The sequence below is a fragment of the Telmatherina bonti genome (assembly GCF_933228915.1).
Source record: "Telmatherina bonti genome assembly, chromosome: 9".
NCBI lineage: Eukaryota > Metazoa > Chordata > Actinopteri > Atheriniformes > Telmatherinidae > Telmatherina > Telmatherina bonti.
In genome coordinates this window covers 32,965,349-33,032,402 of record NC_136627.1, presented here as the reverse complement: position 1 = coordinate 33,032,402, position 67,054 = coordinate 32,965,349, and the positions used below count along the sequence as shown (strand labels likewise).

Here is a 67,054-nt window from a genome sequence, read left to right as displayed (position 1 = left end):
CAGCCTTTTCTTTAATGAAAGGGTATGAATACACATGAGCACGACTGTAAGTACTAAGTTTGTAGGGTTACTTAAATGCAAGTGTAACAGAGCCAAAGCACATTTAGTCAACCATTTCCCTCAAAACGTCCCCATTTTATTAATCATTTTATTCCTTTTTAAATAAAACTAAATTCACTATCTGTATTAAAAGAGATATTTAAATTAAACACATAGTCTAAATGACTGCCACACGTATTTTAAAAAAAAAAAAGCGAGACAGGGTTTGCAGATTTGCAATTGTAAAAGAAAAATAAAACTTAAGTGTTTTGTGATCAACTGGATGAAACGTATCGATCTCATAATGGCTCGGTCAGTGTTACTGCGGCACGCGCCAAGATCCCGTCATGCTTCTTTAACCCATAAGACTGTTATCAAACTAAACATAAATCAATGTGTCAACATGAGTCATAAACACGGCTGGTTGATCGTGTGAAAACACCTTTCATTCATTTCTAGTTTCAGTTTTGGTCTCATCTGCGCGTGCTAAAGCCATTAGGAGCCACGTCCGCGAGCTGATCAGGTCTCCTTAAGTAACGTGACATTAAGTGATAGTTTCATACAAATAAATCTTGATGTGCATAACTATAAGATAGAAAACAAATGAGAGAGAATTTAGCGGTATATCCAGGAATTAGACGAGGCCTTGGTCTAAGCCTGCTCATAAACAATGGCGCCAGCACGCGCTAGCTAGCCTTACCTTCTTCCGCTGATTTCTGATTCCGCCACAAAACTTCAGCAGTTTCTAACAGAAACCTGCGCTTTACTTTAACCAACTACACAATAACTGCGCAGAACCGTCCCGTCAAATTTCCCCACAACCAAACATTAGCCGATCGTCCGCATATCTCTAACGAAAGCTTGACGACTTCACCTCCAATGAGGCACGAGCTGCCATGACCTGTCCGCGTGCTTCCGCACCTGCGCACTGTGACTGAAAACACTTCCGCTTAAACCAACTGCTATTAAAAGATTGAAACGATAAATTTACTAAATTAAGTTGGACAGTTACACTGAGTAATTATTTATTTTAAAAAAATACTTTAAAACCAAATCCATTTGATGAAAACCTAATAAGGTTTTCTTATGGAATTTCATTTACTGGTGAGTGGAGTCACATTCTCCTTTTTATCTGCATAGAGTTAGAGCTCATCGAATGGGGGGATGAATTATTATTATAGCCAGGGGCGCCGCAAGGAATTTTGTGCCCTATGAAACACAATGGAAACAAGAAAAATAGCTTTTTGTGGAAATAATAAAGATCTAGGAGTGTGTGTAACCTTTTATGGGGCAAGTGACTATTTTTGATCACTTTGTTTCCTTTCATATTCAGCATGAAACTTTTTTTTTTTTTTTTTTTTTTTTTTTTTGTTAATATAATATAGGAATGGAGGTCTTGGTCGAGAAGGACAATTTTAGTTAAAAATGTCTAATTTGAAGGTATTTCTTTGAGTGCCCTATAAAGGGTTAAATCACAGTGCATACCTCTAACAAGGTTATTTTGATATAAATGGTTTACTAGTTTATATTACTGCTATATTTTATTACAACCTTTGAAAAAAGTATTTATTATTTTTTAATGAAGGTTTAATGATTTTCTTATATAGTTTGTACATCTTTTTGGACCCCTATCAAATCATGGGGCCCTTAGAATCTTCCTAACTCCCCTCCCCCATATGGCACCTCTGATTATAGTAGATCATATTTGTGGTTATTTTAGGAAAACAAAATGGCATAAATTCATTTGCCAATTTTTTTTAGATAAAATCTTTGTCTAAATGCCTTTTGATCCCACCTAGTATCATCTTTGTGAAAAGGAAAGTTACTCTCTTTTGTTTAGAAGGTTTTACGGATCAAAACAAAATGAATAATCTGGTCTTCATCTGGATTTTAAACTTGGTGAGTAAAAACTTATAACCTCAGATGAAAAATATCACAATACTGTGTTGGTTTTTTTGTATTATATGTATTGGCAAATTTACTTGCAAATATTCAGAGCTCCATTCCTGCCTTCTTTATTGTTTTTCCTCCCACTGAGAGGTATAATATTGAATATTTCTTCTGAATTTCTGTAAGCATTCATCTGAAATAAGTATATTGTAAACCAGTATATTGCCTCCACTGTATCTGCTTTTAAATCTTTACTGAAGACCCATTTGTTTAAGCTGGCTTTTTCTGCACAATAAGTTGACTTTTTAGATCTGATTTTATGTGCGATTGTTTAAATTTGATTGCTTTTATTTTTCATTGCTTATAGCTGACTAATTTTTTTTTTAAATTGTCCTCGTGTATGTTATTTATTCTGTTTTAACTCCCCACAATGTGGCACTTTGGCCAAAATTATTGTTTTTAAAGTGCATTATAAAAAAAAGTTGTAAATTTGTAAGTTGCATATTGTTTTTACATTTTACGCAGTCTCCAAACTGTTCCCAACGGTATACTTTGGCTGCTGTACAGTCATTTAGTGCAAAAAATAACGATTCAGACACAAAAATCCTTGAAAATAAATAAACTATATTTAACTAAGATCAACTTCACTTGATTAAAGACCTTCATTTTCTTTCAGTAACACGTTACACCTCATGCCATGTTTTCAAAAACAAGTTGCCTTTTTTCAAAGAATTTTTCGCTTGCATTTCATAAAAAACTTAAATATAATCTTCAGTTAATTTATTACAATATTGAATAAATGTATATGTCTATCACATTATACTGTAGTAACTCAGTCATAACTTCCCTACAAAGATTCAGGCAGAGAGAAATTTTCATCATCACAGGAAACAATTTCACAAAGAGACACATTGAAGAGCAAGACCTGTGGGGGCAAATGGGGGAGGAAGAGGAGAAGAGGAAGGTGAACACTAACACAGACACGGAAATATCATACGCTGACAAACAAAAGGATGACCTGGGATGCTGCTTGTAGCAGAAAAAGCTTTGACACAACAGAGCAGGCTCTCTTTTGACAGCTAAAGGTAACAAAACAAGCGGTAGAAAGGTGTGTGTGCGTGTGTTTCTCTTCAGTGTGTGCGAATGGAGCAGTGGTTGTGTGTCTGTGTGTTACGCTTGCTGTATTTCACAAAGACACACTTGTATTTGGAAATCAAACCCGATTAAATATGCCTATAGGCGTCCATCACAGTAGACCATGCAGCTAACACACTTACACGAGGATTCATCATGCATGTGCAGGGGAACACAGAGGGAAGGCGAACACGGACGTACACTGGGGAGGGGTGTGTGAAAGGGGGGGAGGCTGGATGGGGGAGGCGTCACATCTAGATACAGAACAGCCAAGGCCGAAGCCGACAGTTAGTACAGAAGTTCATGGAAACATGGAACATTGTCTGGACATTGTGGACAGTTCTGTTTCTGGCTGTTGAGCCACATCTGGGTCACATCTGCAGGGTACATGATGGGAGGTGTTCCACTTAGTCCATAGCCACCGGTTACAAGAGTTCAGCAGACCAGTGTGCACGATGCGTCATCTTGGTCCCACCTGGTGGTTCAGTGAGTTGACAAGAGTTCAGCGACGGTTCCAGCTCCGCACAGCCACCAATAATACCTTCAACACTTGAGTTCACCACAGCCCGAGACTGACAATTATACTGGCAATGTTCCACACTGTTTCCTCATGTAAACATGCTACTTACACTAAAAAAAACCCTCCTTCACAAGGACTGGATGAAGAAATGCACGGAGGGTTACAACAAACACTGCAGCAGTGGAGATGTGAAGCGAGCTCCCATCAGAGCTGCTGAGGAAATACGATGTAGATGACCTTCTTGTATTGCACATTAAGACCACAATCCTTGAACTAAACTCCAAGCTGTTCACCTCAAGGACCTGCGGCACAGCTTATCTGTACAGAAGTAATCCTTTGTAAATAATAAATTATCTCATGAAGACAGTCACAAATAAAATATTGACCCCCGCCCAGGAAAAACATAAAACAAAACAAAATAAACCAGTACCTTTATAAATAAGATGCTGCAGTGTTTGACTATTTTACACTCTGACACTGCTGAAGGAGTTAAAAGGGAGCTTCCTCATTGTGGAAAATATATCAAAATCTAATCCACTGAATTCAGCAACAATGTCATCTACACTACCTGCTTTACTTACTGATATTATTCTGAACATTGTCTAGAAATACAAAAAGTCTACCTTGGCTACATCTGCAAGGAAAAGATACAAAACTGGTTTTTAGAAAGTTTACAAAGGTGTTAGTTTGGGTAAACGATTCAATTGTTTCTGACTGTGTGTATTAACAGTAATAACCATCACATGTATAAGCACTTATTGTTCATGTTTTGTAATGCATTGTCCTCACAGAATTCATACTTAAGGTGACTGATAATAGGCAGTGAAAATTAGTCAGAATAATAACAATTGAAGTCTCTATCAAGCTAAAAGTTCTTTGTATCATTAATGGACTCGGATTTTGCACGTTGCTCCTCACATAAACTGTGACACTTTTCAAGCACTGACTTCTTGTGTTCCTCAACATTTAAAGTAAGAACATTGAAATCTCTGTGTGAAAATGTTGCAGCAAATTTGAGGATTTCTGCATGTCGTTCAGGTCTTTGCGTCAGTAGTTGTCTGTTCTGATGGATTTTTACTTTTTATTTAGCAGACGGTAGTTTCAGTAGCTTGTTAACATTCGCCTCAAGTCTTCTCTGCAATACTGAGCACACACACATGCGCTGTGAAGGGCTGGGCTGTCTCATGGATTATCAATGAAGTCAGCGTATATTGGTGCTAAACTGGAAATAGCATTTCTTACTCGCTGTTTCAGATAAGACGAGATAGTTCTGAATGTAATAGTTTGCAAAATAAAGCAGTGTTGCCTGCTGAAAGGATTAAAATGAAACAGATCAAATTGTCTCTAATAGCAATGTAGAGATAGTTAATTTAAAAGGAGGTGCTTTTTAACCCGTCTGGTACTTATACTGCACAATATTTCATCTGGATCTAGTGTTACATTGGTTAGCAGAACCAGTTCCATGTATTGCACTAAAGTAAGGGAAAAACAACGTTATGTATGACATCAAACAAAGTACAGCCTGGCCAGTTTGTACAGCTGAAAGCTTGAATATTAGATTTGCTCTTGAATGTTTTCCGTTTCAAACATATTCAGTCGTACTTTGGTGGCTTCAGAAGCATTACTTTTGTAAACTAACACTGTTTTCCTGTTTGACTATCTGTGTGCGTGTTTCTCTGCCTGTGTTTCTGTTAGTTCCTCGGATTACATGACACACACACACACACACACACACACACACTGCTCTGTCACTGCAGACAATTCCACAGTAACTCACTAGAATTCAGTCTCTCTACACTCAGATTTCAGTCTGCATGGATGTGTTGATCAAAGTTTCTGCATGTGTTTAAAGTCCTGTGCACACAGAGGAAGTGCATGAGCACAGATCTTTTTCCTTCTGAGGAGGAAATGATTTATTTCTTACTCCCTGCTTGATGCAGGAAAGACCCCCTGGTGGTTTCTGTCCACTAAGCTGACACACAAATGCCATGTACAGATGGATTCTGCTCATTCCCTTTAACATCTGTGACGTGTAATGTGATGATGTTCTGTGTAGTCATACATGCAAAACTGATTTTTCATTTTAACGTACAAACCTCGATCAAAGAGGCTTTGGTTCCCCAGGAAACCATTAAGTAAAGCAACACAGCTGAATGGTTGCTCTTTAAAAACCTTTAACCACTTTTTCAGTCCCTTTTTAAAAGCAGTGCATCATTACTTTTAGTCAACATGCAGCTAAAACGAAAAACATTTACATCTCTGATGTTTGGGACCTCTGATACTCTGCATGAACTTTTGAAACACTGAAACTGCTCTGGCAGAACAGAAATCTGACAGCTTTTCTTCATTTTTCTTTACATTGTGCAGATTAGTAATATTACATTTTCACATCCAATCTAAATTCTCAGTGGTAAGTCTCCTCGTCTGCCTCTGGGAAACACCACATTTATATCTACACTGGTACTTATTATTTACAGCGCATGTGGAGGACTGCCTTAAGCTATACTGTGTAGACGAGAATCACATCTAAATGAGAACATTCCATAGTAAACAAATGTAATGTTATTGTTTTGTAAACATTTGACTCCTATTTTTGCTCACACAGTGTTCCACTTCCTCAGTGTAAAAACATGAAGCTGTACCAACGGGAGGTGGGGGTGAAAGATGCTAATCTTTTACTACAACTCAAAGAAATCTACCTGATGTTCACGGGCTTCTTTTCTCTTTACAGTAACACGTCTGCTTCTCTGTTAGAGGTCAGATCCTGCAGGACAGCTCCTCCTGTCTAACGTAAACCCACCATGATGGGAGTAAACCACTTGTGCCACAGAAGCAAACAGCATTCTGGAGGCTCTCCAGAAAGCTGACAATCCTTTTTCATCTCTCTTTGCAGAAACCTTTTGCATTCACACCTCTCGTCCCTCACTAGCGCTTCCTCCTGCCTTTTTATCATTCCATTTGTGTGTCTGCACATGTGTACATATAGTGTGTGTGAACATGTATCTGAATTATTTTAGCATCCCTGCATCAACGAACAGAACACCTTCAGGTGGAAGCGAGCCCTGTTAAACATGTCGAACAGTGGACTGTATGGACTGAGGGTTGAAATATAAAGGCTGTGTGTGTGTTGCAGTGCAATATTCTTCTGCAACATTCGTTGTCTCCTTTTTAAAAGCCATTGATGTGGCAGTAGGCCTCCAGACTGGAGAAGAGGATGTAGAGGAACCACAGACCAAAAAACAGCAGGCTTGTCAGGAGGCGGGGTACCCTCGGGCCACCGAGCTCTCCACCAATGGAAGGCCGGCGTCTGAACAGGAGCACAGCCATGCAGATGAAAGCGAAGATGGTGAAGAGTGTGACGGAGAATGCCAGTGAACCTGGGTTCACCCGAAACTCCTTTCCTTTGAATTTCCAGTAGACGGCAGCCACCGACCACGCCACACCGATCCCCAGGAACACGTTGACAGCGTTGCTACCGGTGACGTTTCCGACAGACGCATCGGCGTGCTGGTCCTGCACAGCAGCCACTTTGCTGGCAAAGGTGTCTGAGAGAGAAACATGTGGAGACTGTAAATTCTGTATCTCCTCACACACGCTCATTTACACCGAGGTGCAGCCAGAGCATCTGAACTACAACTCAGCTGCAAAGAGGAAAATGATAAAAAAAATCCTCAATTTAACAAACCACAATGAAAAGAAATATAATCACAAACAGAATAAAATCACCACAAACTCACAACCTGAAAACAACAAACAAACAAAAAGAATCTGGAAACATAAAAATAACTTTAAAAGATGTAAATAAAACTGTAAAAAGATTTTATGGTCTCCAGACAAAAAAAATAAAAAAGAGACAGAACAACAAGTGTAACAAAAAAGAAACAAACTCAAGTTCAGGTGCAAGAAACAAAAAAACTAGAAGATTAAATTAAAATTAAAATAATTAAATAAAAGGTGTGAAATAAGAAAGATGAATGCAGAGCTCATCTAAGCCACAGTAATGTCCTTTAGTCAGTGACTGTGGTCATTATTTCAGAGTTCCAGGTTCTGATGGTAAAATGACCACTGTCTGCTTGTAAAGAACCCTAAAAAGATTTCTGGGTCCAGACAGTGATCACAACTCCCCCAAAATCTAATCATCTTTTTATTTTGTTTATGAGATTTTCTAAAAATTGAATTTGATTCTGCCCATAAGTTTTTGAGTTTTGTTACGAATAAACAGACAAACTAACTCTGTGGAAAGCATGATGTCCGCTTACGCCGGGGTAAAAATGACATGGAAAGTCAGGACACATACACGATTTAGCTTTTATTTCTTCATAAGTTCTTCTAAGCAGCCAGACTTTTCTTCCAGTCGTTTGAAACGGACATGATCAACAAGACTTTCTGAAGCTTTTCTTTGCTTTGACAGGTGCTGCTTACTGTCGTTTAGGATCTTTGTAATGAGCAGCTTGTTACAAAGACACACTTTGTTCCTGTTTATTCTGTTGCTTCGATGAATAAATACCAGAAAATAACAGTCTGACAGAACATAATGTTTTTAAAGCAACACGGTGACTCTTATGCAGCTTCTAGCTGAAAACTTGGCATTCTTTAGCAGGGTGTGCACTGTGACCTTAAAACATTTCAGGAAACTGGACAAATAGAGGACAAAAGTGTCAGAATGAAAAAACAAACATCTGACAGTAACACTCGTAAGACATAGAAACAAATCCAACAAAGACCCGACAGCTGCATCTTCATCTGGCCGAGGTATGCCAGGTGATACAAGAACTGGACTAAAGATAAGGGGCCACAGCTCTGATGGAGGGATGGATCCTACCTAGAACCTGGATCTCAACATTTCTGAAGCAGTTTGGGATCATCTGGATTGAGAAAAAGCAGATAAATCCATAAAAAGTTTTATAAGGTCCTTTAAGAAAGACTGCACCTATTTTCCTGACTGTGTAAAGAAATGGCAGGTGGCTCAAGACCTTTGCACAGTAATATCCAGAAAGAAAAGCTTAAAGACTGCTGGGAGAGAAAGCTGCCGTCTGCTGTCGGGTAGAAAGGGGGCTTTTGATGGGAGTCAGTTGTCTTATAATCTGTCCACTGCTCTGCAAACTAAATGACATGGATTCCTGCCTCTTCCTGCTCTGGTCTCATGAACAAAGATGTTTACTCACCTGGAATAGAAGTTCCTAGTGCCACAAATACCACTGCAGTCACGGTGTCCCGCAGTCCCACCGTGCAGCCAAAGTGGGACGCCAAGTCGCCAATGATGGCGGTGAGGACACCGATGACACTGATTGACACAATGAAACAGGCCCAGCCATTCCAGTACTCGGTGGGTGGGACACAGGCAAACAGAACCTTCCAGAAGACGGTGAGGAAATGCATAACGTAGTCATAACAAGATGGAAGGCGCTCCTCACAACGCTCTTCATCTTCATCGCCATCACCTGGAGGAGTGTGAAAAGCAAAGAGTCAGAACAACCATCACAAGTTTCAAAGCAAACACAGAAAACAGCTGGTGTGTGAGACACTCTGACCTGTGTGTGAGACACTCTGACCTGTGTGTGAGACAATTTAACCTGTGTGTGAGACACTTTAACCTGTGTGTGAGACACTTTAACCTATGTGTGAGACACTCTGACCTGTGTGTGAGACACTTTAACCTGTGTGTGAGACACTTTAACCTATGTGTGAGACACTTTAACCTGTGTGTGAGACACTTTAACCTATGTGTGAGACACTTTAACCTATGTGTGAGACACTCTGACCTGTGTGTGAGACACTTTAACCTGTGTGTGAGACACTTTAACCTGTGTGTGAGACACTTTAACCTGTGTGTGAGACACTTTAACCTATGTGTGAGACACTTTAACCTATGTGTGAGACACTCTGACCTGTGTGTGAGACACTTTAACCTGTGTGTGAGACACTTTAACCTGTGTGTGAGACACTCTGACCTGTGTGTGAGACACTTTAACCTGTGTGTGAGACACTTTAACCTGTGTGTGAGACACTCTGACCTGTGTGTGAGACACTCTGACCTGTGTGTGAGACACTTTAACCTGTGTGTGAGACACTTTAACCTGTGTGTGAGACACTTTAACCTATGTGTGAGACACTTTAACCTATGTGTGAGACACTTTAACCTATGTGTGAGACACTCTGACCTGTGTGTGAGACACTTTAACCTGTGTGTGAGACACTTTAACCTGTGTGTGAGACACTTTAACCTGTGTGTGAGACACTTTAACCTATGTGTGAGACACTCTGACCTGTGTGTGAGACACTTTAACCTGTGTGTGAGACACTTTAACCTGTGTGTGAGACACTCTGACCTGTGTGTGAGACACTTTAACCTGTGTGTGAGACACTTTAACCTGTGTGTGAGACACTTTAACCTGTGTGTGAGACAATTTAACCTGTGTGTGAGACACTTTAACCTATGTGTGAGACACTCTGACCTGTGTGTGAGACACTTTAACCTGTGTGTGAGACACTTTAACCTGTGTGTGAGACACTTTAACCTGTGTGTGAGACACTTTAACCTATGTGTGAGACACTCTGACCTGTGTGTGAGACACTTTAACCTGTGTGTGAGACACTTTAACCTGTGTGTGAGACACTCTGACCTGTGTGTGAGACACTTTAACCTGTGTGTGAGACACTTTAACCTGTGTGTGAGACACTTTAACCTGTGTGTGAGACACTTTAACCTGTGTGTGAGACACTTTAACCTATGTGTGAGACACTCTGACCTGTGTGTGAGACACTTTAACCTGTGTGGAGACACTTTAACCTGTGTGTGAGACACTTTAACCTCTGTGTGAGACACTCTGACCTGTGTGTGAGACACTTTAACCTGTGTGTGAGACACTTTAACCTTTGTGTGAGACACTCTGACCTGTGTGTGAGACACTTTAACCTGTGTGGAGACACTTTAACCTCTGTGTGTGAGACACTCTGACCTGTGTGTGAGACACTTTAACCTGTGTGTGAGACACTCTGACCTGTGTGTGAGACACTTTAACCTGTGTGTGAGACACTTTAACCTGTGTGTGAGACACTTTAACCTGTGTGTGAGACAATTTAACCTGTGTGTGAGACACTTTAACCTGTGTGTGAGACACTTTAACCTGTGTGTGAGACACTTTAACCTGTGTGTGAGACACATTAACCTATGTGTGAGACACTCTGACCTGTGTGTGAGACACTTTAACCTGTGTGTGAGACACTTTAACCTGTGTGTGAGACACTTTAACCTGTGTGTGAGACACATTAACCTATGTGTGAGACACTCTGACCTGTGTGTGAGACACTTTAACCTGTGTGTGAGACACTTTAACCTGTGTGTGAGACACTCTGACCTGTGTGTGAGACACTTTAACCTGTGTGTGAGACACTTTAACCTGTGTGTGAGACACTTTAACCTGTGTGTGAGACACTTTAACCTGTGTGTGAGACACTTTAACCTATGTGTGAGACACTCTGACCTGTGTGTGAGACACTTTAACCTGTGTGGAGACACTTTAACCTGTGTGTGAGACACTTTAACCTCTGTGTGAGACACTCTGACCTGTGTGTGAGACACTTTAACCTGTGTGGAGACACTTTAACCTCTGTGTGTGAGACACTCTGACCTGTGTGTGAGACACTTTAACCTGTGTGTGAGACACTTTAACCTGTGTGTGAGACACTCTGACCTGTGTGTGAGACACTTTAACCTGTGTGTGAGACACTTTAACCTGTGTGTGAGACACTCTGACCTGTGTGTGAGACACTTTAACCTGTGTGTGAGACACTTTAACCTGTGTGTGAGACACTCTGACCTGTGTGTGAGACACTTTAACCTGTGTGGAGACACTTTAACCTGTGTGTGAGACACTTTAACCTGTGTGTGAGACACACTGACCTGTGTGTGAGACACTTTAACCTGTGTGTGAGACACTTTAACCTGTGTGTGAGACACTTTAACCTATGTGTGAGACACTCTGACCTGTGTGTGAGACACTTTAACCTGTGTGTGAGACACTTTAACCTGTGTGTGAGACACTCTGACCTGTGTGTGAGACACTCTGACCTGTGTGTGAGACAATTTAACCTGTGTGTGAGACACTTTAACCTGTGTGTGAGACACTTTAACCTATGTGTGAGACACTCTGACCTGTGTGTGAGACACTTTAACCTGTGTGTGAGACACTTTAACCTATGTGTGAGACACTTTAACCTGTGTGTGAGACACTTTAACCTATGTGTGAGACACTTTAACCTATGTGTGAGACACTTTAACCTATGTGTGAGACACTCTGACCTGTGTGTGAGACACTTTAACCTGTGTGTGAGACACTTTAACCTGTGTGTGAGACACTTTAACCTATGTGTGAGACACTTTAACCTGTGTGTGAGACACTTTAACCTGTGTGTGAGACACTTTAACCTGTGTGTGAGACACTTTAACCTATGTGTGAGACACTTTAACCTATGTGTGAGACACTTTAACCTATGTGTGAGACACTTTAACCTGTGTGTGAGACACTTTAACCTGTGTGTGAGACACTTTAACCTGTGTGTGAGACACTTTAACCTATGTGTGAGACACTCTGACCTGTGTGTGAGACACTTTAACCTGTGTGTGAGACACTTTAACCTGTGTGTGAGACACTCTGACCTGTGTGTGAGACACTTTAACCTGTGTGTGAGACACTTTAACCTGTGTGTGAGACACTCTGACCTGTGTGTGAGACACTCTGACCTGTGTGTGAGACACTCTGACCTGTGTGTGAGACACTTTAACCTGTGTGTGAGACACTTTAACCTGTGTGTGAGACACTTTAACCTGTGTGTGAGACACTTTAACCTATGTGTGAGACACTTTAACCTATGTGTGAGACACTCTGACCTGTGTGTGAGACACTTTAACCTGTGTGTGAGACACTTTAACCTGTGTGTGAGACACTCTGACCTGTGTGTGAGACACTTTAACCTGTGTGTGAGACACTTTAACCTGTGTGTGAGACACTCTGACCTGTGTGTGAGACACTTTAACCTGTGTGTGAGACACTTTAACCTGTGTGTGAGACACTCTGACCTGTGTGTGAGACACTCTGACCTGTGTGTGAGACACTTTAACCTGTGTGTGAGACACTTTAACCTGTGTGTGAGACACTTTAACCTATGTGTGAGACACTTTAACCTATGTGTGAGACACTCTGACCTGTGTGTGAGACACTTTAACCTGTGTGTGAGACACTTTAACCTGTGTGTGAGACACTTTAACCTGTGTGTGAGACACTTTAACCTATGTGTGAGACACTCTGACCTGTGTGTGAGACACTTTAACCTGTGTGTGAGACACTTTAACCTGTGTGTGAGACACTCTGACCTGTGTGTGAGACACTTTAACCTGTGTGTGAGACACTTTAACCTGTGTGTGAGACACTTTAACCTGTGTGTGAGACAATTTAACCTGTGTGTGAGACACTTTAACCTGTGTGTGAGACACTCTGACCTGTGTGTGAGACACTTTAACCTGTGTGTGAGACACTCTGACCTGTGTGTGAGACACTCTGACCTGTGTGTGAGACACTTTAACCTGTGTGTGAGACACTTTAACCTATGTGTGAGACACTCTGACCTGTGTGTGAGACACTTTAACCTGTGTGGAGACACTTTAACCTCTGTGTGAGACACTCTGACCTGTGTGTGAGACACTTTAACCTGTGTGGAGACACTTTAACCTCTGTGTGTGAGACACTCTGACCTGTGTGTGAGACACTTTAACCTGTGTGTGAGACACTTTAACCTGTGTGTGAGACACTCTGACCTGTGTGTGAGACACTTTAACCTGTGTGTGAGACACTTTAACCTGTGTGTGAGACACTCTGACCTGTGTGTGAGACACTTTAACCTGTGTGGAGACACTTTAACCTGTGTGTGAGACACTTTAACCTGTGTGTGAGACACTCTGACCTGTGTGTGAGACACTTTAACCTGTGTGGAGACACTTTAACCTGTGTGTGAGACACTTTAACCTGTGTGTGAGACACACTGACCTGTGTGTGAGACACTTTAACCTGTGTGTGAGACACTTTAACCTGTGTGTGAGACACTTTAACCTATGTGTGAGACACTCTGACCTGTGTGTGAGACACTTTAACCTGTGTGTGAGACACTTTAACCTGTGTGTGAGACACTCTGACCTGTGTGTGAGACACTTTAACCTATGTGTGAGACACTCTGACCTGTGTGTGAGACACTTTAACCTGTGTGTGAGACACTTTAACCTATGTGTGAGACACTTTAACCTGTGTGTGAGACACTTTAACCTATGTGTGAGACACTTTAACCTATGTGTGAGACACTTTAACCTATGTGTGAGACACTCTGACCTGTGTGTGAGACACTTTAACCTGTGTGTGAGACACTTTAACCTGTGTGTGAGACACTTTAACCTATGTGTGAGACACTTTAACCTGTGTGTGAGACACTTTAACCTGTGTGTGAGACACTTTAACCTATGTGTGAGACACTTTAACCTATGTGTGAGACACTTTAACCTATGTGTGAGACACTTTAACCTGTGTGTGAGACACTTTAACCTGTGTGTGAGACACTTTAACCTATGTGTGAGACACTCTGACCTGTGTGTGAGACACTTTAACCTGTGTGTGAGACACTTTAACCTGTGTGTGAGACACTCTGACCTGTGTGTGAGACACTTTAACCTGTGTGTGAGACACTTTAACCTGTGTGTGAGACACTTTAACCTGTGTGTGAGACACTCTGACCTGTGTGTGAGACACTTTAACCTGTGTGTGAGACACTTTAACCTGTGTGTGAGACACTCTGACCTGTGTGTGAGACACTCTGACCTGTGTGTGAGACACTTTAACCTGTGTGTGAGACACTTTAACCTGTGTGTGAGACACTTTAACCTATGTGTGAGACACTTTAACCTATGTGTGAGACACTTTAACCTATGTGTGAGACACTCTGACCTGTGTGTGAGACACTTTAACCTGTGTGTGAGACACTTTAACCTGTGTGTGAGACACTCTGACCTGTGTGTGAGACACTTTAACCTGTGTGTGAGACACTTTAACCTGTGTGTGAGACACTCTGACCTGTGTGTGAGACACTTTAACCTGTGTGGAGACACTCTGACCTGTGTGTGAGACACTTTAACCTGTGTGTGAGACACTTTAACCTGTGTGTGAGACACTTTAACCTGTGTGTGAGACAATTTAACCTGTGTGTGAGACACTTTAACCTGTGTGTGAGACACTCTGACCTGTGTGTGAGACACTTTAACCTGTGTGTGAGACACTCTGACCTGTGTGTGAGACACTCTGACCTGTGTGTGAGACACTTTAACCTGTGTGTGAGACACTTTAACCTATGTGTGAGACACTCTGACCTGTGTGTGAGACACTTTAACCTGTGTGGAGACACTTTAACCTCTGTGTGAGACACTCTGACCTGTGTGTGAGACACTTTAACCTGTGTGGAGACACTTTAACCTCTGTGTGTGAGACACTTTAACCTGTGTGTGAGACACTTTAACCTGTGTGTGAGACACTCTGACCTGTGTGTGAGACACTCTGACCTGTGTGTGAGACACTTTAACCTGTGTGTGAGACACTTTAACCTGTGTGTGAGACACTTTAACCTATGTGTGAGACACTTTAACCTATGTGTGAGACACTTTAACCTATGTGTGAGACACTCTGACCTGTGTGTGAGACACTTTAACCTGTGTGTGAGACACTTTAACCTGTGTGTGAGACACTTTAACCTGTGTGTGAGACACTTTAACCTATGTGTGAGACACTCTGACCTGTGTGTGAGACACTTTAACCTGTGTGTGAGACACTTTAACCTGTGTGTGAGACACTTTAACCTGTGTGTGAGACACTTTAACCTGTGTGTGAGACACTCTGACCTGTGTGTGAGACACTTTAACCTGTGTGTGAGACACTTTAACCTGTGTGTGAGACACTTTAACCTGTGTGTGAGACAATTTAACCTGTGTGTGAGACACTTTAACCTGTGTGTGAGACACTCTGACCTGTGTGTGAGACACTTTAACCTGTGTGTGAGACACTCTGACCTGTGTGTGAGACACTCTGACCTGTGTGTGAGACACTTTAACCTGTGTGTGAGACACTTTAACCTATGTGTGAGACACTCTGACCTGTGTGTGAGACACTTTAACCTGTGTGGAGACACTTTAACCTCTGTGTGAGACACTCTGACCTGTGTGTGAGACACTTTAACCTGTGTGGAGACACTTTAACCTCTGTGTGTGAGACACTCTGACCTGTGTGTGAGACACTTTAACCTATGTGTGAGACACTCTGACCTGTGTGTGAGACACTTTAACCTCTGTGTGTGAGACACTCTGACCTGTGTGTGAGACACTTTAACCTATGTGTGAGACACTCTGACCTGTGTGTGAGACACTTTAACCTATGTGTGAGACACTCTGACCTGTGTGTGAGACACTTTAACCTGTGTGGAGACACTTTAACCTCTGTGTGTGAGACACTCTGACCTGTGTGTGAGACACTTTAACCTGTGTGTGAGACACTTTAACCTCTGTGTGTGAGACACTTTAACCTGTGTGTGAGACACTCTGACCTGTGTGTGAGACACTTTAACCTGTGTGTGAGACACTTTAACCTCTGTGTGTGAGACACTTTAACCTGTGTGTGAGACACTCTGACCTGTGTGTGAGACACTTTAACCTCTGTGTGTGAGACACTTTAACCTGTGTGTGAGACACTTTAACCTGTGTGTGAGACACTTTAACCTCTGTGTGTGAGACACTTTAACCTGTGTGTGAGACACTTTAACCTGTGTGTGAGACACTTTAACCTCTGTGTGTGAGACACTTTAACCTGTGTGTGAGACACTCTGACCTGTGTGTGAGACACTTTAACCTGTGTGTGAGACACTCTGACCTGTGTGTGAGACACTTTAACCTGTGTGTGAGACACTTTAACCTGTGTGTGAGACACTCTGACCTGTGTGTGAGACACTTTAACCTGTGTGGAGACACTTTAACCTGTGTGTGAGACACTTTAACCTGTGTGTGAGACACTCTGACCTGTGTGTGAGACACTTTAACCTGTGTGGAGACACTTTAACCTGTGTGTGAGACACTTTAACCTGTGTGTGAGACACTTTAACCTGTGTGTGAGACACTCTGACCTGTGTGTGAGACACTTTAACCTGTGTGGAGACACTTTAACCTGTGTGTGAGACACTTTAACCTGTGTGAGACACTCTGACCTGTGTGTGAGACACTTTAACCTGTGTGGAGACACTTTAACCTGTGTGTGAGACACTTTAACCTGTGTGGAGACACTTTAACCTGTGTGTGAGACACTTTAACCTGTGTGTGAGACACTTTAACCTGTGTGTGAGACACTCTGACCTGTGTGTGAGACACTTTAACCTGTGTGGAGACACTTTAACCTGTGTGTGAGACACTTTAACCTGTGTGTGAGACACTTTAACCTGTGTGTGAGACACACTGACCTGTGTGTGAGACACTTTAACCTGTGTGTGAGACACTTTAACCTGTGTGTGAGACACTCTGACCTGTGTGTGAGACACTTTAACCTGTGTGTGAGACACTCTGACCTGTGTGTGAGACACTTTAACCTGTGTGTGAGACACTTTAACCTATGTGTGAGACACTCTGACCTGTGTGTGAGACACTTTAACCTGTGTGTGAGACACTTTAACCTGTGTGTGAGACACTTTAACCTGTGTGTGAGACACTTTAACCTGTGTGTGAGACACTCTGACCTGTGTGTGAGACACTTTAACCTGTGTGTGAGACACTTTAACCTGTGTGTGAGACACTTTAACCTGTGTGTGAGACACTCTGACCTGTGTGTGAGACACTTTAACCTGTGTGTGAGACACTCTGACCTGTGTGTGAGACACTCTGACCTGTGTGTGAGACACTTTAACCTGTGTGTGAGACACTTTAACCTATGTGTGAGACACTCTGACCTGTGTGTGAGACACTTTAACCTGTGTGGAGACACTTTAACCTCTGTGTGAGACACTCTGACCTGTGTGTGAGACACTTTAACCTGTGTGTGAGACACTTTAACCTATGTGTGAGACACTCTGACCTGTGTGTGAGACACTTTAACCTGTGTGGAGACACTTTAACCTCTGTGTGAGACACTCTGACCTGTGTGTGAGACACTTTAACCTGTGTGGAGACACTTTAACCTCTGTGTGTGAGACACTCTGACCTGTGTGTGAGACACTTTAACCTATGTGTGAGACACTCTGACCTGTGTGTGAGACACTTTAACCTCTGTGTGTGAGACACTCTGACCTGTGTGTGAGACACTTTAACCTATGTGTGAGACACTCTGACCTGTGTGTGAGACACTTTAACCTATGTGTGAGACACTCTGACCTGTGTGTGAGACACTTTAACCTGTGTGGAGACACTTTAACCTCTGTGTGTGAGACACTCTGACCTGTGTGTGAGACACTTTAACCTGTGTGTGAGACACTTTAACCTCTGTGTGTGAGACACTTTAACCTGTGTGTGAGACACTCTGACCTGTGTGTGAGACACTTTAACCTGTGTGTGAGACACTTTAACCTCTGTGTGTGAGACACTTTAACCTGTGTGTGAGACACTCTGACCTGTGTGTGAGACACTTTAACCTCTGTGTGTGAGACACTTTAACCTGTGTGTGAGACACTTTAACCTGTGTGTGAGACACTTTAACCTCTGTGTGTGAGACACTTTAACCTGTGTGTGAGACACTTTAACCTGTGTGTGAGACACTTTAACCTCTGTGTGTGAGACACTTTAACCTGTGTGTGAGACACTCTGACCTGTGTGTGAGACACTTTAACCTGTGTGTGAGACACTCTGACCTGTGTGTGAGACACTTTAACCTGTGTGTGAGACACTTTAACCTGTGTGTGAGACACTCTGACCTGTGTGTGAGACACTTTAACCTGTGTGGAGACACTTTAACCTGTGTGTGAGACACTTTAACCTGTGTGTGAGACACTCTGACCTGTGTGTGAGACACTTTAACCTGTGTGGAGACACTTTAACCTGTGTGTGAGACACTTTAACCTGTGTGTGAGACACTTTAACCTGTGTGTGAGACACTCTGACCTGTGTGTGAGACACTTTAACCTGTGTGGAGACACTTTAACCTGTGTGTGAGACACTTTAACCTGTGTGAGACACTCTGACCTGTGTGTGAGACACTTTAACCTGTGTGGAGACACTTTAACCTGTGTGTGAGACACTTTAACCTATGTGTGAGACACTCTGACCTGTGTGTGAGACACTTTAACCTATGTGTGAGACACTCTGACCTGTGTGTGAGACACTTTAACCTGTGTGGAGACACTTTAACCTCTGTGTGTGAGACACTCTGACCTGTGTGTGAGACACTTTAACCTGTGTGTGAGACACTTTAACCTCTGTGTGTGAGACACTTTAACCTGTGTGTGAGACACTCTGACCTGTGTGTGAGACACTTTAACCTGTGTGTGAGACACTTTAACCTCTGTGTGTGAGACACTTTAACCTGTGTGTGAGACACTCTGACCTGTGTGTGAGACACTTTAACCTGTGTGTGAGACACTCTGACCTGTGTGTGAGACACTTTAACCTGTGTGTGAGACACTTTAACCTGTGTGTGAGACACTCTGACCTGTGTGTGAGACACTTTAACCTGTGTGGAGACACTTTAACCTGTGTGTGAGACACTTTAACCTGTGTGTGAGACACTCTGACCTGTGTGTGAGACACTTTAACCTGTGTGGAGACACTTTAACCTGTGTGTGAGACACTTTAACCTGTGTGTGAGACACTTTAACCTGTGTGTGAGACACTCTGACCTGTGTGTGAGACACTTTAACCTGTGTGGAGACACTTTAACCTGTGTGTGAGACACTTTAACCTGTGTGAGACACTCTGACCTGTGTGTGAGACACTTTAACCTGTGTGGAGACACTTTAACCTGTGTGTGAGACACTTTAACCTGTGTGGAGACACTTTAACCTGTGTGTGAGACACTTTAACCTGTGTGTGAGACACTTTAACCTGTGTGTGAGACACTCTGACCTGTGTGTGAGACACTTTAACCTGTGTGGAGACACTTTAACCTGTGTGTGAGACACTTTAACCTGTGTGTGAGACACTTTAACCTGTGTGTGAGACACACTGACCTGTGTGTGAGACACTTTAACCTGTGTGTGAGACACTTTAACCTGTGTGTGAGACACTCTGACCTGTGTGTGAGACACTTTAACCTGTGTGTGAGACACTCTGACCTGTGTGTGAGACACTTTAACCTGTGTGTGAGACACTTTAACCTATGTGTGAGACACTCTGACCTGTGTGTGAGACACTTTAACCTGTGTGTGAGACACTTTAACCTGTGTGTGAGACACTTTAACCTGTGTGTGAGACACTTTAACCTGTGTGTGAGACACTCTGACCTGTGTGTGAGACACTTTAACCTGTGTGTGAGACACTTTAACCTGTGTGTGAGACACTTTAACCTGTGTGTGAGACACTCTGACCTGTGTGTGAGACACTTTAACCTGTGTGTGAGACACTCTGACCTGTGTGTGAGACACTCTGACCTGTGTGTGAGACACTTTAACCTGTGTGTGAGACACTTTAACCTATGTGTGAGACACTCTGACCTGTGTGTGAGACACTTTAACCTGTGTGGAGACACTTTAACCTCTGTGTGAGACACTCTGACCTGTGTGTGAGACACTTTAACCTGTGTGGAGACACTTTAACCTCTGTGTGTGAGACACTCTGACCTGTGTGTGAGACACTTTAACCTATGTGTGAGACACTCTGACCTGTGTGTGAGACACTTTAACCTCTGTGTGTGAGACACTCTGACCTGTGTGTGAGACACTTTAACCTATGTGTGAGACACTCTGACCTGTGTGTGAGACACTTTAACCTATGTGTGAGACACTCTGACCTGTGTGTGAGACACTTTAACCTGTGTGTGAGACACTTTAACCTATGTGTGAGACACTCTGACCTGTGTGTGAGACACTTTAACCTGTGTGTGAGACACTTTAACCTGTGTGTGAGACACTTTAACCTGTGTGTGAGACACTTTAACCTGTGTGTGAGACACTCTGACCTGTGTGTGAGACACTTTAACCTGTGTGTGAGACACTTTAACCTGTGTGTGAGACACTTTAACCTGTGTGTGAGACACTCTGACCTGTGTGTGAGACACTTTAACCTGTGTGTGAGACACTCTGACCTGTGTGTGAGACACTCTGACCTGTGTGTGAGACACTTTAACCTGTGTGTGAGACACTTTAACCTATGTGTGAGACACTCTGACCTGTGTGTGAGACACTTTAACCTGTGTGGAGACACTTTAACCTCTGTGTGAGACACTCTGACCTGTGTGTGAGACACTTTAACCTGTGTGGAGACACTTTAACCTCTGTGTGTGAGACACTCTGACCTGTGTGTGAGACACTTTAACCTATGTGTGAGACACTCTGACCTGTGTGTGAGACACTTTAACCTCTGTGTGTGAGACACTCTGACCTGTGTGTGAGACACTTTAACCTATGTGTGAGACACTCTGACCTGTGTGTGAGACACTTTAACCTATGTGTGAGACACTCTGACCTGTGTGTGAGACACTTTAACCTGTGTGGAGACACTTTAACCTCTGTGTGTGAGACACTCTGACCTGTGTGTGAGACACTTTAACCTGTGTGTGAGACACTTTAACCTCTGTGTGTGAGACACTTTAACCTGTGTGTGAGACACTCTGACCTGTGTGTGAGACACTTTAACCTGTGTGTGAGACACTTTAACCTCTGTGTGTGAGACACTTTAACCTGTGTGTGAGACACTCTGACCTGTGTGTGAGACACTTTAACCTCTGTGTGTGAGACACTTTAACCTGTGTGTGAGACACTTTAACCTGTGTGTGAGACACTTTAACCTCTGTGTGTGAGACACTTTAACCTGTGTGTGAGACACTTTAACCTGTGTGTGAGACACTTTAACCTCTGTGTGTGAGACACTTTAACCTGTGTGTGAGACACTCTGACCTGTGTGTGAGACACTTTAACCTGTGTGTGAGACACTCTGACCTGTGTGTGAGACACTTTAACCTGTGTGTGAGACACTTTAACCTGTGTGTGAGACACTCTGACCTGTGTGTGAGACACTTTAACCTGTGTGGAGACACTTTAACCTGTGTGTGAGACACTTTAACCTGTGTGTGAGACACTCTGACCTGTGTGTGAGACACTTTAACCTGTGTGGAGACACTTTAACCTGTGTGTGAGACACTTTAACCTGTGTGTGAGACACTTTAACCTGTGTGTGAGACACTCTGACCTGTGTGTGAGACACTTTAACCTGTGTGGAGACACTTTAACCTGTGTGTGAGACACTTTAACCTGTGTGAGACACTCTGACCTGTGTGTGAGACACTTTAACCTGTGTGGAGACACTTTAACCTGTGTGTGAGACACTTTAACCTGTGTGGAGACACTTTAACCTGTGTGTGAGACACTTTAACCTGTGTGTGAGACACTTTAACCTGTGTGTGAGACACTCTGACCTGTGTGTGAGACACTTTAACCTGTGTGGAGACACTTTAACCTGTGTGTCAGACACTTTAACCTGTGTGTGAGACACTTTAACCTGTGTGTGAGACACACTGACCTGTGTGTGAGACACTTTAACCTGTGTGTGAGACACTTTAACCTGTGTGTGAGACACTCTGACCTGTGTGTGAGACACTTTAACCTGTGTGTGAGACACTCTGACCTGTGTGTGAGACACTTTAACCTGTGTGTGAGACACTTTAACCTATGTGTGAGACACTCTGACCTGTGTGTGAGACACTTTAACCTGTGTGTGAGACACTTTAACCTGTGTGTGAGACACTTTAACCTGTGTGTGAGACACTTTAACCTGTGTGTGAGACACTCTGACCTGTGTGTGAGACACTTTAACCTGTGTGTGAGACACTTTAACCTGTGTGTGAGACACTTTAACCTGTGTGTGAGACAATTTAACCTGTGTGTGAGACACTTTAACCTGTGTGTGAGACACTCTGACCTGTGTGTGAGACACTTTAACCTGTGTGTGAGACACTCTGACCTGTGTGTGAGACACTCTGACCTGTGTGTGAGACACTTTAACCTGTGTGTGAGACACTTTAACCTATGTGTGAGACACTCTGACCTGTGTGTGAGACACTTTAACCTGTGTGGAGACACTTTAACCTCTGTGTGAGACACTCTGACCTGTGTGTGAGACACTTTAACCTGTGTGGAGACACTTTAACCTCTGTGTGTGAGACACTCTGACCTGTGTGTGAGACACTTTAACCTATGTGTGAGACACTCTGACCTGTGTGTGAGACACTTTAACCTCTGTGTGTGAGACACTCTGACCTGTGTGTGAGACACTTTAACCTATGTGTGAGACACTCTGACCTGTGTGTGAGACACTTTAACCTATGTGTGAGACACTCTGACCTGTGTGTGAGACACTTTAACCTGTGTGGAGACACTTTAACCTCTGTGTGTGAGACACTCTGACCTGTGTGTGAGACACTTTAACCTGTGTGTGAGACACTTTAACCTCTGTGTGTGAGACACTTTAACCTGTGTGTGAGACACTCTGACCTGTGTGTGAGACACTTTAACCTGTGTGTGAGACACTTTAACCTCTGTGTGTGAGACACTTTAACCTGTGTGTGAGACACTCTGACCTGTGTGTGAGACACTTTAACCTCTGTGTGTGAGACACTTTAACCTGTGTGTGAGACACTTTAACCTGTGTGTGAGACACTTTAACCTCTGTGTGTGAGACACTTTAACCTGTGTGTGAGACACTTTAACCTGTGTGTGAGACACTTTAACCTCTGTGTGTGAGACACTTTAACCTGTGTGTGAGACACTCTGACCTGTGTGTGAGACACTTTAACCTGTGTGTGAGACACTCTGACCTGTGTGTGAGACACTTTAACCTGTGTGTGAGACACTTTAACCTGTGTGTGAGACACTCTGACCTGTGTGTGAGACACTTTAACCTGTGTGGAGACACTTTAACCTGTGTGTGAGACACTTTAACCTGTGTGTGAGACACTCTGACCTGTGTGTGAGACACTTTAACCTGTGTGGAGACACTTTAACCTGTGTGTGAGACACTTTAACCTGTGTGTGAGACACTTTAACCTGTGTGTGAGACACTCTGACCTGTGTGTGAGACACTTTAACCTGTGTGGAGACACTTTAACCTGTGTGTGAGACACTTTAACCTGTGTGAGACACTCTGACCTGTGTGTGAGACACTTTAACCTGTGTGGAGACACTTTAACCTGTGTGTGAGACACTTTAACCTGTGTGGAGACACTTTAACCTGTGTGTGAGACACTTTAACCTGTGTGTGAGACACTTTAACCTGTGTGTGAGACACTCTGACCTGTGTGTGAGACAGTTTAACCTGTGTGGAGACACTTTAACCTGTGTGTGAGACACTTTAACCTGTGTGTGAGACACTTTAACCTGTGTGTGAGACACACTGACCTGTGTGTGAGACACTTTAACCTGTGTGTGAGACACTTTAACCTGTGTGTGAGACACTCTGACCTGTGTGTGAGACACTTTAACCTGTGTGTGAGACACTCTGACCTGTGTGTGAGACACTCTGACCTGTGTGTGAGACACTTTAACCTGTGTGTGAGACACACTGACCTGTGTGTGAGACACTTTAACCTGTGTGTGAGACACACTGACCTGTGTGTGAGACACTTTAACCTGTGTGTGAGACACTTCAGGGATAAATCCAAAGCCATTTCAAAGGAATGACATAAAACATACAAACGTTCACATTTAACATCAGAAAGAACGAGTTGCCGTCTGCATCTTTGTCTTCCACTAGATGGTGTTCTTCAGTTATAAATGTCCCCTGTAAACAATTCATGACTGAAAAATATCCTCCATTTGCTCCAACATATTTTCCGCTTGCTGCCAACGTAGGCATGGTCAGAAAAATGGGCATCTTATCTGGGGCCAGCAACATAAGGGGACCCAGGTGGGCAATTTATATGGAGCCAATGTGGAAGTTGTGAACAATCCCCTTTGGGTTCCATCTTTTAGTCTAATTATAGCCCACATGGAGCCCCAAGCACCAATGCTGGCTATGTTGTTATATTTCAGTATTTACTAGCTTATTCCTTCTGTTAACAGGTTGGTCTGCACTAAGACCAGCTGAGTTCAGGAAGGGAAAAAGGGGACCAACAAACAGAGAAGCAGGACAATAAAGGGTTAAATGGTTAAGTTTAGAGTATAAAAATCCTTTTGTTGAATGATGCAGTGCAGGCCTGATGCACTTCATGCAGATGATAGCATAGATATGCCCACTCATTTTTGGAAAATGGAGTGTGACTTTAATTAGTACAACTTCTTCAACAGCACAACGTGACACAGAAGTGTCAGCAGAAGTGTGTGATCCAGAAAGAAAAAGTCCTGTCTGGCAACCAGCTGGATGTAATCAGCTCAGCTCCACTGCAGGTAGATGAGCCTGTTGGTGTAAACACCTGCTCTACATGCACAGGCACACGACCAGTCAAAAGTTAGACACACTTTTCCATTGGATTTAATGGAAACATGAGTCCAAACTTTTGACTGGTAATGTAGATCCTAAAACATGGCAGAACTTCTACTTTATTTTTACTTCTTCTTTGTACACCTCTGATCGTGGATCACGCACCGTGTCACTGTGTCACGGTGACACAGTGACATGAGGAGGCTCAGCAGACTAACAGCAGACTGTGAGGAAAGAGTCTCCCTTTGTGACAGCTGTTTGTGTCGCACGTCCACATGCAAACAGAGCTCACCTGCGCTGACGGTGACCGCCTCCACAAACTGTTCCATCCAGGAGTGTGTGCCGATGACCAACGCCAGATTGGTCTTTTTAATGAGCTTGTCAACGGTGCTCTGCCAATCAGAAAAATAACACAGCTCATGAGCACGCAGTCTGACGCGGGGACAGGTGTCCGAGCCGGACAGGTGTCCGAGCCGGACAGGTGACCGAGCCGGACAGGTGACCGAGCCGGACAGGTGACCGAGCCGGACAGGTGTCCGAGCCGGACAGGTGTCCGAGCCGGACAGGTGACCGAGCCGGACAGGTGACCGAGCCGGACAGGTGTCCGAGCCGGACAGGTGACCGAGCCGGACAGGTGTCCGAGCCGGACAGGTGTCCGAGCCGGACATCCAATGCTTCTTGTTCTGGTTAATGCTGCTGAAAATCATTAATCTTGTTTTGTTTATTCTTCATACGACCATCTTTGTTTTTTATAGCTTTGAAATAAAATAATAAAAACAACAAAAAAAAAAAACCCCAAACAAATAAAACTTAAATTTAAAGTTAAAAGATGATAAAAAGATGGATCTATGATTATTTAAAGGATGGAATGTTTATAAATAATGGTATAAACTTTATTCTAAAAATTGCCAATAAACTGCGAGTCTGATTTTGTGGCATAATTTGACGTTACTGAGTTATTAATAATCAGATTTAGCAAAGTTATAATTTTCCTGGTAAAGTTAATATTTTTTCAGTTTTTCTGTCTCGTTTCTCCATCCGATTTTTTCCAAGACGGTACTTTATCCCAGCCTGCAACACAGCATTGAGCAGCCCCACATGGTCTGGATTTTACCTTGTAGCTGTGAAAAATCCCAACAAAAAAACAAACATGATAAAAAACACCTCATAGCTTCACGACAAAATGCAAACATGAGTGGAGTAAAACTAGTTTAGTGATGCATTTCTTTCCCGTCATCCATCTTTCATTTCACAGGCTGCAAACTGAGCTGCTCAGTCTGATGTCCTGCAAGCAGAATCCGAATGTCAGTCATGCTGATTACATCTTCCTCAACCTGCTTCACATTCACCACAAATCATAAGCGACAGGGATAATTATTTCTGTCCACAAGGGGTCAGTTTAATCAACCAGATGGGGGGGTGAGACTTTTATTGAATTTAATTTACTCCATTTGGTGGATTGTTGTTTCTGCTGCATCTTTGATGACTTTTTAGGCTTTGGCTGGTTTTTAGTTTGCTCAAAACGAGGTAAATGCTTAGTTTACTGTTTTTTTTTCTTTTCAATGTTTAAATTCTGTTAAAATGAAAATAGTTTAAGGAGTTGACCAGTTTCCACTTCAGCTAGTTTTCTTTCAGCCATCTCTGTTTCTATGTTACTGACGGCTCCTGATGAAAAGCTTTTTTCTTTAGTTTGCAGAAGAGCTCACTGCTGATAAGCTGCCTGGATTGTTTCTTCTAGTGACACAATGATTATAAACAATAATTGCCCTTTAACGCCGTCTTGCAGACTGGAGGATCTGGTCTGTGGAGGTTTGTGGTAACTGTGGAATGCAGGGGAAGCCTGAACATGTAACTGGGCTCTCTGCGTGTGCTGAGATACTGAATTCTGCATGCCTCCAGCATGCTACTATATGGAAGGCAACTAGTACAGCTTAAATAATTCAAACCAATACTATGCCACCTTGCAGGGACGGTTAAGACCCACGTCCAATTATAAATTATATAATAGCAGCAGAAAACCACCGTTTGTTCCATTTGCATCCTGTTTTAAGCAGAAATCAGCAGACTGAGCTCTGTTTACACAGCAAACCTCCAAATGCATCTTTCTGTTCACGCTTTTGTTTTTACAGTCAAAATATTTCCATAATGTTTGGACTTAAAATGATTGTAAATTAAATTCTAATCTCTGAACCACCCCAAAAAACAAGTTCTCTTTGTTTACTGTTTTTATTTGCCATAAAACAAGGTAAGCCAGCGAAACTAAGAGCAGTAAACGGATAAAAACCAACAGAGAAACAGAAAAACAACACAGAAAACAAACAATGCACTGCACTTATTCAGGGAAGAGTAAGAAAATAAATAAGTGAATGTGCACCTTAAACTCGTATGACTCTTCAATGACCACCTCCAGGCGGCTGTGCTCTCCCAGGATGGGCTTCCCCATCTCAGCGATCCTTCGGGCCTCCTCCTCCTCAGCACTCATCTGACCTTCTGCCCCATCTGTACACGCCACAACAAATACACAACAACAAGCATGCACAAAAATGAAAACGCAGTTTCTTTAAGGCTTCACCTCTATCCACAGATTATTCCCAGTCAGTACATTCCTAAAAGCTGCACAGCATGTGTGTGTGTGTGAGTGTGTGTGCATGTCAGTGTGTGAAGGAAAAGTAAAAAAGTAGCAAAAACAAAGACGGTCCTACAAAAGAGGAATCTTTGATCAAATTCATTCATTCATTTTCCTAAGCGCTTAATCCAATTCAGGGTCGCGGGGAGCTGGAGCCTATCCCAGCTGGCTTTAGGTGAAAGGCAGGGTACACCCTGGACAGCTCGCCAGTCCATCGTAGGGCTGATCAAATTCAGTATAATATTAAATAAATAAATAAATACATTCATTTAAAACCCCCAAACTGTGTTACAAGCTTTTGTATCTCGACTTGCTTCCAGCGCAAACTGCTCCGGTGACATCTCTGCTTCGAATGGAGACTGCTAGCTAACAGTTTAAAGTTGTTCCCAGAGAAAATAAAGTTTATACATTTTTCACCTTTTTCATGAAACCCTGAGATTTTTTTCATCACATTTAGTCTGAATTTTCTTGCAACTCATCTGAGAGCAGAAGGATGATAAACTCTTTACAAATTAAATTTAAAGTGTTACATCTTTGGTATGCTGCTTGGAGGAAGTATATTATGTTGAGAAAGAACTGTCAGGTACTAATCAATAAGGTTCAGTCAAGGTTATTATTGTGCAGAAGGGTACAATAAAAAAAACTCCTGGTGCATTCAATCAGGGAATCTTGGCTCGTCTCTTCTTTTGTGTGTTCTGCTGGTGGCTGCAGCAACACTGCAGATGATAAAAAGAGAATCAATAAGATTATCGGAAAGGTTGGCTCAGTGATGGCCTTACCCAAGACTGACTTCAGGTCACTAGAGAGGGGAATAAAAGCTTTATGGGAAATGAATTTTTGAAGGCCATCCAATATCTGGTCCACATTGTGTCCTTGCAGGGCATAAAAACATATGAGGGGGTTGAAGATTAATAGAAACATCAGTACACGCATCCGTAAAAACAGCAAACTGCAAACGATTCCTCAGTGTTTCTGCAACATTTAGAGCTTTCACTCATAAATGTCTAAAAATATCAGAATAATATGTGCAGACAGAACACGTATTTCACTAAGGAACATTATTTGTCTGAAAGTTTCTCATCAGGAAAGACTGGATGAGGGAGAAAAGACTGCAGAGGAAACTCACATATAACTATTTACTGTTTTCGGCTGATTTCAGTGTCTTGCATATTTGGACGGATTTAGAACTAATGGGAAACATCCTAAAAGAGGATGAAGCTGAACACATGTTGACCATAAGCCTCCAAAGGAGCTTCTCCTGAGTTGGAATTATTTTCTGGAGTTTTTGCAAAGAAGCTGGCAGGGTGAACAACTCTGCATCAAGTCTGGAGCAAGTGAGGAGTTTCCATCAATATCAGAGACGTTATTTATTTACTGATCTAGGCACATTCATGTCAGCCTTTTTCAACAAACTCAGGTATTGGCCCATTTCAAGCAGACCGGACCAAGTGGACTGCATCCATTGTTGCAGTGTATTTCTGTAGCATACTTGGATAAGACACAATAAAAAACCCAACATAAGGGTGTTTCTCAATTCAGGGTCTGCACACTTCCAAGTGTGGATTCGTCATCTGCATGCATCATAGTGGCGCGCCAAGTGCTGAAATAACATATGTTATTTTATCATAATGGTTTGCTTTTTAAAAATTCTTTCTGTTGAACCAGAATTATTCTATTCTATTCTACGGGCACTTAGCAGACGCTTTTATCCAAAGCGATTTACATGTGAGTGAGAACAACGCAAGCAGGAAATCAAACATTAGATTTAGAAAATAATGTCCTGATTTTCATACTTATTACTTATTATTACTTTGGTCAATTTAATCTTATTTCCTTGTTTTTCTCCTTCTTTAATGGGAGGGTATGAATACACATGAGGACGAGTGTACATGTGTCTAACAAGGATTATTTTCCACTGAAGTTAATGTCAGCTTGACAGGATGAGCTGTCAGCGAGAGGAGAGCTCGTCCTCCTCCTCATATTTGTCATTTAGACACAAAGTAATATGAAAATAAATTAAAGTTAAATTAGTGGCACCATTTTCTGTCGTTTTAAAAATATTTTTGTCTTTTTGTGGAAGAATGGGATCAGTAATTAGATAAACTTGGCATATGTAGTTGCCAGGCAACGGAGGACTGGAGCACTATGGGTAATTCTCGTCCACTAGAGAGGCCGTCTCGTTGCCTACGCAGTCTGCGCACTTGGAAGTGTGCAGACCCTGAATTGAGAAACACCTGTAGCGATCGCACAGTTTTCTTCTTCACAGGCGTCTTGTCCTCTCATTTGCTAAATACTAGTGCAGCGCCACCTTTGGTGGGAATATATTATTGTAAAGGTTTGGCGCATTTGACCAAAGTGCAGTGTGAATGCAATCTCGGTCTGAATGAATGTACCCCCCTACAACTGAGCCAAGTCCCCAATCAGACCGAGTCTAGGGGACTATCCTGATGCGAACGCACTCAGCAATCAACTGAAATCAAATCATTTCAAGATTGACTTTTTACAGGTACATTGTGAAATTCACTTCCTAAAACATTCACACAATCGCTTCGAGACTCCTGCTCAGGCTATGTATGATTTACTTATTCGTTTTACATGAACAAGTGAGAAATATTACATCTTCCATCTAAGACTCAGAGCAAAGCAGCGCTTGGCAGACGTCCCTGCAGTATTCAGCATTATTTCAGACCGTCACAGCCACGCAAATTCAGACCCAGAGAGACTCTTGACCACACACACGCTCAAATATGGCTTCGCTTTGCTTCCTCTGCAGTGCAACATATTTCAGCTTTCTGCAGCGAGGAGACCCTCCAGGGACCACCGCTGCACTGTGACAGATGAGTGTGCTGAACTAGAAATCACCTTCAGGACAACAACAGTCGTTATGAGTCATCAGTAGCATAAAGCATTTCTGATCTCATGACATTTTTTCCTCCTTTCAGCTGCGAGTTCTGCGTTTTCCGCCTCTGATTCTCACTCATTTGTAGATGAATCTGTTCAGCTGCTTTTCAATTAATAATTTCCTTTAAAACTGATAAATTAAGTTCAGGATCAGCCTGTTTTTGCTGCCTGCAGGCTAAACTCCATAAAAGTCCTGAAACAATATGTCATTAGAGTTGAATACAATCACAAGCTCTTAAAAGAGAAGCTACAAACACAATGACATGGATCTGCTTTGGAAGACAAGAGGCTCAGATTCCTTTATTGCCAAACTGTTCTGTGCTGAGCTTCTTCCAGCTCCTTTGTGCTGTGATTCAGATACAATATGTGGGTTTTGTAATATGGTGAATGTAAAACAGTGTAGCAATGAGGGATGAATGCAGAGATACTGCTTTCATTTTCCCTTCTGGTTCCTAAAAACACGTCGGCAGCTTTTCTGTTGACGCAGGTAAAGATAAAATCATGCAGCTCATATTTCTTATGAGGAACATGAGGAAATATTTGCTGCATTTTCACCATAGACTGTATCACCTACATGCTCTGATGGCATGGTATGATACTGATGTTACTTTTTGTAAGATAAAAAAAAAGACAAAGGAGCAAGCAGTAGATGGATCTCTGAGTCAGACTGAATGCATCATCGATCCTCATGAGGTCAGAAAATATCCGCAGCTGCTCTGAAAACTAATAATTCTAACAGTTTTACACGATTAAAGTGGAACATCCTCAGACTTTTAGTCAGACAACATGGCCAAAGACATGAACAAAATTTAATCTAAAGCTGTAAAATGCATTTTTCCACTATATTCTTCCACTCTGCTCAGCAGTTAATGAATCAGTTAAATGCATGAGAAGATAAGATGTGATGCACATGTCTGAGATCAAGTTGAGAGGGAATAATCTTACCTTCGTTTAGCAGCAGAGCTGTGGACAGAGAAGGAAAAGTTGTAAAAACAACACGCAAAACAAGACAACAGCAACAACAACAACAACAAAATCACACAGAAAGCAATAAAGCTCGGGAGAGAACCTACTGTTTTCTTTATTTTAACATTTTGCTCTGTGATTTAGTCTTGTTCTCATACTTAAGTCTGACACCTACTGACGCCTTTGCAGTAACTAACACTGAAAATCCTCTGAATTTCACACCATTCCTCCTTTCTGTGTTCTCTCACACAGAAAAAAGGAGGTGATAGAAGCCAGATGTTGGATCTTTGTGTCTGGGAAAAGAAAAACTAACAAATACAGGAAGCTCAAATCCAACAGCAGGATTGATGATGTGGCTCCCCTGGTCGTCATTATCTGATGTTTTATCATAATTAGTTGGTTGTTGTTGGATGTTAAAGGGTAAACTGGTAAAAACTCAAATTTTCTATTATTTTATATTTTTTAGATCAAGTAAAGAAAAAAAATCCCAAACCTGAAGGAAGAAAAACAATATTCTTCATTATTCAGGGCAGAACATCCACATGAACCGCTTTCCTCCAGTTCACTGCTGCCTCATATCTTTCTGTTTAACCTTCACATGATTTATCTTTGTCTTAAAAATTTACTTTGAAATTTCTGAGGTTTTGGGATCACCCTTGGTTGACTTTTAAGTTTCCCTTTTCTAACTTCCCCATCCAGGTGTGTCTGAATGTAAACACACCTGGATGGGGACAGCTTACATCTTCAGCCAAACTTTGAGCTAAACTGTCTTTTTAAAGGAGGGCTGGAATGTGACTGACAAGTTGACTCCATCATTTTTATTTTCCTTTTCTTGATGTGAGGAAGAAACTGCTTCAGTTCAGCCTCCAGCTCGATGTTTGTAGATTTGATCAATAACAAGATTTCCCATGAAGAACACGAAAACAGTCAAATCCAATAAAACAGAGACACACAAACCTGAGATTCCTCGCTTTAGCCAGCGGGGCTCCTCCAGCACAATGAAGAAGTTTTCATGTTTTTCATATTCTTCATCATCAATTATCCTCACCTGGAGAGTCTGACTGCACACACACACACACACACACACACACACACACACACACAAAGCATGAGTTTCAGACACATAACGCAGAAGAATGTTTAATCAGTGAACGATGAGGGTTTTAACCCCAGCTCGCTGGTCTTATTGGTGTGCTGGACACACTGTGGAGGTCTCCCTCCTGCTGCTTCTGGTCAGAAGCAGCTGCTGTGAAACACAGAGCAGAATGAAGACGGGTGTATCGAAAACAAACAGAAGCAATATTAAGTCAAAAAGCAGAAAGTGAATAAAATGACAAATCAAAAGCAATAAACAGTTAAAGTTGGACTGATGCATGATTTGCAGTTTTGTTGTTTTTTTGACCTGCTGTATTTTAATTATTTGTTCATTTTCAACTTAGAGACATTCTAGATGAAGGTGCAACATGATGCAGAAAGGCAGCAGAGTAGGACTCATCTGGTCTGACTGCATACAGACACAACCACAACGGCTGCTGAGAAGAGGAGAACAGGAAGACTGACTTTGTTGTGCATGTCAGAGCAGCGACTGCAACACAACCTGCTGAATATGTAAAAAAGAAAGAGAAATCATGTCTGGCTAGAGGAGAGGAAGTTAAGATGAAGTGATGGTGATGATGACAAGAACTTTTAGTGTCTCTGAGGATTGAAGTGCCACAGCAGAATAAAAGTCCTCTGAAGGAGGAAAATGTACCTGAGAAGAGATGGAGGCAGAGAGGTGGAAAGGAAATGACAGACAGAAGAACGGAGTGGAGAGGAGGGGAAAAAGAAACGGAGGAAAGGAGGAAAGCCAAAATGGACAGAAGCAAATTGAGTCTGCGGATGTAAAGTGACAATCAGGAGGGGAAGGAATACAGAAACAAAGAGTGGAAAGAGAAGAGAAAAGGGACAAGTTCAGCCTGTGACCATTCATCCACACTGAGGACTGATTCAATGTGGACATGAGAAGAATGAAAGATGGGTTTGATCGGATGAGGGCAGTACGGGGACGCCGTTTCACTGCCCTTTGAAGTTTGCAAACACAAGCAGCCGGCGGAGTTCAGTGGAAGTTAAATAATCAGGGATAATCAGTGAGATGGTGGGGTTCAGATCCTGACCTTTGTGGTGTGAAAACACATCATTTACTGACTGACACATGACATCACATGTACAATAAGGTGTTTTCTGTCCATGTGAACCTGAAGGACAGAAAACAGTGAAATATTCAGTGTGAATTTTCTTAAAATCAGTCATTTGTCTTTTGGTTTTTAGTGTTTTATCCAGTTATGCCAAATTATGGACCAACTAGGAAATGCACACAATAATTCAGCCAGACAACAGATGTCACTGTGGACTCATAATCTGATATTTCTGATCACAGAGACATGATCTATTAAATGTCTGCAAGTGTTTTGCTGTCCTCCTTCAGTAGGGGATGGCCTAGTGATGCATGTTTTTCCTGAAATCTTCTTCACATCATACTGAGACATGCCCACTTTTAGGTAATAGCTCTGTGAAAATCATCTTATTGTGGCAAAAAATACTATTTTCAAAGATGCAAGTATGTCTGCATGTATGCAACAGGCTGTAAATAAAGTTTGCTAAGGTTCATCCCTTGAGTTTGTTGAGTTTTTAAAAAAAAATGTTTTAATCATTAAGAAGTCAGTGTTTTAATGGCTGAACTAACAAAAAACTGTTTCCCATCACACACTGTGACTGGATTATCATTAAGACAAGGAAAATGTTAGAATTCCTCCCGAAGAATCCGGGGGGTCCTCACATCAAAGAAAATACTTAAATAAAATTTTCTATCATTTAAAAAACACCCTGGGATCTCCAGTCCATCCTGATCCCCCCAGGTCTCCGCTTGTCAGTGAAGCTGCCAGTTAGCATCAGCTTAGATCTGCTGCAGTCCAAATAACACCAGCAGCAGTCAGGTCGAGTTTGTCACACATGCTGCACACACATCAAAACACCTCCTAAATAGGCACAAACACCAGAGTTAGAAGCAATCATTCAACAGCTAATAATCCGGCAGACTGAACCAAAGTTTAATCAGACTTTTGCCAGACAAGTTTAATTGTGGCGTGATCAAACTTATTTAAGTAAACGACACACGATGGGATCTGCCTTCCACAGCTTTAATACAGAATTTAACCCTTTACAGTGTTAAACTCAAACCATCTTTTTATCTGCTCATTAGAACAAAGTGCTGCGTTGAGGCTGGGTGTTAAGACATGTTTTGGCTGGTACTCGGATCGGCGTTCCCCCGGGTCATCCTCGATGAATAATGGATGGGACTCCTGTCTGGCAGACACAAAGGTGAAGACAGATGGCATGAGATGGGAGACGGAGCTGGAGGTGAGGAGGAGGAGAAGGGAAAACAAATGAGAGGGGAGACAAGCTGAGGACGCACATGAGGATAGAAGGAACAGAGATAAGTGAGGAAGTCCCCACATGATGAACCTGAAGGACTTTTAATCTATTAAACTGCTTTTGAAATGATCAAACAGCCAAAGATTATTCAGTTTTATTTATCAATGAACAGACATGAGCTCAAAACTGTAAGATGTTTATCTTTTTAAGATGTTAATAATTTAAAAAATACATTTTGTTTGTCTCACATCTGCTGTTTTCCCCCTAAAACCCTTAAATATCACATTTCTGCTCTAATGTTCAAGGCACACTGATAAAAACAAACATTCATAGAAAATGATCTAAAATGAGCAGGAAATGGCATTTGGATTAAATATTAATGAATTATTGAGGCTGCAATAATGACTTTTCAGACAGTGAGAGGAAAAACAAAAACATTTATATCTGATGTGTCAGCAGATGGATAGTTTAGCATTTTCAGCTATTTTAGCTTTTAGCTATTAGCATTGATGTTCCTCCTCTTCAGCAGTCTGCGTGTCTGTTAGCTGGAGAGTTTATAAAGAGCTGAAAATATGGAGAAAAAGAGGCCAAACACACTTCAAGAAACTGGAAAACTGTGTAATACATGAGCAGAAATACCAATGAGTCCTTTTATACAAATCAATAAGAACTGAAGCTAAACATGAAAGTAGAATTAGTCTGACTGTCTCGCTGTTCCAGCATGGAGTCTGGAGACCCACTCACATCAACGGAAGGAACAAACAAATGCTGGGTAAACCAATCAGAAAAATGGCGGACGTGACGTCAGTAAAGCGGCAGCCTACAATGTCCGGAAGTGTTCGCTGGAGCGAACGCAACAGAAGAAGAAAATAAACATGGCATGCAGAACAGAACACATAAATGACCTGTGTCGTTTTTTGCTGGAAAAACCTGAGGCTACATGGCGTCATTCGCAACTCGCTGTTGCTTTTTCAACCTAATCGTGAGTCAGAAACTACGACAAAACAAACTCCCGCTACGTCCGTGCGGCATTTTGAAGAATTCGTGTTGACGCAAAGCAAGAGTCTTCTCAGATCAACCAATCAGATTGGCCGGTTTGTTTAAGGTTGACACGAATATCCCTGAAGGGGAGGGACTCCACACTGAGTCGCTCTGTATTGAATATGTAGAGCTCCAGCCTGGCGTGCCAGGCTAAAGTAGAACAGCTGCTCCATAACAAAGATGGTCAAAGTTATGTGCAACAATGACCAGCTCATGAAGAAAATGTTTTTCCTGTGATTCAAAATGTATTTCTGTAAGAGAGAACAATCTGTATGAATGTGCATGCATGGTTGTTTTACACAAGAGGACGACCGCCATATGCAGAGAAAGAGCTCCGTTCGTAGGGAAGGAGAACAGAACGGAGGAATTAGAAGTTGTGGGTGTACAGCTGACCTCGTCAAAATGAAAAGTGAATTCAGAACGGACAAAGACAGAGGGTGAGGATGAGTGTAAATGAAGCTTTTTACAGATACGAGTCAGTGATTCAGAGCAAAAGTCTTCAGTGATGCAGAAGCTTCTTTCCTCTCTGAACAGTTACTCTGAGTTAAAGGAAGAGGATGAACGATCCGACTGTATTTGTTTTCTCCAACTTAACTGTGAGACGTCAGAAAGCCCGGATCCATGGGAACATGGAGCTTTGCTTCATGTTGGGCAGACTTGATGTTTGGATAACAGTCTCAATCAGGGATAAGATCAGGTGTAAAGATTATAAAGGTAATTTGATTGGCTGTCGCCTCTGCTGGCACTTTCCGGACAAGTCTGCGACTTGTTGATGTGTTTTTGGATTTGTTCTGGTTTTATATTATTATAATTATTTCTCTGTTAGTATTTGTTAAAAGCATGTTTGCTTTTATTTTCTGATTTCTGTTGCCTGATTTGGCTCCTTGGATTGTCTTTGTGCTGTTTTCTGTTCTTCCTGCACACTTTAGACGCTTACCAGACCAGAGTGTTATTAGCTCCCTCAGTGAAACTGCTTTCCTGTATTCACTGCCAGGTCTTTGTCTTGGTTTGCACAGTAGCTCTTTGACAACTTCAGTCTTGTGTTTTCACCTCTCTGCTTTGCTTGAGTTTAGTTCCCTCTTGTGTCAGTGTTTGTTTGAACAGAGTTCATCATTATTCCTAACCTGCCTTTCTCCTGCCCCTGTGTTTGCATTTGGGTCATCTTTTGTCCACACATCATGTTCTAATACAAATAATGCTTGCAAAGCAAAACATAGATGCAGAGTTCAGCTCAAGATGCTGCAATGAAAGACATCAGCTCATTCAGAGAGAAAGAGAAGCAAGACTGCATCCTGGATCTCTGCTGCACTCTGTTAGGTCAACATAAAGGAGCAAAACCCCCTGAGCCGCTCTCTGGTCTGCTTGATGGAAATATCAGTAGAAGAGTAAAACTGCAACAGTCGTCGTGGGCGGAGTTAAAGGACACGCTCCTGTGGACTCACCTGGTCTGGTCGTTGGTGAACTCCAGCTCTCCTCGTGCGTCCTCGTAGTCCTCTCCTGCCTTTGCGGTGCCGGACTCGGTGTGGTACGGCAAGATGACGGTGCCACGGGCGCCTGAGTTGCGCACCACTGTCACCTCCATGGTTCCCACACTTTCACTCACACGCACCAAGCGCTCACTGAACGTGAAGATGCCAGCGTGGTCATCATCCAGGATTGTCACCGTGGCAACCAGGGGCTCAACAAGACGAGCTTTGGGGTAGGCACCCACCTCGTCACTTTCAAACATCCCCTCTGCATCTCCAACGCGGAGGTTGAGCAGACGGACGAAGAAGTGTTCGTCTTCCTCAAATATGTCATCATCAATTATACCAATCTGCAGACAGACAGACAGACAGACAGACGGACAGATTTTAATGTTCAGTTCAAGTCCAGTTGTTGTGCTGCTCAACACTGAACTATGATTGATCTAACCATTATTATAGACACATAACGGAGCAAACAATAAGTTTAAATAGGATCTCGATGCACTTAGTTACAAGCATCCTGTCACAAAGACATCATATGTTCCTCTTTCTTTAGCTGCACTCATTAAAATGCCAAAAGAAAATGGCTTTAAAGATGGTGAATGGTATTTCTGAAGCAAAAAGATGCTTTCCCAAGAATTATTAACTAAAAGCGTCTCAGTGTGTTTGTAAGGAAAGTTCTAGATGACTGACAAGTAAAGGGCAAAAGAAGTGAAAGTTGTGTCACACAGAAATACCTGCAACAAGATCACACACACACACACACACACACACATACACACACACACACACACACACACACACACACACACACACACACACACACAGAAATGGAGAAACGCAGCATGTAGATCTTCAGTTGATCCATCTACTGTTGGCCGAAACTTCATGAAAAATGGCCTGCAGGGAAAAGCGCTAGAACAGGCTGAAATATGCAGAAAGACACGAGAACTGGACTGAAAATGGATGACAACAGGTCTGATGGAGGGATGGATCCTCACCAGAATCCAGACCTCACATTACTGAAGGAAATAACTGGAACAAAAGGCAGCTGAGTCCAAAGAAGAGCTTCGGAAAGTCCTACGTGAAGTCTGAACCCTGATAAGTACTGGAAGAAATTCCAACAAAGCTTCTCTTAGAGGGTTCAGACTGAGTTGAAAAATGAAGCTTTTTCTCACATCTCTTTAGAAGAGGAGACAGTCGTCACAAGGACTTCCTGGTTAATTAATAAATTACATAAATAAATTAAATAAAAGACCAAATATCGACATTCTGGCTTATTAGAACTGATATATTTTATACTTCCACTGATGTTTGTACATGTTTAAATAAACCGCTGCCCCCATTTTCCTTTTTTTCTGCCAACATAAATGAGTGGAAGCAAAAGACTTGTGCACTTTTCTGCATCTGAGACATCTGTTGTGTCAGCTAGATGCTCTCTTGGCAGTGAAGAGGAGCAACAGTGCAGCTGCCGCAGAGACGTCCGCAGACACACGGACCAGGAAATAACCAGATCTGAACACTGCAGCGGCAGCTGTGCTCACAGCTGGTGGAACTTTAGAAAGGAGGCCTGAGCAATAAACGAATAAAGAGTCATTTCATCTTTCATCTGCTGGTTGAAATCTACGTAGCAATATTGCTGGCCAATCAGAAGAAAGCAATTTAAAGACATGCGCAACATTACTTGTCTGTGTTTTTTAATTTAATTCAGTTTTGGTGAGAAATCCTCTAATTTGCTCCTTATTATTTAAATGTCAGAGAAATTAGGGATGCATGACATGTGAAGGCATTTGACAGGTTAGAGAGAAGAGGCAGAATAAAGGGAGGGAATGAAGATGTGATCAGATCCAGATTCTGTGTCAATCATCAATTATTTTTCTTGCTTTGCATGAAATCTAAACAAGTTATCATGGAGAATCATGTCGGCAGGAATCTGAGCAGTAGAGGCAGCGTGGTACCTTTCAGATGAAGTCTGAACTTTGGCTTTATGCTCTAAATTTTAAGCGAATCCTGATGTTTTTAGACAACATGTGTGAATTGAAGAAAAATGATTTTCTGAACTGGTCCTGCCTGCTGGTTTCTGCGGATGAAACTTGGGACAAAGTCATGACAATAAGGAGCTTTTAGTTTCTTTTAGCTCTCTTCTTCAGATATTTCTGATTTTGAAAGCGTTTGTAAATTTCGGATGTGCAGTTATGACCAAAAGCTTAGATACAGAAATAATTATTGTTATTTCAGCTGTTAATAAACAGGTTTGGATACGAGTGTAATTTACATCTAAACATTTACACTTGATTTGCAGAATCCTGTTTTCAAAGGAAGAAAAAAAACAGCGGTTTTACACACAGGTGTGAGCTACTCCTTCATTTTCCTTCACAAGTTCAACAAGTCAAAGGCCTGGAGTTGATTTCCAGTGTGGCGTTTGCATTTGGGAAACTGCTGAGAATTCACAACATGCGGTCCAAAGAGCTGTCGGTGCAAATTAGAGCTGTAAAAGCAAAAATGTCAGCGAGATGATGCTGGCATTGCGAGGCGGTTTGATGTGGGAAAGTCTACTTTAACAGGCTTGATGAGAGCTGAAGCAGAAGCTTATTTTTGTTGATATTTTAGCTATAACTGCATCTATTTAAAGAATACAGACCTAAATCTACTGCTTAACTTACAAAAACATTACCATCTATACTGCGGAAAGGGTGTAAATATTAAAGCTCTGCAGTATCATTTATATCTTTGTGTGTCTTCCTATGTGGATGAAACTGATGCTGCACAAGCGCTGACACAAACAGACAACAAACAATAAGATGGAAGTTATTACTGAGTTCTACAGAGGAGTATGAACCTGCAGAATCAGCTGATAAGGATTCATGCCACCAGCAAGCTCTCACACCTCATACCGTTCCACAATCAGCACAAAGCAAACACGGAGCAGTGAGGCTGGGGAAAAATCATGGTAGGAGCTGAAATGATCACTACTCATCAATAAAATCAGCTGCACATTAAACAACATGCACTCACCAGTAAAGAGAAAGTATTTTTGTTTTATTTTGTGCTTCTTAGACTTGATAAAACTGCAGTTTAAAGACGTTTTCTTTCATCACTTTCAATCATCTAAACAGAAGAAGTGTTGATTTTAACTGCGTCCCTTCCTTCACACTTCAGACAGAGCAGATCCTCGTTCAGTCAGCAGACAAGCAAAGACATTTACTTTCATCTCCACACACTGAGGCCATGAGGAGGTTGGGGTGCAGTTTGTGCAGCATTTAGGCTCGTTACTTTGGAGTTTTGTGACATATGAAAACATGAACCACTATGCTCAGCTCATTTTATTAACAGGGTAACCTCTTTACATGTCATCAGTCCTAAGTAGCATTAAGAGAAGAATAAAAACCAATAAATTCCTGTTTGTTCACATAAAAACTGGACTCTCGGTTGGACCGCTGGGATCTGGCAGCGAGACGCTTCTGCTGTAGGATGGGGACGGTCTGTGACTTTCACACAGTGGAACTGATGCTGGAGAGAAAATGGAGCTCTGGCAGGTGAGCTATCCGAGTTTAATTGGTTTCCTGTTGCTCATTTCTAACAGGCAGAGCGATCAATGGAGTCCACCGTTACTCTGCTGAAATAAATGACACCACCCTTTGTAATGTACTCACTCAGCGTCTCTCCTTCCATTCACTCATGGCGGATAAGCCAATTTCTAGGCTACAGTCTGTCTCCAGTGTCCAACGCCTGTTTTATGTGACTCTGCAGGCGATTGCAGCATTCTCCGCCCGTCCAGCTCTCCGACTGCTTTTGATCTTTAATCAGGCTTTGAATCTGAGCAGAGATTACCCAGCTTACCGCATCTTCACACCCTATCATCCCACCTGCTTCCCTTCGCACAGAGTGCTTTAGAAATTATAATTTCATAGTAGTAATATGTGATCCACGTTGAAAAGGCAGGGGAAGTTTGTGCAGGAAACTTTAAACATGTTCTGTTTAACAGATGATCAAACTTTGAGCCATCTTAATGTGTTAAAGTTAGCGCTGTTAAACTTTCTGTTACTGAGAAACAGGTTTCCCAATAACTCTTAAGTTTGCCCCAGTATTAAGAGAAATAGCAGATCCCTGCATCGTTATGCCTTTTAGAAGAGTTAAACCTTCCTGAAACCAGATAAAGCTGTCCAGTCAGCTAAAAAGGCCAAACAGATATGAACTGATGTAAAATATATGTTAAATCTGAAGTTAATATTGTAGGTTGAAGTGAATATATTACATGGGAATAAAAAATGATTGATAATAATTAAAATAATGATCATTTGATGACTTCAAATGATGTATTTTCACGTCGCAGTTAAAAGTTCTGTGATTTGGAGGATTTTCATACCAGGTGGTAGCAGCTGCATTTGTCTGTCCTCTCCCTTTGTTCCCCTTCAGCCTTTCTTTGCTCCTCCTGCTGGGACTCTAAAATTTACCTCATCATCCTCCAAACCCAACTTCTGCTTTGATCTTTCTCTTTCTGTTGTTTTTGGCCGAGCTGCAGGTTATTTCCACGACTCCTGCTGCGTGTAAACCAGTTTTATTCTGCATTTCAGCCGATAGATTTCCTGATTACAATTATTATTCATTCATTCATTATCTGAACCCATAAATCCAATCAAGGGTCACGGGGGAGCTGGAGCCCATCCCAGCTGCCTTCAGGCGAGAGGCGGGGTACACCCTGGACAGCTCGCCAGTCCATCACAGGTACAATTATTATGACGTGCTAATTTTGCAAAAGGGTCCGTTAAGATTTAGTTTATTTCGCCAACATTTGTACAAACAAAGGAAAAGTTAGACAAAACAAAAGGATGTTATCCAGAATAAGTTATTTATATTCTAACTATCACATATTTTTTTTTACAAAAGAGGAAAAATGAGTGTTTATTAGGGTTTTGTTTTGCTTTAAAGATGGATTAATTCAAGATAAAATGCTGGAAATGTCAAAATGATGTTCACACGTCCAAATGAGATCACATGCAGCTATTTCTTTTTATTCTAAAATAAATGAATAATTTGCTTAGTTAAATTAAAAATTAGAAAGACAAAGTGTTTCCTTTTCCGCCTCAGGTGTTTGGTGTTTGTCAGAGAGGAGAGAAGAGGTTAGTGAACTTGTGCTGCAGCTGACAGATGGTTGTTACGGCTGTTCAGGATGAAGGAGCACAGCAGCATTAAAATCAGCTTTTCAGGCTGAAAACATGAACATCTGTCAACTTTCAGAAGGACCTGCTTTAGCGTTTAGCTTAGCTCATCCCGTGGGAAGCCACCTGACCCTCCATACAGACAAGACTCTGCTGTCTGCTGCAGGTAAGACAATAACTACTCAGTCCTGAGTGGAGTTCACTTCACTTAAATAAAAGACTCTTTTCAACCTAAAGTCATCTTGTAGGTTTCAGTCTCTTCCTCATCTTACTGGCTTCTGGTATGTAAGGCGGTTTGTGAACCAGACTAACAGTCACGTTTCCAGATCTCTCCTCTCTCCTGACACTCTGTCCTCACTCACCTTTATGTCTTTAGAAGTCTCTCCGGGTTTGAAGACCAGCGTTCCCTCAGTATAGTCGTAGTCTGACCCAGCGTTGGCTGAACCGTCTTCAGTTCTGTAGTCCACATAGAAGGTGTTCTCCCCCAGACCTCCTGAAAGGTGCAAAACAGAATAACATATAAATAAGAAGTGATATATAACTTACAGGTTTTTTTTTTCATAAAAACTTCAAACAAATAAGCTGTAAAGCCCAAAAACTTTAATAGTGTGTTGATCTAATGCACCGTTCACAATGAGTTTTTGTTGCAAGTGTCTTTCTAAACTGGAATTTCATTTGATAATTCACAATGTAATATAGCACAAAAGTTATGAAGAATAAACAGCAACAAAAACACACAAAGTAAAGAAAACAATAAACAACTCATATCAAACATGTCAGGTTCCTCTCTTCATCATGTTCCATACATATAATTACTATTTACAAGAAAAATCTCCTTCCTTTAGCAGTATAAAAGCTAGAATCAACGTGCACATGCAGTCATCCCGACTACTTGGGAGCAGGGCCGGATTAAAAGTGGACAGGCCCCTGGGCCCAGAGTGTTCTAGGGGCCCCCCTTCCCCATTGCAACATGCGGAAAATTGTGAATTACACTGTGAAACAACATTTCTAACATCTCTCAGCCAATGGTACCAATAGCAACACACTAGACACTGTTGTGTAACTATCTGGCTTTTAATGTACATTTTGTTTCATGTCTAAACTGCTGGTGTTTACCCTACATGGGTCCCAAGTGGGCGTGGGTCCCCGGGCCTGTGCCCATAATGCTCATTGGATAATCCGGCCTTGATTGGGAGTGTGTCAGCACACTCTGGTGTGACCATCATGTTGGAACATGTTGTTTACAGCTGAATTAAAGCCTAAAACATTGTTAGTATATTATCATCTTTATGCTAATTATTGCCGTCCAGTCTTGGATTTCACCAGTCTGGCCAGTATTGCAACGTGGCACAAATATTTGGATCCCATTGCAGGAATTCTCCTGTGTTTAGGGAATCCATCTATCTCAAGTGTTGCACACAAGGCAAAGGCAAAACTGGAAACATGGACAGATGTTGACTGTCCCACTCAGCTGCTGGTGGAAACCTGATGGATGGTTCATGGAGCTGCACTTCGCCTGTTGCCTGACAACCTGCATGTCCTGTCTGAGCTTCTTTCATCTTCCCCTGAGGCAGCATCGCTCTTTAAAAAGGCAAATAAAAATCACTCTATGCAGCCATTATGTTTATGTTGGGAAAGGATCCATGGCAGCATAAACCTGTATACAACCGTTGAAAGGGATGAATAAAAACGCCTGACATACCACATTCACAAACAATCAGCTCCAATTTGTGTAACATTTGGAATGGAAGCCAACTTTCATTACATGGTATATGTATATACATCAAAGTAGTATGATCAAATACTAATGCACATGGCTGGCCAGTTAAACCAGAACCAATCAGAGGCTGCAGCTCAGAGCATCTCTAATAGTCTTCAATTTAACTTGTTGAAGTCCAACACTGTCTCATAGTTAACTATGTGAACAACATTGTTATTTTAAAGGCTCTAATAGTGTAAAAGTATCTGAAAAAATGTGAAAAGTCTTCTGAACTATGATCTGACTGAAGGAAAGTCCATCAGTTTGACTGGTTTTAATGTGTTTGGGAGTTTAAATCAAATGTGAAAAATGAACTATGTGCTTATAAAACTGATCAAAGACTGAAACATTTTTAGAATAAATGTTAAAGTATGGACTTCAATGTGAAGAAATGAAATATGTTATAGATTATTAGCACCGCAGTTTTAGATTCTTAACTTATTCATGTGAACTCATCATCAGCTCATGACTTATTCATGCCGCTACCTTGACAGACGACAGTCAGCATCAGAACGCCGCAGTTTTCCATGCACTGACTGTGGGAGCTTTCAAATGAGATGCGGCTGCATACGGCCAGGTCGTCGTCCTCTGGAGCCTCCTCATCTGCCACAACGGTGCGTCGCGCGTGATCAGCTGCATGCTTCTTCAGGACGTTGCCAGCGCCGATCATCATACGTGTTGCCTGAAGGGAAACGGAGAGGAAGAGGAGGATGAAAGGAAGGAAAATGTCTGAGAGGATTATACTTAAAAGAGACATAATCAGATATTGCTAATGTAAAGTCAAGTTTTGCTTGAACTTCGACTCGTGTTCATTAAATATTTGTAATCCAGTTTCATCAGGAGCTGATTCTGAACTTCTGAATTGAAAGTCATTGAACTCATTTATGTCCCTTTGGAGCTCAGAGACGTCATCAGCTTGCAGTGTGCGAGTGTGTGTGTGTATGTGTGTGTTTGTGTTACCTGTATGCGGTAGAAGGCTCTGCTCTTCTGTTGGTGCAGCAGTGCGTAATAATTGGCCAGCTCCACCAGCTGGTCCAACTCTTTATCAGGATATTTCTGCTTCAGCTCCTTCAGGATGCGAATCACCTGCAGCAGACAGGACACAAAGACAGTTCAGGCCTTTGTGATACACATGGTCCAGAGGTGGTTCTTATGGTGGATGAATGGCATTAAAATCACAGCCTCACCTGTAAAAAGCTTAAGACTCCAAAGCAAGCTCCTGTCAGCCAATAAAATCGACTAACCCGACCATTTAAGATTGTAAGGGGTCAGTTCTGTTTATGGTCTTTTTCTTTTAGAGAGTAGGACAGTAAAACCGTTTATGATTTCATCCATCATCAACATCAGCAACATTACAGGAAACATTTAAACCAAGTTTTCTTTTTATTTCTTTTAATGAGAATTATTTCCACTTTGAGCCTCATAATTTACTCTCTATAGAACTTTTATTTGTTCATTGTTCAGTCCATTATTATTGCTTGGCCCTGTCCTGTTTGCCTGCTGGCGGTTTGGTAAATTCACCTAAACAACATCATGAATCTGCACCAAAGGACTTTACAGTCTGTTATCAGTTCAGACAAAACTGGTTTCACAAATAGAGCAACTACTCTTTTTTTACAGCAGATTGTAAACTGGTGTAAAAGCAGATCCTTTCAGCATTATTTCCTTTACAGCTTCCTCGACTGACACCTCGACTAATTTCACAGATGGATGACAGAAAAACTGCTGAACAAAACATCCAACTTAATGATCTGTTATTCTGCATCATGATTCTGTCATTTTCACCACAGCAGAAATGTTATCTAGAAATTTGTTGGCAAACCTTTCAAACAGATTAATTAATGTGTGTGTTGTGAACAACTTTAAGCTTCATGCACTGTGAGTTGAAGAGAAGCTCTTCACTACCAGCTGCGTTTCAGAGACTTTTTGTATTTTTCCCAGTTCATAAAAAGCTCAGGAGCATTAAAAGTCTGCAGCTGAGACATGGAAGGATGATGCAGAGTTAACATCTACCTTTAACATGCATTACTCTCTAATACAAATGTTTAATTAATTTAGTTTTCTTTCACACTTACAAAAAAGACTAAATGACTGCAGATATTATAAGTGTGTCCTAAGAGCCGTCTTTCTGCTTTTATTTGCCCCGCAGTGTTCCGGGTTTTGGCTAATCTTCACACTCATGAGATTTTACTTTAGAGAATATTCATAACATTATAACCTTAAAGCTCTGTGATTCTGGTTTGATGGTGGACATTAATTCTGGAGCTGACATTTCCCTGCAGTGTTCAAAGACTGAGAAAGCACACTCTTTTCTTCTCAGATCATCACTTTACAGCAGGATTACAGCGATGCATCACATGCCAGCAACTGGATATCAACACACTGCGAGCCATGGCTGATTCAGCAAATAAACACAAGAGGACGTTATTGGAGGAAAAGAGGACAGGAAAGAAATATATAGACAGAGAAAGAGATAAGACAAAGGTCAACATCTGACTGACTTTTACTGGCTGGAGATGTCTCAAAGAAGACACAGGATGCAAGATGAATAATAGCTATTTCTGGGGAACACAGTGTGAAAATCTGACTTTTTAATATATATTTAATGTCAGAGTAATCCCAGAACACACCAACAGCCTTTTCACCCTCACAACTGAGGAAAATGTGACTGATCATAGTTTATCCAGACTCGACACACTCTCTTTACTTTGTTGTTTGGTGTGAGGTTGTTGTAAAAAACTGAAAAGTGTCACCATCAGTCAACAAAGAAACAATTAACAGTTATTCAACTTGTACGCCAATAATATCTAATAACTACTCTTCTAACACCTGAAAGGAGAGAAAGACATGACAGCAGGAAGAGTTAATTGGCCTCCATCAAATAAAAACACCCAAAACTCAGCTGAGGCTTGTGCAGCGACTCGACTGCAGCTGACCACAATGGTCTGGAGTGGACCAATGAAAACTTGATTAAAGGAAGCTTTTAATTCCATGAGAATTTGTCTCTGTGCTTACTCAACAAGCCCGTGCATTAACAGGTAAAACTGCAGAGAAAAGGTATCTCATTCGCTCCTCACCTTTTGGGATGCCAGCCTTTGTTCTGTATTTACTGGCATGAGGTCTAATGTGTTTTATCAAGCTTACTGCTTCTGCCTCTCACCTCTTTGCGACTCTCGTCCAGCTCCTTGCTGCTCTCCACATTGACCATTGCACTGTTGGAGTTGGGCAGGTTGCCCCCGGCTGCCATGGCTGCTGCTCCAATGTTATTGGCTGCAGCACCAGCTGTGCCATCCTGAGCGCCACCGCCATCAGCAGGAACCACAACGCTCCCTCTGGGTGGGAACTTGCCGTCTACAATCATTTCCATGCCACCTTTGTTGGGAGTCAAATCTCCCTCAGTTTCCACAACGATGCCGTGGCGTTTGTCAGCACGGTAACGCTTCCCCATGTACTTATAGAAGAGTAGGCGGCGGTCAGCGATCCAAGCCAGGATTACACACACTGGGAAGTAGAGGAGGGTCACCAGGGCCTCCCAGACCTGAAACCACAACATCGAAAGAATAACGACAACCAAAATGTCTCCGCTGCACATTGAACTCTTATAAAGGCAAGGCCTTAATAGACTACATCACCTGCCGAGAGTAAAGGCTGCTCGGTAAACTGATGCAGAGAGGCATTAGCTGCCAGTTGACTCACCTCGACGACGCCTGGAGACATGACAGACAGGATGAGGTAGAGCCAGATGTAGGCGAAGATGCTCCAGAAAGCAGTGATGAAGAACACCCTGAGGTGTTTGATCTTGCGTGACTCCCCATTGGGGATCGTCCACACACAGATCCCGATGATCACAAACATGTTGAAGGCGGCACTGCCGACGATGGTTCCCGGTCCCAGCTGACCTGCCTCAAAGCCATGACCGCACACCTGCAAAGTTTCAGGGCGGAACGTTTACAGGCGGGGGAGGGGAAGAAGAGCAGGAAGACTTAATATACATTTTATTACAAAAAAAACCAAAAAAAAAAAACCCATGACAGCAAGTCACTGCAAGTCATTAGTCTGATGCTGATGTAGAAAAACTGAAGAGTGTGTTTAATTACACAGGTATAATTAGAAAATAAGCAACAGTTTGGAAATATTTGACTTTTAGCTGAAAGTTTTACTTTTCAATCACAACTTCAGAAATGTTTAGATTTCTGACACATTACATAAAAAAATAATAGATTTCCTGTGTAGTATGTTTAGATGTGTGTGCGTGTGTGTGTGTGTGTGTGTGTGTGTGTGTGTGTGTACCTCTATAACAGACAGCAGTATCTCTGGCGCGCTGGAACCCAAAGCCATGAGTGTCAGATTGGAAACGGTTTCGTTCCAGATGCGAACTATTGCCACTGATGTTTCCCCGTTAGGCATAGTGATGGTCACTTCCTTCTCCTGTTGGCGGACAAATGCACACCACACACACACACACACACACACACACACACACACACACACACACACACACACACACACACACACAGAAACAACAGTTAAACTGAATGAAGACAATCTCAGATTATTTTTCCTAATTCTTTGAGCCTTCTGTTGAAATACAAGAAATTAGTGTGTTTTCTGATTTTCTTTAGGTTTGATGCACATTCTTATGCGGGGAGCCGAACGTGATCTTGGTTTTGATTCATAATTGCAGGGGTACTCAGTTTGGTACAACAAAGGCTGCAAATCCAGCAGGTTATTCCTGTTTAAGCCCAGTTAGATATATATATAAAAAATGGATCGAACAGCCTATCGGGTTCTGGACAATGACTCACTAATTTAAGTCAGCTCTGTTGGAGCAGGGATACACAAAAAGCCTGCTGGATTGTGGTCCTCGTAGGACCAAATTGAGTATCTCTGCCTTCTGGTCTGTTTATTCGATATGTTGAGGGACCAAAGATAGACTAAAACCTGATATGTCAGGGAAGCTCTGGTTGGGTCCAGAATAAAACAGACAAACCAAACAGGACAAGAGTTGAGAAATTCATGAGTTTTTAAAAGTTAATTCTGCACTTTTAGATTATTTTGGATTTTGGATTAGCGACATAAACAATTATACTAACTAACAAGAGGCTGACTTCTGGTATAAACCTGCAATTTCTTGTTGTTAAGCATGCTGTCCTCATTCAGGAGTTTATTAACTTCATCAGGCAGGTGCAGGAAGAAACAGCATTTGCATGTCATTGCTAAAAAAAAAACAAACAAACTAAACAAAAACAAACGAAAAAAACAAGGAAAAGTTTGGATCCATTCAGAACAGGATCGTGATTGCTGGACCCAAACTCATTTGTTGTGCATGAAGGCTGGAGGCTAAAGTTCAGATGTCAAACCTGCTACCAGCTCAGAAAGACTATGTGTATCTCTATCAGTTACAAACAAAAATAAAAAACACATCAAGCACCCATCAGTAACTTTCTGTTCTAGTTTAGGTTGCAGATAAATATTCTGGGCACAGAATGATATTTTCTCACAGACGCCACCAACAGACTCAAGACAGCATAGTGTGGCAATGATAGACAGGCTACTTGTCAGAGTCTTTGCAAAGAAAAACTCTGGAAATAATTATTTAAAAAAAACATGGGAAAGTTGGGAAATAGGAGTCCTAAAACAAATCCCAACTGTTAAAACTCAGGTGTTACTAACAATAACAGCTTGATCAGCCGTTTATATCTGCAGACAGACAATAACACAATTTAGCAGAAGAACTGAGAGATTAGGGTTAGGGTTAGGGTTTTTTAAGATGAAAAACAACTTTAACTTCGTAGTTTGAGCAGAAACGTTCTGACTGACAGAAACCAGATAGAGGTGTGTACTGTGAGAGCTCTGAGTGTCAACAAGACTAGAAAAGTCCTGTATATTATAAGCTATATGCTATAAACACACATATGTATGTATGATTCCTGTTCCTCCACTATGAACACTCTTGACATCAGAGTGTGTATGGTTCTGTGTATGGTTCCTGCTGCCTGTGTCATGTTACTCTGAATGCCTCAAAAGCTTGTCCTGATGTACTCCACTGCATTCACAGTGTGTGTGCACCGCACTGACGAATCCTCATGACGCACAGGAAGAGCATTAAAAAACACACCTACACCTACCCACACACACTGAGACTGAGGTCACAGCTGGGCAGGCTGAGGGGTTGCTGTGGTTACCACAGAGATGAATTTTGCGACACCAGCCCAAATATTTATTTGTACTGACCTTGATGAGGAGGAGGCTGTCTTCTTTAACTCTTTTACCATCTCCTCTCTGCTCTCTGCTACCCAGTCGATCATCGTGCTGCCCCTCTCTTTGCTTCCATCTTATCTGACAAATTTTCCATGATGGCAATCCAAATGCAATTTGTTCCACCTCTTTCTATCTATTGAGCCCAAAGGAATGAGTTAGATACAATGAGACAGCTCCTGTGGAAGGACAATCTTGGCCAAATAGCTCCAAAGAAAATAATTCATGACACTATTACTGGGAGTGAATGTAAATGAGACATGGTCCTCAGACGTGACGGGAAAGGGAGAGTTTAAATAATTTGGGGTCTGGTTCATAAATTGAGGGACAAAAGAAATGGACAGAGGTGGGAAATGAAAATATTTGGATTGGGCTTAGCTGTCGTAGTGAAACCTGAACTGAGGTACGAGGAGAAGTTGGTCCCTGTTTGGACCCTTTTCCATGGTCATGACCATAGGCGGTATATAAAAGATGGACGGAGCCTCCGTGACGTCAACCATAGGTTTCTGAAGAGCTGAAATGAAGGTCGGTGGGTGGGTCTTGGCAGAAGCATGCGTGTCATCTCTCCCGGAAAATACAAATATGGGCAAAGAGGTAGAGCTGAGAGGGGGGTGGATGACTGACATCAAGTGAACTCCGAGTTTTCTGTAGCTAAGAGCTAACTGAGCTAACCTGGAGATAACAGGAGCTAACCAGCTAACGGAGGTAAGCGGGCTAAAGCTAAGTCACATTGTTAACTGACTAAAAACCGCGGTTGTTCTACGTTCTTCTGACTTGAAGCGGGAGATCAGGTACCTGTCAATCAAAAGGACACACCTCTAAATATGCCAAATTTCGAGATTAAATTTCTTTTAAACGGGCGAGTTAGAAAAAAATCACTCCCCCCACAGTTGTCATGAAGGTAAACCTGACCTATTAAACCTAAAATGGATTTTTGAACCAGGCTGTAAACATGTTTATTTCTGCTGTCAAGTTGGTCTTTTTAACATGGGAGTCTATGGGGATTTGCAGCCAGCCCCTAGAGGATGAAGGGGGAAATGCAGTTTTATGCACTTCCGCATAGGCTTTACTTTTAACCACTGGAGGCTCCGTCCATCTTTCATATATGGTCTATGGTTGGGACATGTTGGTAGTGGCTACAAGAATGACGTTGCAAATACAAACAGGAAAAGTGGATCTGAAGAAATGCAGCCACCGCTCCTCCTCATCAAAGCAAGTACCTGAGGTGGTGACGGACATCTGGGCTGGTAACCAGGGTAGGGGTTTGGACATTTCCTACTGAGAGGAGGCTTTGCGGCAGATCCAGAATTTAATTTACAGCTGATTTGGGAAAATCTCTGTGTTGCTCTGTAAGACCTGGAGGAGGTTGTTGGCAGAAGAAGGTCTGGGTATTTCTGCTCAGGCTGTTCCCCTGCAGCCTAAATCCAGATGAGCGGCAGAGAATGGAAAAAAAAATCCTGCTTTTTGGTGTCTCAGTAAGTTTCCCTGCAGCTTATTCTTTCCGTATTTAATATTCCCAGTTTCTACCCAGTTAAGCTGCCTGTCTCTTTCTAGCAGTTTCACTTTGGAGCCCTGAGATCTTTGGGAGGCCGTGAATGAAATCTGGATTGTAAAGACACGACTTTGTGCAGCCGTTTCTCAGCTTTCTAGGCCGGATTCTCACCATGTCTGGAGTTCAGGTGTGAGAGCAGTTCGGCTGCTTCCTTCGCTGTCCTGCTTCCCTGATAGTTGATCGTCCTGCAAACCGGACTCAACTCATCTCTCCAGATCATCCTCTGACACGACCAATGTTAACCTGTCTTCTACAGTTCATCTCTTCTCTATTTGTAGACATACTTGTTAAGTAGTTAAATATGTGTTTTCCTGATCATTCAGTCACATTCTGATCCTCCTTCCCTCATCCCTGCTTCACAGCTAACCTGGCTTCTTTACCTCCACCTGCTTTAAATCCCACCACCTCCTCCTCCCTCCATTCACTGAGAACAAACCGCGTCCTTCCTCTCTTTTTTTCTCTTCCTGACTTTCATGTCTCCTTACAAACAACTCAAACTACATCCAAACCTCTGAGGATTCCTCTTTCTCTGTCTGTTTTTGTCTGCAGTGCTCAACCTCAACACCATTACAGGCCACCAGGGACAACACACACAAACACACACAGCTGTGCGCCTGCAAAAACGTTGTTCCGGCTCTGTTGAGGGTCATTCAGTGTATTATAAGGTATTAATGGATGGACTGAAAATCTCTGTCGACCTTGTTCGGTATCCTGGGTGCTGACTGACCTCGACCACAACAAACACTTCTGAATCATTTGTGGCAAAACAACGCCTTTGAAAAGGTTCTCATGAAGGGTGTTTATTTTAGGATTTTTCTTCGAGGTCAGCAAACAGGAGGAGTGACAGATTTCCCAATTCTACGTTAGTGAAAGGAATCATTTACTTTTGCTTACCTTATTCATCCCCAAGGGGAAATACCATTAAATAGGATTCATACTAAAACTGTATTTATACAAAAAAAAAAAAAAAAAAAAAAGCCAAAAATAGTTTGATTTTTTCAGCTTATCCTCACATTAAGCTCTCTTTATGAATCAAAGCCCACCTGGAAATGTTGGCATTATCTCCTGCACCCTGCCTGCTCATATTTGACTGTAAACGGTCCAAAGCACCTGCATGTTTGCAGAGCAGGAAGTGTATGTGGCCACCGAGTCACTCTTCACTTGGTCATTGGAACTGACAGCGACATTCAGTTTGTTTCCTGAGCTGAGAACATCATTTATTCCGTTTTCTTTCATTATGATGAGTGATTAGAATAAGCTGCATAGTGATTGTGTGAGAGATCACAATGATTTTGTTTTCCCATTTTGTACATTGAGTAGAACTGGCAATGAGCAATATATTAGTGGCCATTGTGCAGTTTTATTGATGTACTTTATTATGCAGCACACTTTGCAATTTGCACGTTAATTCAGATCATTGTTGATGTATAACTCTGTATTTGATCATTATTGTGCACTTTAATCTCTTGTTATTGTTATTGAGACTAAAGATGGAAATTAGGTTTGCTATATTTTGGTATGTTTACATTTATATGTTCATTAACATGCATTGTCCCTTTAAAAAAAACAAAAATAAACTGTTATCGTTCTTTCACACAGAGCACACTAGTTTTTATTGTCCTATTTATCAGTAAAACCTCTGAAAATGAGGCTGAACTTTCTCTTTAAACTCTGTCTTACCTGTGATGTGATGACTTCTATGGATGCCATGAAGCGATCAGCAATGATGGACACTCCCAGGAACATATACATGAGCGACACGAAGTAGACCACGGCTCTGGCCACCTGGTAGCCGAGTCCAGGCCGGTTGGGCTCCCAGACGGGAAGCAGGATTCCGGGTTTGCACACCGTCTCCTCTTCACATTTGTCATTACTGCCAAGTCCCGTGCTGTTTCCATAAGACAGGGAGGGCGGGAAGGAGGAGGGGAAGGTGGAGGGCAAGACGGTTCTTATCTCCGGAATGATACTTGGCTCACTACGCTGGGACTCCGGCTGGCAAGGAGGCAGGGGGAGGAGGAAGAGGAGGAAGAGAAGAAGAGGTGGAGAGGCAAAGAAAGACATGGTGCTCCTCAGTTCCGACAAGCAGCAGGAGGGAAGGATGATGAAAAAGACGATGGGATCAGGCGGAGATGGGATCTGGAGACTCTGGGTAGAGCTGAGAGTGGTGCAGTTTGCTCACCTGCAGTCAGAGAGAAGAAGGAAAGATCAAATAAGTTTATTAGAAAGGGGAAACATGTAAAACCTAAATGTAAAGAAACAACTAACTGAGAGGATAAAAGAGTTGTGAAAAATGTGTTGAACTGAGCAGTGAAACATTTTATGGAGTCAAAAAAGCAGAACCGAAGTAGACCGTAACTAACAGACTAGAAAAACTTCTAAAGTTAAACAAATCTGGTTGCATGTATGATTTCAGGATAAGTAGCAAGGCGTGTTTTATCAGTCAGGTAACGTGTAGTTCTGCACAAGCAGATGAAAGAGAACAATGAAGCTCAGCATATTTCCAGCTGTTCTGTATGCACACAGTGCACTGAACCAAACACAAGAAATATACATCGGATCCTTCAGCTCCACACGATGCTGCTTACGGAACGGCGGCGGCTCAACTTAATGAGACACAATATGTCTGGTTTGTTTGATTTTTAAGGTTCTTTAAGTAATGCTAACCTGCAGTTTCAGGTCATGATTTCATATCTACAGCATATGTCGGCCATCTGACAAGAATATATACTGTAACAGGAATATTGCATGTGCACTGTGTCTATACATGCATGTACTTATATCTCTACTTATGATGTCTCATAATCATTTAACAATATGCAATGATATAAAACCACAAAGTGACTTTTCATTCTGACTTTTTGCTTTCATTAATAAATAGGCAGGTGTGGAAAATGGATGAATTGAATCAAATCAAACAAATTTGAACAAATATTTTTTTTTCAGATTTTTGTTTTTCCTGAAAACAAAAGAAGAAATTTAAGTGTCCAAAAAACTGGTTTTATCATGACAAGTTATCGGAAGAATTTCAGAACAAGAGATTTTGTGTCTCCATCTCCGGATCAGAAATCTGTAGACCTACAGAAGACTTCTATGTTTGATGGCGCAGAAGTGAAGATTACATTCCTGCAATAACTTCAACAACAGAAGCATCCGGTGGCGTCATCAAACAATGTGCAGAGAGCTTTGAGACATGCCAGCAGAACGAGGTTACAACCGCATCAGCGAGGTTACCATCGCTGCATCTTCTCCTGAAATTCAGCAAATCGCTGAATCTTAAAGACGCTGGAACTGAAGTGATGAACTGAGCTGCTTCAATCTGTCTGTCTTGTTCTTGTGGGTTGAAACAGCCAAGAAAATCATCTGCTTTTCACTGACTCGTGTTTGCTTTTACGTGTAATGTTCACCCCTTTAATACACCCATTTATTCAAGCTTTGACCTTAAGAAAGTCAATCTGAGTGAAAGAAACAGATGAAAAGTGTAATTCAGAGCAGAAGATGTGATTCAGCAGCGACTCTGGCTGCCTATTCATACCAGTGAGTCACTAGTACGCAAAAACTTAAACAGAAATGAAAAAGTAAAGAAAGTTAGAGAATGATGTGGCTGCAGAGATGCAGAATATTCTGATGCCATGAAAAGAAAGAAAGTGAGGATGACGTGAGGAGAGGTAAGAAAAAAGCATTAAAAATGTTTGTGTTTTCTGAGTCATTACAGAATAAATAATCTTTTACTTCTCTTTAAAAAAAAGATGAGAAAGAAATGAGTAGAAGAGATTAAATGAAGGCAATAAAGAAAACAACAAGATGTACAAAACAAAAAGGTGAAAAACTACATGAAAAGATGATTAATGATCTTCTTCTGAGGTAAATGGTCTGACATAACGGCTAATGTTTGCTACGATCACCCATCCCACACTGGTACTGGAAAGCTAACTAAACTGAGTGGAACTGAATAGAGCCAAGAGGAGGGAAAGAAGGTTATAAAATAGTTACTTAAACTGGGAATTTATCAGATCAGGTTGCAGATATAATATTAGGATTTTGTTAGAGCAAAGCAACAAAGGCAGTGAGTCTTGAGTTGTTGGTTTTGCTTTTCAGTCACAACTTCTGAAAAATATCAGCTTTATTGGGAATTCAGCTGCATCGATGCTAACTGGGCCTGGAGTTTGCATGAAGATGGACTTTGCAGCTTTTGCTGATCATGAAACCTTTTTAAGAGACTTTACCGATTTGACCTGAAGGTTTTCTTCTAATTGCTTTTTAAAAGTCTTAAACAGACAAACAACTTTATTAATTTTCTTTATTTTCCAGTCTCATGTGAGCGTGTTTAATGATACATCTCTCTACAGCAGTTGGCCTTTAATGCCGTTTTTGCTGGATTGGAAAAGCTGCCGTGCTTGTCATGTCGTGGCTAAAGTTACGTTTTGGTCACGAACAGGCCTTCTGGGATTAGGAGTAAAGGAATGCGTTATGGTGATGATAAGTCCCTGATACACGCTGATACAAAAAGAAACACGCATGTTTGGGCAGGAAAGCCTGACTCTTCCTGCCAGTTGGTGAGATTTAAACCTCAGCGTGAGCCCAAAGGATGGACAGATGGACTGAACGGGGTTATGTCAGAACACACTTCTGAAGGCACAGAAAAGCATTTTTATTAAAACTAGGACTTCATAAAGCCTGCAGATGATCTAAATGTGGTACTTTTCTGTAGAAAGTAGCGGCTTCCTGCTGTTGTGTGACCTCCAACAAGGTCAGACTCTGCAAATGTTGGAGGCTCCCTGGATAAACTTTTCATGACAAACATCAAACATCCGGCCTGATGAGTCCAGTGTTTGGACTCTGTGTGGTTTTAGTTTGGACTAGTCTAACTAGACAACATGTTTATCCTCCTCGTTTGTTCTTGTGTGTCTGCTGAGGCCTGAGCTGAACAGGACACACCAAGCTGCAGAGCTGTTCTGCCAACAAACACAACAGGAATGACACAATCATGCTGTCAGGAAGACAAGTCGTTCCAGGTTTCTGTTGTCCTTTGGACCGTCTCATGTTGGACGGTGAACATCAGCGCTGTTCACAAATGAAACACACAGCGACTGATGAGACTTCTGGCAGTTTAATAATAAAAATAATTCTGTCTCTGAATTAATCTGACTGACTGTCCAACAAGCAATATCAGCAGTGAAATCATGTAAACAAGCCTGTCACCCCGTCTGACTGTTGATGAGAAGGAACTTTTGATTCGCGAGTAAAGAAATTAAGTTCCATCTGGCTGAACATGAACTTTGCTGCTTAAACTCGAACGTCTGACTTGAAATTCTCCATTTTCATCATGCAGACATAGTTCTGAAGACTGTGACAGAGAATAAGTTGAGAAAGAATAAAATGATTAGATTTGCACTATCAGTGTAAATCAAGTGATTGGTACTGTATTTATTTCTCCAGGTTTATAGATCCTGCATCCTGTCAATCTGAGCCAGCTCAGGATGGGGAAAGGAGTTGATTAGAAGATTCAATGCAACTCCCTTCTAGAAAGATAATACATTTTCAATTAATCATAATAAACACAGTATAAATTAGACTCATCTGGGTCACATAATGGATTTATTTAGATTATTAGACAACAATGAGTTGGGACGAAACTGGATCGTGTCTGAAAAAAACTGCTGTGAATTGGCAAATAAAAATACAAATAAAGCCAATTGAACAGAACATCTGATTGTATTTTCTTTTATTTTTAATCATTAGGGAGAACTAGAAGAAGCTGAAGCATAGAGGGGGTGAATGGGAAATAAAGAAATGGAATGGTGATCTTGGAAATTCAAAGAGTCAAAAGGGTGGAGAGGAGTGGATCAGAGGTGTGGAGTGATCAGAGAGTGATGGATGGAGCTTTGGAGGCAACGAGGTGGAAAGAATTAAAAACAGCTGGATTAAAGGGTGATGGGCAGCGGAGGCAAGGAGTAACAGGCGGACATAAGGAAACATCGGTGGGAAACCATACGGGCCGTTTGTTGCAGGGATGTTCAGTCTACAATATGGTTTGCTGAACATTCACCATATATGTTTGTAAAAAAAACAGCTACATAGAAACGGCATCATGCAGACTTTGTTTGATCTGTTGATGCTGCAAACAGATTCTCTTATCAATGCTGTCCAAGCAAATAAATATTTCATATCCTATATTTGTTATTCTTTTAAATGATAACGCAAAAAATGTTATGAAATGTCGCTAATAACCAGTTAAATACATCATGTCACAGTAAAATACGTCTGTAGGAGCAGAAGAGGTAGGTGGTGGAAAAGAGGAATGAGAAGAAAAAGAGTGTATGAAGAAATGAATGATTGGTGTGTGTGTGTGTGTGTGTGTGTGGGAGGGGGGGTGTAAAGAGGGCTAGTTAGGTAATAAATAGAGGAGTGAAGGGGTTGGAGGAGGGGAAGCCTAGTGAGGATTTGAAGTCCTAAATCTGTTTGAAGTGTTCAATAGGAGTACCGCTGCAGTGTGTTGTCATGGTAACCAGGGGAGATTTCTGGTAGGGTGATCGATCAGGAGGGTGAGTTCAGGTGATAGAGAAGGAAAGAAAGAGAGGCAGATACTGAGAGGGGAAAAAGGGAGAGAGTCCTCATTTATCATCACACACAAGCATGAAAAGCACACACACACACACACACACACACACACACACACACACACACACACACACACACACACACACACACACACACACATTTATATCCTGAAACAACTTACAGTGCAAGAAGCTCCTGTTTCACATCATGAACACGAATAAAACTCAACATTTCTGAATCTCTGACATACACACACTTTCTGTTTAGTTTAGTCTTTTAACCAAAAGTTGTTGTTTAGGTAAAAAAAAAAGCATTTGTTTTTAAAGTAGCACAACTTTCAGCAGCTTCCTGAAGCCGAGAAACCATCCAGGAGCATCGTGTTACTGCTGAGTTTTGCTTTACACACACTGGCAACTGGATATCAACACACTGGCTGATTAGAACACACATCGAGGCTGAGTGTTCAAAGAAACAGCCTAAAGTTCTGTAACATGTCTGTAAGTGTAGCTGGTCACAGTCCTACCGGTTTCTCACAAAGCATCGATGTGTGACTGATGCACTGAGGAAGTTGCTCTGTTACTTAAAGGCTACTGTTTTTGCTTGTATTTAAGACTAGCAGGAAACATAAAATGCACCATTTTCTGCCAACTGGGTTCGAGTTACGAGCAGAAGTTCCAAAATTCCTCTGTGCTCAATATAAAGTCATAACATTTTGCAGCTGTAAATGTTCGGGAATAATTCCAGAGTTTGTATTTGTAAATCAAGCTTGGTCATTCAGGTCTGTGAGTGGTTAGAAAAGGGTTTGCAGGGTTGTAAGAAACATTTGTAAGGAAAGTTTTCTGTTCAGTAACAGATGCAGAATTCGGTCCTTCTTCTTATCTGATTGGATGATGACAAATCAAACTGTCCAATCAGAGAGCAGACGGCTTCTTGTTCTCCTGAATCTCTGCAGGCTCTTATAGAGGAGTAAATAGATTTCAAAGACAGAGTTTTATTTTCTTTTTAGGGCCATACGAGCCCTTTTTTTACCTTAAACTTCCCAGGCAGATGTTATTTCTGTACGGGGTAACCACGGAGACGATGTCATCGGCTGTGACTGAAACATTTTAAGGAAATCAGTTCTTATTTTCAGGCCATTTATAACTAATCACATCATAGCTATGAGTTTCTTTTTCCTTGAATTACTGGTAATTGACCATCCTAAATGTTACCGACTGAAAGTTAAAGTTTTATTCGGTCAGTTACAGCTCCGAACACATTGGCTGTCAGAGATAAGAGAAAACACAAGCCTCTGTGTCTGTAGGCCAGAAAAAGATTTATAAAAACTTCAGCAAAAATCCATAAAAGTTGAAATTACAGAGGAAAAAAACAGGCTCATGACAGAGATTCAGTGACACAAAACTTATTAAACTCATCTCATTGAATATGATACCATAACCATGTAAACTATATCCGTCCCAGGCAGCGTCTTCTTTTGACTGCCAGGATCTGCAGCAGGTTGAGTTTTAATAAAACAAACAATATGGCGCCTCTGCTGGCGCTTGCATGTGGATGTGTGCCAGCTGAGTCTATCTTCTGCCCTCCTATACTTTCTTAACTTGTAGTGGTTCCAGAAATTGGCCTGCAAGAAATGAATTTTTCTTCAGAGCTGCCAAAACAGATTACATCTAAATCTGAGGATTCTTATGATTATCTGAACAGATGCTGCAGATCACAGACTGAGCAGTGATTGCAATGTAGATTAGCAGTCTGAGTCTTCCTGTGTAAAATTACATTACACACACTGGCATGATGCAATCCTGATATAGCACACACTCTCAGCTGTACACTCCTCCATCTCCCTCCTCGGATCCATCTGATCCACTCCTATAATGCAGTAACAGTAACTGCCTTGGCTAGCTTCTGGCTTTAACCCCCCGTTTATCAGCTCCTCCTGTTCATCCCTCTTCGGTCTGACTTTGTGAACTTGAGGCTGTTACTGGAAGTGTTTTGTAGCACAACATTAGGCTCTGAGGGGCAATGTGTTGTTCTTGTTTATGTAACTAACTCACGCAGGCTAACACAAAAGGACATATTTCGCTGTGTGTTGGTGTGAGGGGGGGGGAATCACAGGCTGACTGGTCATCCGGCTGACGGACAACAGGAGCTGCATCTCACAGGGTTATGAAGGTGATCAAACAAATCTTTGCAGTTGATCTGGCTTCAGCAAACCTGCAGTAAGTTTATCTGCATTCAGAATGATCTCTCTGTCATCTCATTCCAACTTAAAGACATTATATCTCCATCAAACAGTTTATTTTCTCAACATGTGGACAGCAACAGAAAGAAAGCTGGAAGTTATTAGACTGTAAATGGAAAAGAAGTCATGTTTTTGAGGGCTGGATTTTTTTCTTTCTTTTTCTTATTTTGAAACAATTCACATGTTCTGCTTGTGTTTTTTAGTTTGTTCAGTCTTGATATTATTGTGATTTCCTTCTTCTGTTCTGTTTCCTGCTTTACTTTACCTCCTGCTTTATAGTTTTAATCCTGAAGTGTCCTTGCAGAGTTTGCAGTTTGGTTCTCGCATCTTCGTGCAGCTTCACAACAAACACTTGTAAACTGTAGCTGAGGAGACTCCAGTCATTTTATACCCCACTTCTTACACGATCAGCAGTCCTTGGTGACCACCAGGTCAGCTGCAGTCGCTGGGCGGTGCACTTGGACGCACATATTAGCTCCCTTCATGTTCTGTCCTTGAAGCTGTGTGGCTCTCTGAAGATGTTCTGACATCAACTCCTCCAAAACAAACAACATTGTAGATGATTCATTTATAATCCTAAATACAAGCAGCAGGAGTGTAAGTCGGAGGTCCTTCCCACAGCATATCTGTCTCATGTTTGAACTAAAAGAAAGACGGAAATCACTTTTGCTTTTCTTTTGTTTCATCTACACCAACAGCAAATGCCGTTTAATGCTTCAAAATAAAATGTTGGCCATGATAAAGTTACAGTTCAGTATTTTATGTGTTGCCTTGTGGATCAACAGATTTCACATGCAACTCTTCATCTCACCACTAGGAAACACGTATTTTTCTGCTTGGATCAAACCATAAACTTCATCCATTTGTGGTGCAGTTATTGTCTCTGATACGCTTCAAAACTAAAAAAAAAAAGGAAAAAGTGAACTTTGGGTTTTTAAAGCAGCTCTTTGGTGTCCCTAACGAAGACAAGTCCAGCACCTGTGTGGCATCCGTTCTCTTCTCTAAACTCTCTCCAGCCAGTAAAAGTCTGCCTGATGTTAACTCTTATATCTCCCTCAGTTGTTTTTCCTCATTTCCTCTGATGTCATATTTTATTTCATTGATGAATCGTCCATGGTGCATGTTTAAAATGGCCACTATGTCAACATCCTTTGCTGGCATGTGATGTGATAAACCACAATGCTGCTGTAAAGTGATGCTCCAGGCTGGGAAGTGCCGTTTAACTCAGACCAAACTGCTGTCTGCAGAGGCTGCAAATTGGAAATGAATTGTACAGTTTCACCTCTCTGAATTAATTTGCTGACACAAATCTAGCTTAAAGCTTCACACAGCACCTTGTTGTTTTTTCATTGACAAATCTGTACCAGCTAACTAACCTGTACTAATAGATTTAATGCTCAGACAATATGAGGGCCAATAATTTACCAACAAAACACAAATAATCTGCATCTAATGTTCCCCTGAAGACGTTTATGATAAAAGACAGGATCTTCACTTGGAGCTGAATTCAACAAAACGTCAAACAGAAGGAAGATTGATGTGTTTTCTGTCTTCGCTGATTAGCAACACGCGACTTCCTTTTGAACATAACTCGTAGCTACACTGACGCTTTGACACGCAACAATTAATTAGCTGTCAAGATTCAGCGCAGCAGTGATTTGGCTCCTGTTGGTGTTCCTATGACTGCTCCAGGAGTTGTTATAGTCCTGCGTGTTATCAGCTGCTCTCTGCAGCGGCTGCTCGGCCCTTTTTCAGGATTAATAACCTCTCAGGAGAACATCACAGCACCGTCGCTAATGGTGACAAGTGTGCAAAATGTCACGTGGATGTTAAAGTGCTAAGATTTTGATGTACAGATGAAGCAGTCAGTTTGGATTAAATTATCTTAAACCACCAATTTGCAGATAAGAGTTTACTCATAATATCATGTGCGAAGCTGTCAATTTTCATCTCAGGCACAAAGCTGCGTAAACACCCAGTAAGAAGTTCTGACAACCAGTCTGGATCACACATGGTGTCTTATATTTAAAGTCTGGGAGGTTATTGCCACCCCTCTCTCTAGTATTCTCAGAATATCACACAACAACATAAAATCCATCTGGAACTGAATTTATGTAATATGTGCTGAAAACGACTTGCAGTCAAACAGACTCCACAGCAGCAAACACACTAACTTCATTTCCAGAAGATTATGCACTTACAGTAGATTTGATGGCTTGCTGAGGTCATATAGTTTCATAAGGAGCCTCAGAGGAGGCAGCCGAAGCTGCAAAGACTCGTCAAAGTCAGCGTCTGAGCTGATCCTTCTCATCTGTGAATGTGTCTTCCTATGTAGCCTCAAAATCGCTGCAGGTGCATCAGTCTGAATGGTGAAAAATATTTCAGTTCATCAAAGTAAAGGTTTTTACTGCTGCAACACAGAGTCTGATCTGTGTAGAAAAGATTTGCCAAAACATGAATGTTTCTGTCTTTCTGCAAAAGCCAAAACCCACAGCGTAGGGGTTACAGGCCGGAGAACAGGAGAAGTTTCACCAAATAATGGCTGTCACTGCATTTCCTGTGTCACACAAGTAAACAGTTTTTTAGTCGACTTGTCTTCTGGTGTCTTTCTGAATAGATAAAAGTTCCATGATTCATCATCTGACGGTCTTAGTGTCAAACCTCGCTGCAGCAGGTCTGAATAAGTCTGAAAACATCTTTAATTCATTAAAAATCATGAACCTTCAGAATATTGGAAACTTCAGGGCTGCTGGTCAGTCATTATCAAAATGTGCACATCTGAAGTGACGATTATTAACCATCTTCAGGTTGCTGCACTGAGCTGGGAACAGTCTGCACGTGCAGCTCAGAGGCTCCGGGGCCGTTGGGGTGTTTTGTTTTACTTCAGTTTGATGGATTCTGGTTGTCGTTGAGGTTTGAATCATGGATGCTGAGCTGACAGAGTACCTGCTGGAAATGCCAACAAGCTGCACAGAAACAAGGAGAATATTAACATCACTGAGAATCAGTTCAGCAGCTTTTTAGTCCAGATGACAAAAAGACAAATAAGAATTTTCTTAACTTTTTCCTTTAATCTCTGTTTAAAAGCTTCAGTTTACTTAAATCTTATGTGAACACGAAGGTCAAATATATTTTTCTATTATTGCAAAAGAGTCCATCTGGCTTGAATTTCATTTATTAAAATTTATTTCTTGGACCTCTCATCCTGGTCCAAGTTGTGGCAGTCGGGGTCTTTAGCCTCGTTTCCACCAGCAGGTCCGGGTCGGTACGGAACGGCTTGGTTTGGTAAACAATGCTCTCTGTTGTATTTCTGCAGCCAGCAGTATCTTTACCTGGTGGGCGGCGTATCGACCGGACAGCGATAACAGCATCCGCTATGTAACAGCATGATGCCATAGCAGCGTGTCCCTGAATCAAAAGGAACGAGAGCGCGACAGATACGAAGGCAGTTTGTGTTCTTTCTTCTTAGCATGTGGCTTTAAACGTACTAAAGTGCCGTGTTTCTGTTAAACAAGGTGCTGTTGCCGTTATACTCTTAAATCAATTCAATTCAAATTCTATTTATAAAGCACATGTAACACAACCTCCGTTGACCAAAGTGCTGAACAAAATTACAGTCAAATTAAAAGTATGCATACTAATGATTTCAATAAAACTCTTTGGTTTAAAAGAAAATACTATGGGGACAACAGGTAACAACACAGTAAAACTGGTAAAAACACAATAAAACAGGTAAAAACACAACAATAAACCCAAGTAAGAGAAAAAAAATGAAGTCAGTAGACATGTAAATTAAAAAATTAAAAAAATGTAGAGTTGCACAGGTAGTAATTATTCTTTTAAATGAAGGTGCTATCTGTGGATTGCATCACGTTGAGCTCCACCATTTTCAGACCGGTAAGACTGAGATGGATCTCAATAAAGTGTGGATAGTTCAGGTCAGATATTCTGGCACTGGGAGTGGAAATAATAAAAAAATGGTGTGTTGTACGTATTAATTTAAGATTCTATGTATTTTTACAGGGACAGACAAAAGAAATCAATGCTTTTTTGTGGGCACTCCAATATAAAATGAGGGACTATTTGCTGAAAAAGTAATCATAGCTTCAGAGTCGGATTAATTGTCCTTCAGGACCACAGTCCAAGCTAAAGGTAGTGACAAGATACCGATGAAACGTCCGACAGCAAACCGTAAACATACTTATTTTGAGCACTCAGCAGCGAATCTTCTATCGGATTGTAAAAGCTCCAGTGTGTTTGTACTTAGTGAAAAACAGATGAAGTGGAACCTTCGCAGACCCTCAGGGCTAAGGCTAAAAGCTGCGCGGCATTTCGCAAAGAGCAGGAACTCAAGGCCAGCGGCCATTCGGAGCTATGAGGGGTTAATAATAGTCTGCCGTCTGAAAGAGCTGTCGCTGTAAAAGGCAGACATCAGATGTAGAACAAGCACACTTTTAAGGACAGAGGTCTTTCTGTCCTCGCTACTTTTCTATTTCTGTCCACTTGATGTCTCTCTGCGCCTCTGACAAGCACAAAAACACAACTTTGTAAACTGGCTGCAGTTTGTCCTTCAGATGACTCGCAGTCCATTTAATGTCATCATCAAAGCCGCCTCAACCATAAATCCCAACCTGCCATGTGTTGCATCTGAAGAGAGCAAAACACACGGTGACACACAACCGGAGGCTGCAGGACAGAGAACACCTAACGCCTTCTTATTAACACCCTTTTCCTCCCAATTTTATGTTTAAAACAGTTTGTTCGTTCTCATAACTCCTGACAAAACATCAGGTTGTCTCGAGTTACGGTCTTTAAGACCTTAGATTTAAGACAGGAGACCACTGTGTCTGGTTTGATGGGATTTTAATCTTTATTTAAGGGTTTACAGCAGACTACAATCTCTCATTTTCACAGACGAGAAGCTGCTTTTAGAGATGTTGATCTTTTGTATGTATATATATATATATATATATATATATATATATATATATATATATATATATATATATATATATATATATATATATTCATTCATTCCTTAATTTTCTAAACCACTTAATCCAATTCAGGGTCAATTCAGAGCCTATCCCAGCCGTCTATGGGCGAAAAGCAGGGTACACCCTGGACAGCTCGCCAGTCCATCGCAGGGCCACACAGAGACAAACAATCACTCACGCTCACTCCTAAGGACAATTTAGAGTAACCAATTAGCCTAACATGTATGTCTTTGGACGATGGGAGGAAGCATTATAACTGTTGCAACTAAAGGCTGTTCAGGCTTTGAACTTGGATAACCTGTATGTTAGAGAGCAGGAAAGAGAAAACTCTTGATGAGGCAACACTGTGGATAAATTCTCTTTAAGAGGAGTGTAAATGAACATGGCTGCACATCAGGACAACGCGGCGTGCACATTCCCCGCCTGTAGCTGCATGGCTTTATAAACATGCAGCTCAACACGCCACACGTGTAAAGATCTGGTTCTATGTTCAGTTTAAAGTACCATACTGATAAAACCCTCTAAGTGTCAGAATTGCAATTTTATGATTTTACTCGTTTTATTGGATTGCTGGGATTGACTCCAGCTGCCTGCAACCCTGCATTGGGTTGAGAAGATCGAGAAATAGTCGTTTTATTTTGTTGTTTAGATTTTTAAAGAACTTTTTCTCCTTTTGTTTTAAACTAATTTAATCTGTTGTATTTATTTTAATGACCATGATTTGGTTTAAACATGATTGCCAAATTAGATTTATTCCTACTTGATATTTAAAAGGCATTAATCTGTCTGAAAGGTATAATATGAATAAATATTACAGTGTGTATTTGGCCTGCGGTCCTCCCCTGCAGACCTCGGACTCATCCTGCATGTTTAACTAAGATCCTGTTAAAACTCAGCTGCAGTCGTGCTGTTC

The 67,054-nt window shown here is 41.7% G+C and overlaps 2 protein-coding genes across 5 annotated transcripts in view; both read right to left on the bottom strand.

Moving 5' to 3' along the window:
• Positions 1–942, bottom strand: part of srsf7a (serine and arginine rich splicing factor 7a) — a 7,450-nt gene extending 6,508 nt beyond the window's left edge. For all 3 annotated transcript variants that reach the window (XR_013771434.1, XM_079245828.1, XM_079245829.1), the window contains exon 1: positions 740–942. The gene's annotated coding sequence lies outside the window, so the exon portion shown is untranslated. The remainder of the gene's footprint in view (positions 1–739) is intronic.
• A 5,809-nt stretch (positions 943–6,751) lies between these two features.
• Positions 6,752–54,408, bottom strand: slc8a2b (solute carrier family 8 member 2b; the record flags this gene model as incomplete). 2 transcript variants are annotated; one of them, XM_079246873.1, is made up of 13 exons in its annotated part: positions 6,752–7,128; positions 8,749–9,024; positions 25,501–25,600; positions 27,583–27,707; positions 32,653–32,762; positions 37,596–37,969; positions 43,141–43,271; positions 45,024–45,219; positions 45,498–45,623; positions 47,698–48,075; positions 48,234–48,461; positions 48,828–48,965; positions 54,028–54,408. In XM_079246873.1, 13 exons carry the CDS (start codon positions 54,406–54,408, stop codon positions 6,752–6,754), a joined length of 2,940 nt encoding a protein of 979 aa, XP_079102999.1. The 2 variants fall into 2 exon arrangements, with proteins under 2 accessions (XP_079102999.1, XP_079103000.1); XM_079246874.1 differs by having other exon boundaries at positions 32,659–32,762; positions 54,028–54,114.
• Between the last annotated feature and the right edge of the window lie 12,646 nt (positions 54,409–67,054).